We start from the raw sequence: 60,272 nt of genomic DNA, 5'->3' as shown, positions 1-60,272 counted from the left end.
TTAAACTGAAGGCAAATTTAGAGTCATTTCAAGTTGAGAATTGCACTTAAGTAGTAAATCAACTGTCACCTGTAGTACTTGGAGGGACTTCATGTCTGATATTAGCTACATTTATATGGCCTGCAATAGTTTTGACTATTGGTCTCCTGTGTAGAGTATATGGGTCCAGATTAGTTCCTGAAGTCCCTCCAGTATAACATATTCGTGCTACAGTTTAATTTTAGTCTAAAGTTACTTTAAAGTTTAACTGTAATTTTATAATTGTATATTTTATTTTTAAGTTTAAAAACACTGAAAGGTAAAAATGTGTCCAGAGGGTCATATTTAAATTGAGATTGACATGTTTTCAATAATGTAATCTCAATTCAATCATGCCGATTCCCAAATATTATACATATGTAATATTTAAAGTAATCAGATGATTTTTTTATTTTTTATTTTTACAACCTTCTGAGACTTCACTTCATTCTTGCCTGGATATACAACTCAAATGATCCAGGACAATGTTACGGTTACAACTACAACCCTGGTTCCTCGAAAGGAGGGAAAGAGGCACTGGGTCAGTTGCTGACGCTATGTGAAGCTCTGCCCAAGAGCGACAATTTCTGAAGCCCTTTCAAATTAATTTATTTTCAGATAGCATTTGATGCTCCGTCCCCAATGTGCATCATCATGAGCATATAGGTGTAGCGTGGTGCTATTTCATTAGAATTTCCGAGATCTTGAAGAGATCTCTCAAACCCTTAACAGCGAGAATCAGTAGTGCGTCCACCATATGCAGCATTTCATTCCCTCCTTTCAAGGAACCAGGGTTATAGTCATAATCGTAATGTTCCTTTTAAGTTGGTCACTTTGACGCTGCGTCAGTTGCTGATGGGAATCGACAACATCATACCGCTCTACTGAACTGCATGCACTAGCAATGACTTCTAGCCAGTTGGGTAGTTAAAGGCATTGATAGAAACTACCCTTAATATTTTCAAATAGGAAAGGGGAGGATAAAAACTTCCAAGGTAGAGAAGCAACAGAGAAGCAACAGCCAAGCTGGGTGGTGGAGCACTGCAAACTACGTCCATTTAAAATGTGCTAGGGATGTCCATGACCGTCAAGCTGACGTAATGTCAGTAGCCAACAGAGAGCATAATGGCATCAACAACCCAGTGGGACAGTCTTTGCTTGGAGATGGCCAAACCTTTTGAGCGGCCTCCAAAGCAAGCAAAGATCTAATCCATCAGCCTTATTTGACTTGTACGGTCAAGGAACATGCAATGTCCCCTCACAAGGCAGAGCATGTGCAGCATCTGTGCCATGTTCAGTGTGAACGGAGGAGAGAAATCTTGGAAGGTAAACCACCTGAGCCCTGAAAGGAGTGGCAAAGACCTTCCCTTAGCACATAACTGTCCCTAAGCTTGAAAGTTGCGTTCGACATGTTTAACTGAAGCCAAAGCGAGAAGCAGTGCAGTCTTTAGAGAAATCAATCTGTTTAAGCAATCTGTTTTAATTGGCTCGAACTGAGAACCTGTAAGTGAGTTTAGCACCAGCATCAAGTCCCACACAGGGACGATGGCTGGAGGGCCTTAGCTATCTCGCACCTTGCAAAAACTTAGCAACCAAGGGGTGTTTGCCCACTGAAAAACCGCATAGGGGGTCATGTCCAGTCAATGTAGCAGTGACACACTTTGAGCAGGGATGTAGTCAATCCTGCATCCAAATACTCCTGTAGGAAGTGAAGTATTGGCTGCAGAGAACAATGTGCTGGGTGGGTCCTTACTGGTAGAGGAACAACATTCAGTAAAAACTCACCACTTCAAGGCATATAACTGCCACATAGAGTGCTGGGGCCAGACATAAAGCTTCCACAGTTCTGGATGTGGATGCCAAATTGTGCCTCACTTGTGGGAGCAGGTCCCTCCTCAGTGGAATCCTCCACGGGGGCATTCAACAGCTCCACCAGCTCCGGAAACCAAGGGCAGCTGGGCCACTCTGCACAACCAACAGCATGGTTTCCCTATCTTCCTGGATTGTTTTCACAACAATTGGTAAAGCAAATGAATGGGAAGGAATGCATGTTTGCTAGCCACTTGTGAGCTAGTGCATCCAAGCCAAACGGAGCCTGAACCATGGAGTACCAGAGGCGACAAAGCATTGTCTCCGGGGAGGCAAACAGCTTCACCGTCTGAGTATTTATTCTCCAACCTTGTTTTTCACACTTGTGCTAGAGCAATCTGCGTTGCAGTTCAGGTGACCAGGGACGTGCATTGCACGTATTGAAAGGAGATGGCTCTTGTACCAGAGAAGAAGCTGGTGCGCCAAGTTTGTCGTTGAGGTCCTCAGCGAATTCCTGACAAATTTAGTCAGGAGCATTTTTGTTTAATCATTATAAGCTGCTCGTGCAGCTATAGAAATAATGGCACCACGCTTCACCAGTGAAGCGAAGTCTCTACTGTTCGTCGGAGCAAAACAGGGAGACGAAAATAATCCACTCGCTGTGTATGTGTGCAGTTTCAATGAAGTAACAAATATTCTGGTCTTCAGAGTACAAGAGATGATATTGCAACCTTGAAGGAGAAAAATCCGATGAAATAATGCAGTGATCCACCTATATGCTCGCGATGACGCATGCATCAGGGGCAGAGAGTCAAGCACTATCTACCAATAAATTGCCATGATTATAAAGGGCTTCAGAGATTGTCACTCCTGGGCAGAGCTTCCCATAGTGTCAGCAACTGATGCAGCATTGAAGTGACTGACTTGAAAGGAACTGACTGTATGTAAAATCATTTTGTGTATATATATATATATATATATATATATATATATATATATATATATATATATAAAAGGTGATGTGGCTCAAATTATTTCCTTATTAAAAGTCTTAATATACATACATACATATTATGATGAAGCCATCATCATTATGATAAATACAACATTTCCAGTGTAACATGAGAAGGTGATAATGTCCATGTATATAAACATTCTACTGTTAAGTGTCTATACGCAACACAACATTATTACACATTCAAGGTAAAAAAAAAAAAAAGTGCAAACATTTCTTTACATGTATAAAAACAATTGATTTAAAAATTAATACATACAAATGTATATATCATGCATTTGTTCTTTAGGACTTTACACTTCTCAGGCCTACATCTTGCAAGCTAAAATTCATATACATTATTTTTATTTTTGTTTGTTTTTTTTCCTTTGTTTTTACAGATAGTACAGAAAATAAAAGTGCTTTTTTTATCAGATTAGTTAAAATGTACATATTGCATGTCCCTATAAAAGCAAATGTATCAAAAGATAATTCGAGAGGTCAGTGGAGAGAAGACAGTTTAACGGATATCAGAAATCATGTACATTAATATGTGTCTTAAGTCAGTGTTTTTGTATACTTGTTTGTTGCATTCAAGGGTTGCATGTTCCTGCACTAGCAAAGGCAAACAACTATATGATATAGAACTGTATATATACACCTGCCCATATACCCAAATCTTTTGGAGCTGCCAAAGTAGGGTGGCACAAGCACAAGAGAACAATATAAATGTGAGTTTTTATTTTGGTGTTTTTGTTGAATTACGTTAACATATATATATATATATATATATATATATATATATATATATATATATATATATATATATATATAATCTTAGATTTAGCTTACTAAATATATATTTACATAATCTCAGGCCTTTCTATTCATAATAGAATCATATTTGTATATGCACCTTGTAGGTGCTCTGGAAAGGAAGCATCTGTACATGTGAAGTCAGTTAAATCCGAGTGCCACACACTCCATTCATGTCTGAACAGATTAACGGGGGACATTTTTGGTGAATACAAACCATCACTACTTTCTTTGATTTGAGTTTCATCCAGCACTCTATATTGCAGTGACATATTAAACGTGTCTTCAGAGAGTAGACTTACACACTTTACTCTGAATCTAACTTCTAACCACAAGCCTTGTGCACATTAAAGGAGATGATCCGGCTCTTTTATGGAACATAAAGTCTTTTTGCTTTACAGGTGACCATACTTAACAATAATATTGTTCATCATCATTGCTGCTTATCAGGAATGCCCTGAAGTTTTTTATTGGTTTGATCTTTTCACATAGTTCCTGATATCCACATTTATTTTCTTCTTTTTAATCTTTCTGTATGACTTGTTTTATTATATTGTTTCCGTGGCTTTATGTCCTGGTCATGAGGCAGTTTACAATCTTTACTACATTGTTTTGACCAGTGTCAAAGTAATTGTTCTTAAGTGGCTAATCATTTTGCTTTTTGAATAACTGATTTTGCACCAATATTGTGTTTCTCAGCCCCTTGGGGCCAATAATGATGTGTGTGGGTGTGTGTTTGTGTCACTTTAGCTTCTGTGCACCTCAATATATATATTATATATATAATGATATATGTCTGTGTTTGTGCTCCATTGCACAAGTTTATTTGAATGTGTTGCATATGTGTGTGTGTGTGTGTGTTTCAGTTTTGAGGGCCCTGGCCCCAGCCTCCTGCACTTGGGGGACGGCTCAGCTCTCCACTTCCTGATTGGTCGAGTTCAGCACTATCACAGTCTGAATCCTCACACAGCGCACGAGTCTGCGAACAGAGAGAGTAGGATCAAACTTGTGGAAACATTATATGTTTGTATTGTAACATACAGTGGTAGACTAAACTAACTTAGTCAGGTGAAACTCATGCGAGGAACATAGGGTCAAATTGTATGTTGTGTGTCCCTGCTAAAAAGAACCAGCATTGCTGGTCACCAGCTTATATTGTGTTTTGGGTGCTGGTCCCCAAGCATAGGATGCTTGTGTCCCCACCAGGCTTTTAAACTAGCCTAACCAGCTTCATCAGAAAGACCATTAAAGACAACCAGCTTCACCGGCATAAACCAGCCAAGACCAGCATGAGAATTGCATGCTGGTTAAGCTGGTCTTTTTGGCAGGGGTGTAAGCATGTTGTGTACCTCCAGGATATTTTGTTCAAGGTCAAAGTTTGCTCTCTCAGCTTCGAGGGCCGCAGCCTCTCTTTCAGACAGAGTGGGGTCTATGATATCAGCAGGAATCTCAGAGCCTTGAGAGATGAGGTCATCGCTGCGGTCATCCAACCGCTCATCTGTGTTGGTACTGACCACGTCTGGTGTGCCACTGTGGGAGTGATCTGTTGTATGCCCCTCCTCTCCCTCTGAAACGGACAGATTCTCCGAACTGAACGTGGATACCGATTGGCACTTAGTTATACTGGTTGGCCGTCTGTAAATTGCACATTAAAGAACATATAAGTAATTCAACGAGGACATGATTACAATTAAAATGACTAAATGCTAAAAACATCCTCCAATTAGAATACTCTCAGTGCCAGTCTTTAGTGGCAGTTGAAGAACATACAGAAAATCTTTGTAAAAGTTTGCAACTACTGCCCAAAAGATCTATGGCACTAAAGGTTTGCATATTTATCTTTGGTAACTATAAATGTTTGCCACTACTGGCCAAAGGCTCTATGGAAAATCTTTGGTGACTGAAAATGTTTGACACTTCTGTCAAAAAGAAGTACAGAAAACGTCTAGGTTACGTATGTAACCTCCGTTCCCTGATGGAGGGAATGAGACGTTGTGTCGAACAAGCGTCACTAGGGGTCTCTCTTGAGCGCCGAATATGCCTCTGATCTATGAAAAAAGGCCAATGGGAATTAGACAGACAGTATTTGCATACCCCCCGGACATATGGGTATAAAAGAGGGCAAATACGTCGAGTTCATTCAGGTATTTTCTGGGGAGCCAGAAATGGTCCGGCCACTACTGTGGCTCGGCTCAGCGAAGTGGCCGGGAAGACACAACGTCTCGTTCCCTCCATCAGGGAACGGAGGTAACATCCGTAACCTAGACGTTCCCCATCTGTCGCTTACTTCGACGTTGTGCACCTCTTAGGAACCTGATGATCAAGTCGTGCTTACCCAAAGACTTGCTGTCTACTGTGTCGTGGTGGGCCATGATAGCAGCAACATACACCTTCAAGGTGGATGGGGACAGCCTTCCCTCCAACCTCTCCTGCAGAAATAGGAGCACTGACCTTACTGCGCACCTCTGTGGGTCTTCAGCCCGGGAAGAACACCAATTCGCGAACAAGCGCCATTTCAGGGCGTAAAGTTGCCTGGTAGAGGGGGCTTGGCTGATCGTGTCTACGACGGCAGGTGGTAGACCAGCTAGATCTTCCACGTCCCATCCAGGGGCCAGACGTGTAGTGTCCAGAGGTCTGGATGCGGGTGCCAGAGCGTGCCCCGTCCCTGAGAAAGAAGGTCCTTCCTCAGGGGAATTTGCCAGGGAGGGGCTGTTGCGAGGAGTATGAGGTCTGTGAACCAGGCCCGAGTGGGCCAGTAAGGAGCCACTAGGGTGACTTGCTCCTCGTCCTTCCTGAACTTGCACAGCACCTGTGCAAGAAGGCTCACTGGGGGAAATGTGTACTTGCGCAGCCCCGAGGGCCAGCTGTGTGCCAGCGCGTCTGCCCCGAGGGGAGCCACTGTTCGGATATACCAGAGCGGGCAATGGGAGGTCTCTTGGGAGGCAAACAGGTCTACCTGGGCCTTGTCGAACCGTTCCCAAATCAGCTGAACCATCTGGGGGTGAAGCCTCCACTCTCCACCGGGCCAACTTTTTCGTGACATCGCATTGAGGTTGCCCAAAGGAGTAGACGATGGGCGAGTCGCGACATGTGGCAGGAGCATACGCCGCCTTGGCGATTTATGTATGCTACCGCGGTGGTGCTGTCTGACCTGACTAGGACAAATTTGTCTCAAACTAATGGGAGATACTTCCGCAGGGCAAAAAATACTGTCAGGAACTCTAGGCAGTTAATGTGGCAGCGCAGCGGGACCCCTTTCCAATGGCCCGCGGCTGCGTGCTTTTTGCACACGGTGCCCGTTGCACACTGGAGGCATTGGTCGTGACCAGGACGCGTCGGGACACCTGCTGCCAGGGCACTCCTGCCCGTAAAAAGCAGAGGTCTGTCCAGGGTTTGAACATTTGGCGGCAGGCGGGGGTGATTGTTACCCGGTGCGTGTCGTGGCACCATGCTCGTTTAGGGACTCGAGTCTGAAGCCAGTGCTGAAGCAGTCTCATATACATCAACCCCAGTGGCGTGACCACTGCGGAGGATGCCATATGCCCCAGGAGCCTCTGGAAAACTTTTAGAGGGACCGTTGCTCCTGGCCTGAAGGTGGCGAGGCAGTCCAGCACTGACTGCGCACGCTCGATGGTGAGAAGTGCTAACATCGAGATGGAGTCTAACTCCATGCCGAGAAAAGAGATACTCTGAACCGGGGTTAGTTTGCTCTTTTCTCGGTTGACCTGAAGCCCCAAGCGGCTGAGGTGCCTGAACACCTGGTCTCTGTGAGTGGATAGTAACTCTCGGGAGTGGGCCAGTATGAGCCAGTCGTCGAGGTAATTGAGTATGCGGATGCTGGCTTCTCGGAGAGGGGCAAGAGCTGCCTCTGCGAATATCGTGAAGGCGAGGGGACAGAGACATGTCGAAGGGGAGGACTTTGTACTGATATGCCTGGTCGTCAAACGCGAACCGTAGGAAGGGTCGGTGTCGAGGCAGAATTGAGCCGTGAAACTTTGTACAAGGCCCAGTTGAAAACTCGCTAGACCAAGATCGGTCGTAAGCTGCCGCCTTTCTTGGGTACCATGAAGTAAGGGCTGTAGAAACCCTTCTTCATCTCGGTTGGAGGGACAGGCTCTATCGCGTCTTGGAGTAGAAGAGCACCGATTTCCGCATGCAGGGATTTGGCATGTTCACCGTGTACTGCGGAGAAGCGGTCGCCCGTGAAGGGGTTTGGGGGCCTGGCAAACTGAATTGCATAATCGATTCGGATGGTCCGGGCCAGCCAGTATGACGGGTTGGGAAGTGAGAGCCACGCATCCAAGCTCCGTGCTAGGGGCACCAAGGGGACGATTATTTTTTACGTACCCGGCGGGTTGGAGCGGAGCAGGTAGTATGGCGTCGGGAGGCGCGTCCCAAGGCCCTAGTGCTGAGAAAAGACTCAAAGCACTTTCCTTGTTCCGCACTCCCGGCAGGGGGCAGGTTCGTGATTGAGGAGGAGCTCCAGTAGCGGCGTCCTCTGGACTCGTCCGAACCAGCCAGCCGGGGAACGTGGGGTTAAGGGCGGAAGGTCCATGTCCAGCGTGCCGGGACTGTTGAGGTGTGGCGGCAAAGTGCTGTGAGAATGGCATTTGTGGGCCAGGTGACCCAGAGACAAAGTAAATAGCTCTTTTATTGAGAATGTGGGTACATGAAATAAATTCAACAAAGGATTCTCCTACCGACCCTCCACCGGAGGACAGAGTAGTCTGCTTACCTGCTCCGGAGCTAACGTCTTGGTCCCTGGGTCGATTGCCTCAGGAGCGCCTGGGAGCCTTACGGGTCCTTGAGGGGGTCTGTGAGGGGGCGTCGACTTCCTGCGGGGTGCTCGACGCGTGGGCTGAGAGCTGGGCCCTGGTTGAGGCAGAGCAGTTTGGCATTACCTCACCCCAGGAGGACGCCCTCGGCGAGCAGACGGGGCATGGCCCACAGAGGCAGGCTTGCAGCGGGGCAGGATATGTGAAATAGCCTCCGTCTGTTTCCTCACCGTGGAGAACTGCTGAGTGAAGTCCTCGACGGTGTCGCCAAAGAGGCCAAACTGGGAGACAGGGGCGTTGAGGAAGCGCACTTTGTCAGCCTCACGCATCTTGACCAAGTTCAGCCACAGATGACGTTCCTGGACCACGAGAGTGGCCATCGCCTGCCCGAGTGACTGCGCTGTGACCTTCATGGCTCTAAGGGTGAGGTCGGTCGCTGAGCGCAGTTCCTGCAACACATCGGGATAAGGGCTACCCCCGTGCAGATCTTTAAGTGCCTTGGCCTGGTGAACTTGCAGGAGGGCCAGGGCATGCAGGGCGGAAGTGGCATGTCCGGCGGCGCTGTAGGCTTTGGCCGTCAGTGACGATGTTGTCCTACAGGCCTTGGAGGGGAGTACAGGGCGACCCCGCCAGGTGGTAGGGTTTTAGGGGCATAGGTGAAGCGCAACAGCCCTATCCACCTGAGGAATCGGCGTGTACCTGTGTGCCGCTCTGCCGTCGAGGGTAGCAATAGCGGATGAGCGAATGGCTTTGTGACGTGTAGAGAGTGGTGCCCTCCATGCAGACGTCAGCTCATCATGCACCTCCGGGAATGAGCGGCACCGAGCCCTCAGGAACCAGTCATCCAACTGCAATGGCTGTGGGGAGGACGGAGGGTTCCAGTCCAGCCTCACACTGGCAGCGGCCCGGGCAAGCATATCAGCATCTGCACGTCGGCCTCTGCCTGGGCATGCAGGCCCGAAGGCGGCAGCCCAGGGGAGTCCTCAGTGTCAGATGCCGCTGCATCGGAGAGCGCGGCATCTGACGCTCATCCACCTCAAGCTCTAGAGGACAGGCAGACTGGCCGTGAGGCAAGCATGAACGGGAGTCAACGAGCGTGCCGGGGGGCGGCTGGAGTGGCGTGCTTTCGGTTGAAAGCAAGCCGCGACCGCAACGTTGCCATGGTCATGCTCTCGCTGTGTGAACATGAACCGTCCACAAACGCTGCCTCGGTATGATCGCAACCCAAACACACGAGACAACGCCTGTGGCCGTCTGAAGTGGAGAGCACTCTACCACATCCAGGAACTACGCAGGGGCTCTTTATAAAGACGCGTCCTGAAAAGAACGTTCAACGCCAGCTGCGTATTTGCTCTTTTAGTGTAAATAACTCTTTTAGAGAAAATCACTCTTTTATAACTCTTTTAGTTTCTTACACTGTCAATGCGCCCAGGGGCAAACTGCACAGCCGTGCAGAGAAGAAGAAAGCTGCTGTAATGCGCCGTCGAATCCAACTGGCAAGCGTCAGAGGAAAACAGGAACAGGTGTGTAACTCGCAGCTGACTGCAACACGACCATCGGCTCCGAAGAAGATTTCTGAATGAACTCGACATATTTGCCTGCTTTTATGCAAATACTGTCTGCCTAATTCCCATTGGCCTTATTTCATAGATCAGAGCTTTATATTCATTTCAATTAAAAGCCTAATATAATTGAATAAAGTGCAAGCCATGCAACTTTGTGTGAAAGCCTACAATATAGTTTTAACCAGAATGTATGTTCAGGTGGAAAGATTTGACACAATATATGTGTCTTTAAAGTGTGAAAATCACCTTATGAACACTTTTGCAAACAGAATTATTTCCAGAGGCTCTCAGCATCAGGCACTGCATACAGGTACAGTTATTAATGTAGTAATAATTATTTCTTAAAGGGGCTGTAAGTGATTTTTTTTATGGAAAATTATGCAGAAATGTTCCTACTCCCTTGAAATGAAATAAGTGTCCTGAGATATCTCTGTGACAGCTGTAGACTTTGTAAACAAAAATGTGACCACAGACATTGATGCTTTTCACCTGTCAATCATTTTGCTCATTCTCAATTTAAAGTGTATCATTGAGGTGATGATTCATAATATTTGGCAGTTGAGGGTGTTTTTGTGCTACTGTTCAATTTGACAGACACAGGAACAAACAATACTGCTGTTTTGCTTAGTTTTTGTCTCAAAATTACCTTTGGAGGGCGGGGTTTTGGAATGAGGGGGCACGAAACGCTAAAATCGCTTACAGAAACTTTTATATATAAGTAGGCCTAATATATTAAATTAGTAAGTGTAAATGTTTGCCACTATTTGCCAAAAGATCAATGGAAAATCTTTGTTAACTGTAAATTTTTGCCACTTCTCACCAAAAGATCAATGTCAAATCTGGTAACTACACATGATTGCCACTACTCACAAAAAGATCAATGAAAAATCTTTGTTAGCTGTACATTTTTTGCCACTTCTCACCAAAAGATCAATGGAAAATCTTTGGTAACTGCACATGTTTGCCACTACTCGCCAGATCAATGGCAAATCTTTGGTAACTATAAATGTTTGTCACTACTAGCCAATGGATCTGTTGCAAGTCTTGGTTGACTGTAAATGTCAGCTGATTGGTTCAGTATCTACTACAATCTGTTTACATAAAAAAACTACTCCAGATCAGGTTAGCCATTTAGCTTAAGTTACTATTGTGATGAACACAGGTTAAAACTTTCTTGAGACCCAGAGTTTGTTCAAACCAAACAACATTGCACTGAAACCAGCTTTATGAGACAGCCACGTTGTTCACTGGCATGTACTCCTTGCACTACTTTGTGAAAGCAATGGCCCCAATTGTGAGTGTTGCCACCTTGTGGACCCAATTAGTGAAAACAATTCAAGGAGCATGCGCAGACTATGTGTATGGAGTAAGCACGGTTAGAAAAACACGTGTACCTTGCTGATGTCAAAATTGAAATCACTCGCCTAATACACATGCGGTAACTTACACGTAAAAAACTGATTAGGTCAGGTAAAATGTTTACTATTTATTTATTTATTTATATTCTGTAAGTATTTATTCCCTATCCATATTCTATGAAACGTCATAGTTAATGGCCAAGTCTGATTATTACACTCTCACTGCAGGAAACAAGGACGGTTAAAAAAGAAACCATTTCAAATTTGACAGGTTTCCTGCCCAAAAATGTATGGATTTCTTTGAATATTTCTTTGTCTGCTGTCAGTTTGCAGATATCCACTTCAAGTATATTTATTTATTCAATGGATTTGGATGTGCACCTTTTCACACAAATTCTCAACTAGCCTAGTTTATAAAGATAAAAAAATCTGAAGAGTAAGTATTTATATTCTTACCGTCGTCTTGGTAACTCCACCTCGCTGTCCACCTCACCCTCCTCTTCCTCTGAAGAAACGCCACGCCGCTACAAGAATACAACACATTTTCTGTCATTGTGTCATAGCTACTGTATTCAATTGAAAAACAATAAAGGATCATTTAAAATTTTGTTTGTCATTTTGACATATGTAAGGTATGGCGGAGGATCAGTGGCCTTAACAGATTCCCGAACAAACAAGAACTTACTGTTAAAAACCCCCCTAATTACTGAAATAGCGCCAACCAGCCTCCACAAGCACAATAAATGTATTGACAAAGAGACAATGAACTATTGACAGAGAACCGCGATGTGACATCCGCGATGCTCACCACGTGCTTATCGTGTGGACAGGAAGGGGAAACTTTGAACGTAAAAATGTGTGTGTGTGTGTGTGTTTTTCAGTTAAACACAGAACTGCATATTGCTAATGAAATACGTGTAATCCCTGTATGTTGTGTATTTCTGAGGTATATCAAACTCAGTTAGAACTGTTTCAGTTGTGTGTTTTAAACTCTGAGGCCTCATATTTAATAGCCTCAGTGTATATTCCCTTATTAAGTGTACTAAATATACCTTTCTTGGTATCAAATTAAACCTTACGATTTGTCCGAGCTGAATTCGAATATAAGATCTCTGTAGAATGATATTACGCGATGTTTTACTATCTTTTGAGTCATTCAGCCCAAAATCTCTTACTGTCATAAACATGCAAATGAGCTTTGACAAAGGAACTCTCTCATGCTGTAATGGAGAGTAATGGAGGCCTTTACGACCTCCAAAGGAATGTTCAGAGAAGTGCTGACCCTCCCTTCATTCTCTTACTGAGAAAGAGAAATGAACCCTGTTAATCCTATATATATATTCTATATATCCATGTGATAAATATTGACATGTATCTAATGTGCCATCTCACATTTTCCCTTAAATGTGCTTGATCTATGTTTTCTTGCAAACTAATGGGTTAATGTTTCAGACTTTGCATACTATGGTTAACCAAAATCATATGTGTGGCATATTTGGTCTCTATAACTTGGTATTTTGAAGATTGAAATGACTGTGTACATGATATGTCGATAACAACAACATATTAGTATTAAAAGTATATTTCCTATTTGCTTTCTTGCACATGCAATGGGCAATTTTACAACAAAGAGCAATAAACCAAATTCCCGCCTAGAACTCAAACCCTTCTTATTGGTCGAGCCAATGAGAGGTGGGACATGTGTGCTAAGGGTATAAAATTGCTGCGCCCACTTCTCTCTATCTCTATCCTCTCTCTTATCTCTTCGCTCTGTTATGCTCCTCTGGCTTCCTGCCTTTCTGGTTCTCTGAGCCTTGTGCTCTCTCACTCTCTCGCTGAATGATGCCAAACTAAAGGCCCCAAGGACTCCCAAGCCCGTGCCAGGCTACGGCCTTGTCTTTCCATTCACCAAAGATATCAAGACAACATCATCAAAGATCAACTGGAGCCTCAACAAATTGCATCAGGACAGTTTAATTCAAATGGGACATGCAAGTATCAAACTTAGTCTCATTATTTGATACATTAAGTATCCTTAACCCCTTTCTAAAAAGGGCGTGTCAGAACTAATATGATGGTTTGCTCAGGCTGTTGATCTGCTGAACTTCAAACAATGCTATAACTTCTTGCCTTCCTGTATTCTGCTTCAGCCCTCTTTCCCTTGGTAAACTGTATGAATGTATGTATATGTATGTTAGAGTAGTTTAAATGTTTAGTCTAGTTAATAAAGTCTTGTCACATGTAAAGTTGTCTGTGTCTCAAGCTCATATCTAAAGTCACTAATCATAGATTTTGACTACTTGCTCTTAATACTTAGTAAGAAAGACATTTCCCTTGCCCGGAAATGTACATTTCTATTAATTAATTAATTAATAACCAAAATTGAGTGTTCACGGGATGAACCGAGTATTTGGTTGTAATGTTAATGTAGCTACATCAAGTTAACCCGATTAACTGATCCAAATATTCATAATCGATTATAACAAGTTATGATTGATTATTAATATTTCATAGAGCTGATTCGCTACCTAATGGTGGAAGAATATAGAGCTGATTCGCTACACATATGAAAAACAAAAGAGGAAACCATTTAAACGTAGAGCATCCTTTATCATGTTATCCATCTAAGAGATGTATATGCACTGGGGCCTGTTATTAAGATGACGTACTGTAACTTTACGCTAACGCATATATCTATATCCACTGTCTTGTTGCATCTTAGAACTCACTTAGTGCCATAAATTTACTTCGATAATATACAGGTTGCACTGTAGTTTCCTGAAGGAACCTCATATTGTTTTGTTCCTTGCTCTGCAAAGTGTAAAAATTACAATAAATCTGACTTTGATTTGTTCGCCCAGTAGTCCTTGATGAACATTTTATGATAAATAGTATTTTCAGCTTTATAACAGTTGCCTCTTTCCTGCATTTATGTTTGTAGAGAGGCGCTGGCGTGATTATTTAAAACAGTAATTTCCTTCTACTAAATCCTGATTAATTACTGGACCAAAAACCCTCTAAACTTAAGATGCTAGAATGTAATCTGTCTCTCGATGGATGTACAGGTTATTCATATTCTAGGGTGGCACTTAGGTGGTTTAGTGGATAGCACTGTAGTCTCACAGCAAGAACATTCCTGGTTTGAGTCCCTGCTCACCCAGGGTATTTCTGTGTGGAGTTTGCATGTTCTCCCTGTGTCTGCATGGGTTTCCTCTGGGTGCTTTGGTTTCCCCCACAGTCCAAAAACATGCAGGTTATGTAAATTGGAGACTGAAAACTACCCAAAGATGTGAGAGTTAATGAAAATGTGTATATGTGTGATTTTTATCCCTGTGATGGACTGGCCACTTGTCCAGGGTGTTTCCCTGCCTTCGGCCCGAGACAGCTGGGATAGGCTCAAGCAATTCCCATGACCCTATATAGGACAAGCGGCAATAGAAGATGGATAAATCTTGGACTGGCATCATCATTTCAAATCAGTTAAAGACGTCTTTGTAGAAATTCTCCATTCACAGTCAGCCATGATTAAGTTAACTCGCAAGTGAAAGTGTCCAAATGTAGGGCGGTTTCTGAGATTACGAGAGTAGTATTCGGCTGGTCATGTGATCATAACATGGTAGCCCTCATGAGGGGACCCTCTCCATGTAAAATTAAACAGCTTTTATAAGGTTATTGATATGACTGGACTGTTTATCTCATGTGAGTGCTCATTTTTTTAAACATATGTTTCTAAATTACAAATAATCTCTTTTGAAGTAAACCTTTTTTAATGAGGAAAATTTACTGAGTGCACCTTTAATAATCTAACAATATGTCTAATGAAATGGGCTATCAAAACTACCATTTGTCAGGTATTAAATAGATATAATCTAATCTAAATTGAATACAAATAAGGTAAATATAATTGGGTATTTAACATGTTAGGCGACAGCATTGTTACTGCTTCATCAAAAACTATTTTAACTGTTTTTTTCTTCTAATTCTTATTGTGAAATATTTACTTCTACTTTTAAGATTTTATTTACACACCACAGTAATATTTAGGTGAACTGCAAAAAAATGTAATAAAAATAAAGCTAAACTAAAATGTGATTACAAATGATGAAGAAGTAAAAAAACTAAATAAAATGGTGTCCAGTTATGTGTTAAAATATACACTTTCCCTTATATATACAGTGCGGTGCAAACATCTGAAACCACATTTTTCTAATTTAATGCCATTTTTTAATGACAAATGATATTCTATCAACCTATATTTGACAAAAAAAAAAAACCCACTGAGTGAAAAATTTACATGAATTAAAGTATTTGGTATTTTACTGACATTGTGCACTCTAGCTGGTGCAAAACCTGATGATAATGTCATCCAGCATGATTTGAGAATGTTCCAAAAAGTATTACCAAACCAAAGAAATCAGTTAACATAGTCAATGTCACAATTTTTCTTACATTTGTTTAGTGACAAAGAAAGAATGGTGCAGAAATATTTTAAATATTTCATATTCATTTTCAACATGATGTTTTTCATAAAATGTTTCCTTGTTCAAAATCCTAAACCTTTTATGCTTATTTCCAGGTTAAAATTATAGTTTGAATCCTAAATATTTTCTCAGCCTTTTGAACCCCACTACATCTCAATTTTAACATAAAATCAATGCATAAAATACACCAATTATAAAGTAAATGAAATAGAGCACCTGTTTGCGTGTGATAGCAGCACGATACAGTATGGCTGATGGAGTCAGATGACTTCCACTGGATCCTCTGGGTAGTCGGACCACCCCGGTGCCCTCTTCCCTCTCCTCCACATGAGTTCGTCCCACTGGCGCACCTCTAGCACAGCAGGGTGAGTCTGGGCTGCTGGAAAATGGCAGTGATGCCGCATCTTCGCTTGCTGTGTCACTTCTGGGCGGAGTCTCATCTAGCCCCGCCCCCGCTCCAGTCACGCCGCTGGTCTCTCCTCCCAGGGCTTCAGTTGTGCTGGCGCTGACTCCATCTTCTACCCGACGGGCGGAGCACAGCAGATCTGGGCTGGAGGATGAGAGTTTGAGTGGGGGTGGCTCCAGCTGGCCCTCCCTCATCGCACCCTCAGACCCCGTTTCTGCGAGAGGCGGAGCGGGCGTCGTTGTGTTGGACATGGTGGACTCTCTCTCTTGGCAGGCAGGGGCTGATGGGTGTTTAGGTCCAGACAGATCCCCGCTGCTTCCTCGTCCACTCCTCCGGTGGCGAGTTTTGACCCTGCGGGCACGACTCGGCGAAGTGGGGCCTCGGTTCGCACATGGAGGGACGGTCACCTGCAGCACACCAGTGTCCATCTTAGGCAGAATAATCTCTGACCTCAGGAGGTCAGGCCTGGTAACAGAGGATTATAATGACGTCATTTGTTACATTAGTTTCTTTTCCTGATTAGTCTTTATTTTTATGCAAATGTTACATTTGCACTTAAGAAATCTAAAACTCTAAATGGAAATGCATGAAATGCGCATAAATGCACATTTTCTTGCCCAATTTATGCACTAGGCAGAGATGGATTTTCTCGATTTTTGTCAAAATCAAATGTGCAAAATCTGTTAAAAGTCAAAATGTGCATTAAGGTGATGGAAACTGTTTATTTGCCAAACTATGATGTGTTTGAACCATGTGTGTATGTATTATGGGTATTGGCACACAGTTCTTTAAACGAAGCCCTTGAAATGTTATTTTTATAAGGAATGCACTGATTGACCAAATTAAAACCATTGACATATCAGACATAAGCATGAAAACGACAATATGAAACACCAGTTGTTTAAGGGTGCACCAAGTAATCTTTTAAGCACGTCGTCTTGAACAGTGACACCTAGCGGTGTGGATGCAGAATCACTCAAACACAACAATTTTCAGTTACTGATGCCTTTTTAGAAATAACTATTCACAGTCAGCCCTGATTAGTTTAATCCTTGATTAAAAGTTTCCAGTAACAGAGTGGTTACTAAGATTAAGCGAGTAGTATTTGGCTGGCCATCCCCATGAGGGGACTCTCTCCATGTAGAATAAAACGGCTTTCATAAGGTTACTGATATGACTGAAGTCCTCATCTCGTGTGAGTGGAAATAATTTTATATTTATGTTTTAAAAACTTTTTTAATGAGGAAAAAATAGCTGAGTACACCTTTAATTTAATATAATGTGTAATATAAAGAAACACCTGCCAAAATATTGAAATCCACAAGATTAAAGCTGAATGTGCATAATAGGAATTCTGTTGTTTAGAACTGCAAAAACAGAAGTGCAAAAATGTTTTAAAATTGCAAAATAACCTTTTCACCCACATTTTTTTAAATGTTTTTATTTTGTATTCATCTTTCATTGTGGATTTCTTTACATTTTGGCCTGTCATGAGTTCAACAGATTTTATCCATGTTCACAGAAAATAGTTTTTTGTTAAACCAATAAAATAACTGTTGTACCTCTTTGTACAAGATGTCGACCAATATTAAAGTTTCCAGATACCAATAACTAAGGTGGTGGAGAAAGCTGATAACTAATTAATCACCCAATAGTTTTTAATATTCATTTATTGAAAGCGTTTTCTTTCTAAGAAAATGTTCTTAGTCCTTCCTTAGTGTAACGGTACAGGCATAGAGGCAATAAGAGTCCAAACTGAATAAGTTCCAAGATGCAGTATACTGTGCATCAAAGGTCCCAATCAGGCCCGGACTGGCCATCGCGAGCACCGGGACAATATATTTATATTTATATTTGTGCATTTGGCAGACGCTTTTATCCAAAGCGACTTACAGTGCATTTATTACAGGGACAATCCCCCCAGAGCAACCTGGAGTTAAGTGCCTTGCTCAAAGACACAATGGTGGTGGCTGTGGGGATCGAACCAGCGACCTTCTGATGAACAGTTATGACAATTCCCGCTGGCCTGGCAATTAAGTTGGCCTACTGCCAGCCAGCGTTTATTTTTTTTTCATTTATTTTTTTTATTATTATTATTTTATATTACTACCTTTACCAGTGATCATTTTTGAATTCGTCATTCAATAAAATTATTATTAATATTAATAACAATACAAAAAAAAAATAAATCATGAATCTGTTAGTCTTGACTGGCAAGGCTACGATTCGACTTTACGCCTCAGACAAACGGTTAAACAGAAAATGCGAGCAGCACCCGATGATGGAGAGAAAACGGCCAGGTGGAGCAGAGAGGGAAAGGACAAAAAAAAATGAAAGCACCAAGAAGAAGCAGCAAAATGTTGCAAAAATATTATCAGGATTGAAAATGTTACATTGAATTTATTGTTCAATAAACAAGTAGCGTACTTAATATTTATTATTAAGTTACTTACATTTTAGACACAAACCATATTAACTGTTTTTGTTCTATTTCACCGACTAAAATAGTTCCAAAGGAAAGCTACAGCAGTGTTTTGTTACTGAATGATTCAGCGTTTTGAACGAATCTTTTGTATGAATGACTCACTAATTAAGACGGTCACTTGCCGCTACCTATTGGCGGTTTAGTTTAATGTTTAATTATTGCATTTTTTTTTTTATATTCAAACATTTATTTAAAACATCAATCTCATAACATTATTTATTGCAGTTGTAATTGCAGTGCACAGGACGTTATGTGCAGACCCATTTGATATTAGGACTGCTTTACTTCTAGGTTGGTTGTTTATGTTTTTATGTTATGGTCATACTGTGAAATAAATGTAATTTGGGGGAACAAGGTTGTCCGTGTTTCTAAATTTTATTTGGGTGCATAGGATGGCCTGGATGGGTGTAGGATTTCCCGGCCTGAAATTGTGTCCCAGTCCGGCCCTGGTCCCAATAATAAAAAAAAAACTGAATTTGTTTTAGATTTAGTGCATGATGCTGAACTTTAAACTATAAAAAAGACTGAAATAAGCCAAGGACTCTTATTTTGAAATGAATTCTCCCACCCATCCCATGGAGAAAAATAAACTATTAGCAAACTGTCTGCAAAACCGATTCATGGGTCAACCCCGTTCACACCACCTTTGTGTACTTTGTAGCTTGGTATCGCTAGACTCTTTAACTCGCTGTAACGTTATTGGAGGACTGCACGTCTGTCCATAGCTTTGAAAATATGATAAGACATAAGACTGCTAAAATTAAAATATCATTACAATTTGACAACGAATCAGTTATCTTGTCTCTAAACATTCTGCAGTGTGGAGTGTTTTATAAAATATGCAGCGGTGTCCAGTCCATGAAATCATTAACAAAACAAATCTATCAAAATAAATAATTAACAAGACGATCAATCTATCATGAATGAATGAATCAAACTCACTCAGAATGAAGACAGTTTCTGACAGGCTTTTCTACTAATCTTTTATTATATCTTGCATGTGGTTAAAGACAAGTAAAAATCCCTCACGACTCTAAAACTTCTCCTCTGTCTTGCCTCCACACGTCTCCAGTCTGCCAGGAGACAGATGACGTGAGCTCTGCTGTCTTCACTCTCATTGGTAGTCGCTTCCGAATGCCGCTCGTCATTTGCATAAAGTTGAAATGTATTTATTTATTTATTTTGATAATCAATGCATTTTATACATATAGAATCCATGTTTTGATAATTTTCTAAGCACTAAACACTAAACAGAGCCTTAATCTAAATATATGGACATTTTATAACTTGTTTTTAGATTTCTGGACATGGATGCGATTGATAGTCCATAATCTCTGATCGTTTGAAAAGGAAATTCTCAAGCAACACTGAGTCTATACCTTTTGCCATGAGAGGGCAGTTTCTGAGGGACGCTTCTTTTTTTGATAAGTTTGTCCACTGTAGTTGAGGTGTGATGTTTGAAGAGACCCGGATATTTCTTATCCAGACACTGCTCCCTCCTAAATACAGAAAACACAGAGTAGTAATGTCCCATTAGTATAATGTTTTCTTCTTATAAAAATTATTAAATTTGGCACACTGATAAGGGTGGGTATGAATAGCCCCTAAGTTTGGGGTGTCTAGGACCAACTCTACTGTGTAGTGCGACCAAGAGTTCAAAATATAACTTTTCTTTTGCATATAACTTTAGAACCATTTGGCCTAAAAACAAAATTCCTTTCTCATCTGATTAGTCTCCTCATGGTGATTGTTCCTTACATTAAAAACGCTGACTACCAACCCTGGAGTCACCAGGACATGCAGGACACTCCACTCAGGTCTCCTAAGCAACCAAATTGGCCCAGTTGCTTAAGAGGGTACAGTCACGTGGAGTAACCTCTTCGCGGTCACTATAATTTGTGGTTCTCGCTTTCGATGGTGCGCTTGGTGAGTTGTGTGTGGATGTCGCGGAGAATAGCGTGGGCCTCCACACGGGCTACGTCTCTGCGGTAACGTGCTCAACTAGCCACGTGGTAAAATGTGCGAATTGATGGTCTCGGACGAGGAGGCAACTGAGATTCGTCCTCCGCCACCCGGATTGAGGTGAGTCACTAAGCCACCACATGGACTTAGAGCGCATTGGCAACTGGGCATTCCAAATTGGGGAGAAAAGGTGAGAAAATCAAAAAACTTTGCCCGTTACAGTGACCGCCATTTGCCCAATTTTCCTTAAAATTGGCACAGATGATCAGTCTGAGCCGCACAGAACTGACCAAACATAATTTCGATTCTCGATATCGTTAAGAATTTATGCTAATGCGAATCTAACAATGTTAATCCAAAACAGGAAGTGAGGCTGTATCAATGGAATGCTTTGGTTTATGAAACAAAACATGGTATGCTTCATAAGGACCATGATCTGATTGTACATGCCAAGTGTGGCAACAGTCCCACCTAATGGTCAAGAATTTTTGCCCCATAACGTTTGAACAGTTTGTAAGAAAATCATGAAGTTTGTGTATATGGAGTCCTTGGTTAATGAAGATTTAGACTATACCAATTTTACAGTGGCATTTCATCAACATCGGCCATATTGCCTCTCCGCATCTTTTAACATAAAGTGATGTAACTAGTCAAATTGCATATTGTACTAAAATAAAATTGGTATGAATCTTTGACATCATGTCCTGAAGGTATATGAGCAGTTTAGAGACAGCACCACACAGTGGTTATATATAGAAAGCTTCCTTATCCTAAGTCTTCAGAAAATGGCAGAGAGAAATTTCAAAAGCTGCATGAACAACAGCAGTATTTCAGAAACAATTTTGTGTGCTGACTCACAGCAGGGTATGTCCTTTTTGACATAATTTAGTCTTGCCAATTGTTTGGCACAGTGGTTAAAGGTCTGAACCGCAGTTCTGAATGTTGGGAGTTCGAATCCAGGGAAGGATGGTTTTAAAAATGTAACTTCTGTTGGACTTTTAGTCTCCACATTGTGTGTGGGTGTGTGTTACCTGAGCAGCTCTTTCTCTTTGAGCTCCAGCTGTAGCATGACTGCATTGAGCTCCATGTACAGATTATTTGCTCTCTCCAGCTTCCTCTCATAGTGTTCTCTGATGTCCAGAGCATGCCTGTTCAAATTAGTGATAAGATGTTATCATCACACAGGACAATATCAGCCAACAGAATCCTCTACACTCCTCTAATTGTTTTTTCATTCTTTCATATAATGAAATGACAACTCAGTAAATATTTTCATGGTTGTTGTTATTATGTCATATATTCGGTCACAGAACAATGGGCCTTATTCATGAAACACGAGTATGAAAAAATTTACATGAATCCATTCTTATGTTAATTGTCCCTTTAATTACAATGGGGCCAATTTCTGTAAGAAACACATTTTATGAATAAGGCCCAATGCCCACTTTTCCAGATGAAGTTTGTCCGGGAGTGTAATCATCTTGCTCAACTGCATACCTAAAGAACGTACTTTATTAACGGATGAGAAATGCGTTCTTCATCAAAAGACATCCAAACATACAGTACAAACATACTCTAACAGTTTGCATTTTCACACAAAGCCACTGTTTATGAACATTAATTAATAACTTAATTAATTTTGGTATTAAGCGATTTTGTAATAACAGCTCAAGATTGCAAATTACACTGGTTGTCAAATCTCAATTACTCTGCTATACTAATGATCCTACTGAAAGTTTTTTCCAGAGGAGAATTTATGTCAATGTTATTGTTATTGTTGCTGACCTTAGTTCCTCTCGCCGGCGGTTAATCAGCTCTTCATCCAGACGGTGAAGACACGTGCCCTCAGACTTAATCTTTTCAAAGTGTTGTTTCACCTCCTCACGCCACTCCGCCTGCATACACAGAGAGGTTTTTACTGATGGATCACTGTTATTATCAATGTTAGCCACAGTCACCAATCACGTTCATTGCATTTTTTTCTTCATACAATGAAAGAGAATGGTGACTGAGGCTAAAGTTTTTATTTTTTCGTTTGTGTTCAACAAAAGACAGAAAGTCGTATGGGTAAGTAAATGATGACATAATTTTCATTTTTGGTGAACTATCCCTTTAATACATGAATTGGAATTTTGTATCCAATATTTGGATTGTGTTCCCTTTGTCAGATTTTGAACTTTAAACTGTAAAGCACTTTGAACTTTAGCTGTAAAGTAGTCTGGAAATTCTAATCAAGATTCCCTTTTTTATGTATCAAATATGTATCAGCCTTTTGCTAAATTAAATTACACAGTTCATTACAGGTATTGTGGCAGTTCCAAAGTGAAATGTCCACTGTATGGTGCTAAAAGCAAGTTAAAGTCTTCCTAAACAGATGAGGTTTTTAAGGTTAACTTAAAACTAAGCTGATAGTCAGAAAAAGCAAATGTGAGATGAAAACCTAAATTGCTGAAGCAACCACGTTATTTTATGATGCTTCTGACACTTTCGGCTCACGCGCCGATTCATCTGCTGTTCAGAAATCATACCCTGGTCCTTTGCATCGCAAGTGCAATGCTCTGGCTCTTGTAATTTAACAATTATGTACATGCCGTTGATTATGTAATGCAAACGTTAAAATGTATCGCCTTAGTCATGCACTATTGTAAAACTGTTATAAAATAGTATTGTGTGAAAAACTGGCAGAAAAGTAAGTACTTACAAACAGCCATATTACTCATGATTTGTGTGCAAGTGAAAAAAAGTAATTGTTGTTGTAGTGCCTTAAGTGTTCATTTTACCAGGAAACTGCCATGATATGTACAACATGTAATAATAAGTTTGCAGTAATGTAGTTAAAATAACTTGATTGTATGAGAACTGGTTGGACAGTTCTACTTCACACTACTCAACAGCAGAAGTGTTATTGTTGCTAGCTCTAGTGTTGCTCTAGTGTGTGTGCAGGTGTGCATGTCACCTGTGATTTAAAGTATGTCTCCTGAGGTGTGCACAGCACATCTGCAGATGCAATGTCCAGATGCAAAAGAATCTGTCTGAACGATGGTCTGTTCCTGGGTTTACAGTTCCTGTACCCACACACACACACACACACACACACACACACACACACACACACACACACACACACACACACACACATTAGAGTAACAAATATTACAGATATTATATAATGTTACTAGGTTATCATGTAACCTAGTAACCTAGTAATGTTACTAGGTTACATGATAACCTAGTAACATTAGTCAACCTATACATTTTCTTCTCCAAAAAGAGTTTAATACACTCACCAGCACTGTCTGAGCAGGATCTTAAAGCCGTCCGGACAGCTGTCAGGAAGAGGAAGTTGCAGGCTGTTGTTTCCGACACCCCATATGATGGCGGACGAGTCCACGTCTTTATATGGGATCTCACCGGTCAGCATCTCCCATAGGACCACACCAAATGACCTGCAGGACAACAACATACCATACTTTACTTATTAATAAATGTATTAAATAACATACCTTTATTTATAAAAAAAATTACTTGAAAAACCAAGGGAAATAATTGTATTTTATAGATTTATTTCTTTTCACTTTATGAAACACTTTTAATATTTTGTGTCTACTGCTGCCTCTGCAGTAATGTTACAATATAATACACACTCCGGATTGTTTTATTTAGTGTTTATTTTTGCTCTACAAATCATCCACAAATGTATTTTTTTCCAGTGAAAATATCAAAACGCAATATTTTGCGTTCCCTCGCAAAAACTTTTCACTCCCTTGCAATAGTTTGCGTTCCCTCACAATAAGTTGTGTGCTCCCTCTCAGTAGGTTGTGTTCAATTGTAATAGTTTGCATTCCCTCACAACAGTTTGTGTTCCCTTGCAATAGTTTCCCAGGTGGCTGCCAACCCTGCTCTTCCCACAGCCACAGCCCCTGACCTTGTCCTTGCCCTTGCCTCCGTGCATCCATCTTTTTGCCTGACGGTCACTGAACCTGGTCTCAAGCTCCAGTATGCACAGTCTGACCCCATTCCTGCTCAGTAGCCCCCTGGTCTTTCCCCCGCTCTGGAGTCAAAAGACTCCAGTTATGCCCCTCCCCAGTAGCCCATTCCCACTCCAGAGCTCCCTTATCCTCTTCATGCTCCGGAGCCACCAGATTCCAGTTATGCCCCTGCCCTGGAGGCGCTTAATGCCATTCTAGCTCTGGAGCCCCCTGGTGCTGCCACTGGGATGAAGACACCAGACTCCAGTTATGCACGTGCCCTGAAGCCATCTGACCACATTATTGCTTTGAATCTGCCAGACATTATCCCCTCTGCTAGGGTTTTCCCTATACAGCCTACCTTGATTGGTCCCAGCCTGAACCCCCCTGGTCTGTCCCGCCGGCTCCCCCTTGGCCCCACCTGGCCTTCCAGCGCTACTGGCTTCCCCTTGGTCCATCCCATGCCCTCCTGCTCCTCCAGTTACCCCTATATTTCCCTACCAGATTCCCCCTGATCTGTTCCACTAGTTGCCCCTTGGTCCACATCCTGACTCCCTGTCCCACTGGTGCCCCCCAGTCTGCCCTGCCAGCATCCCTCAGACTTTTTCCACCTGCCTCCCCTTGGTCTCTTATTGGTTTCTGTTGTTGGACATTAGTTTTCTTCTTTGTTTTTTGTTGGTCAGGCTTCTCCTGGGGAGGGGGTAGTGTCAGGATCATAACACTCTTGTCTGGCTGTTATTACTTTGGAATCGGGATCCTGTCATCTGTTCTTTTATTTCTGGTTCTGTTTTGGTTTTTTTCTTGATTTTGTTCCTCCTCTTGTGCTCTGTCTGTCTCTCCCTCATTTTCTTGCTCCGCCCCAAGTTTCCCTGATCATTAGTTAATTTACCCCATCTGTCATCCTTGTTTTACCCCACCTTTGGCAGCCCTAATTTCTTGCCTTTTATATTTTCCTCTGTCTGCACTGTCCTTTGTCCTGTTTGCCAGTTGGTTTACGCATCAGATTCTGGATTTTGTTCTGTTAATTCTTTTACTCTGTTTTTGGTTTCTGTTTCAGTTTTGCCCTTCCCACCGAGTTGTTTGTTTTTCCAGTGCTGTTATCTGTGTTCTGGGCTTTGTTTGTTTGAGTTTTTTTGATGCCCAGTTTGGCTGTTTGTATTTTTTCCTTCTTTAAATAGTGTTTTTCACTTTGCATGTCTGTCTGTGACTGGGTTCTGTCCCCAAACATGGCAAAACGTTTGCATTCCTTAACAATACGTTTTGCATTCGTTTTGCAATAGTTTGCGCTCCCTCGCAAAACGTTATGTTTCCTCTCAATAGTTTGCATAAGAATCAACCATGGTTTTTCTATAGTACTATTGTAACAACTATGACTGTAGAAACCATAGTCAAACTATGGAATTTGTAGTAAAACCACAGTAGCCACAAAATGTTGCTTTCCTGTATTATTCATATGGTTTTACTAAAAATACCATAGTTTAACTATAGTAAAAACATGGTAAATTAAGTGGTTACTATGGTTTACTACAAGTACCATAGTTAAATTATGGTTACTGTAGTAAAACCATGGTTAATGTATTGCGATGGAATGCAAAACTAATGCGAGGGAATGCAAACTATTGAGAATGAATGCAAAACATATTGTGAAAAAACATATTCCAGAAAAAATAAATCCCAAAACTTTTGTATTCCACAGAGAAAAAAAAAAAGTAATACGGTTATAGAACAACATAAGGGTACATAAACTATGACAGAAGTTTCAGTTTTGGGTGAACTAACCCATTAATATCTTATGCAGTTTTACTAATCATTTGACTTTAACTTGTTTTACAGATGTTAAGTAATTTTACAGGAAAACAAGACAAAAATGCTCATTAAGAATATGATGTTTTGTGTGCATCAACGATAAATGATCCAATCAAAGTTAGAACAACAAAACCAGAATATTTCAATACCTTTGGTTGGCCTTTATATTTGTTTAATGTAAATATGAATGTAATAAGTGAATTAATATGGGGCTTTAGCTGTTATAATCACAGACAAGCCCAATCATTACGTATTCCTTAAAGGGGTCATGACATGGGGAATCACATTGAGGAATCAGAACTGAAAACTTCCTCCTTAATAGAAAAAGAGCATATATTTAAACCAAGCTCCAAAAATGGCTCATTTGGAATTTGTGGAACTTGTCAGGTCACAAGGACCAATTGCATCTGCATTTGCAATACCTGTTTGTCTGTCATTGCACCCTTGGCCCCGCCCACTGGTGCTAATTTCAGTCAGACACACAGTTGAAGAGAAGAGAGATGGGGCCTGTCATGGGAGAGTCATCCAAAGTGGATTTGCACAGGACACCTTCATGTGCCTGTCTGGATTTAAATGTTTTTCTACAAAAACATGCATAGACAAACGTCTTTCACGATGCAACGGCTTGAGGCTGTCTACACCGGGTACGTGGACACAAACTTTCTAAAACATTTATTTGTGTTGTTGGCAGTAGTAGTGCCACCGCATGCAGCGCACAATGGAACGGGACATCTGTATAATGTCGGTAATGCTCTGCAACGGACGCTTCCATGGTAGATGCCATCATTGACTATAATGGGTTCTGTTGCTTTTGATGTGACTCTCGTGTCTGGTGTAGACAGGGTGTGAGTGTTAAAAGTTGTGTTTGAGATGAACAGTTTAACAAATCAGATGCAATTTTTGGGATGTGCTTTATGTGTAAATCCTGACATTTAGTTTTATAATGTTGTTGAGCTGGTTCAATCTCTTCCGACTGAGTTTCAAAAATTGCTCTGTTCAGAACTGGGAGTTTAGACGGAAGTTTTAAGGAGGGGCTTAGGCCAAAACCAAGCTTTTCAGACAGAAGGCCAAAAACAGGTTGGAAAATGATCATATATTACTAAATTATAAATTAACATTATCAGTGGACCTCAGGGAAGATAATAAAACTATAAAAAAGAGCATTTATCATTTAATTTCAAACTAGAAATTTCTCACTAGATTCCCTCTCCATACCAGATATCTACTTTCTCAGAAACAGGTTCGTTTCGAATAACCTCAGGAGCCATCCAGGCCACGGTGCCAGCGAACGACATCTTAGTGCTCTTATCTCTGAGCTCTTTAGATGTGCCAAAGTCTGAGATCTTCACCAGGTCATCATGTGTGATCAGCATACTGACACAAGAAGAGACAAACATACAGTATATGTGACTACATCTTCTTTCAGAAAACCAAACCATATATAAAAACATGTAGATTTAGAAACAATTACTAAAAATGTAATATCAGCAATACTCTCTGACATTATCTAGTGTCTTTGAAGGGAAATGCAGTAAAAATCTTCACTTTTCAGACATGCATTTGTCAAAAACATTATCGACTGGTAATCCAGTTTGGTCCAAAGTTGATACTTAACTGACAAGCCCATCTCCTGAGCTATAAATCAACCTCTAAGCAATGCAAATGCAACCAAATTATATACACTCACTGGCCACTTTATTAGGTACACCTGTACATCTACTTATTCATGCGATTTTCTAATCAGCCAATCGTGTGGCAGCAGTGTAATATATCAAATCATGCAGATACGGGTCAGGAGCTTCAGTTAATGTTCAAATCAACCATCAGAATGGTGAAAAATGTGATCTCAGTGATTTGGACCATGGCATGATTGTTGGGCTGGTTTGAGTATATCTGGAATTTCTGAATTAGATGATCACATGAATAATTTGGTGTACAGGTGTTCCTAATAAAGTGTCCGGTGAGTATATACCCACTGGAATATATTGGAATTTTACTTGCTTTGTTAAAAAATAGTAATAAATATAAATAAGACGGTAGGGGGAGACTAGGGTAATTATAGCATTTAAAAAGTACTTTTCTACATAACTCACAAACTACTACAAATCTACCTGCCATCTTTTAGTATAAGAAACATATGTTTGCCAACCAGTGCTGGGTGTATTCTGATAACAAAGTAATTAGCTATTATAATTTCTTTTAAAAAAAGTAGTGTAATACATTACAAGTTAAATCATTTGATTGCAGTTATTGACTTTCAATTAAGTTTTCAATTACTTTTCGGTTCATTAAGTAGGTTATATATAGTTGTAAAATAATAACACATTTAAACATGAATTCTGTTCACATGTACATGTGTTTGCGCTTCTGTAACAGCTGAAGGGACAACAAAAGTGAACAAGGAGGAAATACAGAAATTATTTTGAACTTGAGATAAAATAAATAATAAGTGGATTACTTTTTTTTTTTTTTTTTTTGACTTAACCAACACTGGTGCCAACAGTACTGTATATACATTGATAAAGAGTGAGTGTGAGATGTACTTGGGAGATTTGAGATCTCTGTGTATGATCTTGTGCAGGTGGAGGTAGTTCATGCCCCCTGCGATGCCCATGGCCCAGTCCACCAGCAGAGATGGCGTGATCTTCCTGCCCGCTCTCAGGACCTCATACAACTGCCCCTGTGCACAGTACTCCATAATGATGCAGTAACATGGAGCCTGCGTGCACACACCCCTGAAACACACACATTAATGTACAGTATCAGTAATAATCTGATTGACAGCTATACAATTTAAATATTCAACCATTCATTCATCTGGTAACATTTTAACAAAACATTTTAACAGGTCATCTGTTCTATACTATGTTCCAGTGTTGGGTGTAACCTGATTACAAAGTTATTACTTTCTGTAATCTAATTGCTTTTTAGAAAAAAAAAAAAATTTGTTACACATTACATTTCTTATACATTCTTGTAATCAGACTTTCATTTAATGTTAATTACTTTTAAGTACTTTACTTGGGTTACACATATGGTATGCCACCTTAATCCGGGAATGCAACTGACTAGAGGGAAGGATAAAATCTACTTGTGGCATGGGGGCGTGGTCATGTGTCAGTCTGCGGTAGAGGGAGATTGGTAAGGCTCGTCACCTGGGTTGTGAGTACTCTAACACCTGTCTCTAATTATAGTGATGGTGGAGGGAGATCTGAAAAGCATGCCAGAGCATCAGAGCGAGAGACCAAAGCCTGTTCCTGTGAAGCTATATGATATACTATTGACCCGTTTGTGTGTTTTGGCAACCAAGAAACTTTTCTGTTTAAGTTTTGTTTGATGCTGAGAGAGTAATAAAATACTCACCTTTGACTGTTCGCTGTCTCCTGACTCCTCCATTGCCCACAAACTTAGAAACGTGTTATACTTCTGTATCCGTTTTCAGAGAGAAATAACCTCTAATATCTTAATACAGCCACTATTTTCGGCAAACATGAAAGTGCAATTAAAAATTGTTGAGTGCTGACAGCTGAGTTCATTGCTGATATTTAGGGGGGCTGAGGTGAAAGAGAAGGAAGCCCCTAAATAGGGTCTAACTATGCTAATGAACCTATAATGTATTAGACAGAAGGCAAAGGGTGCCCGATTTACTGAAGGAATTATGCAGATAAAGTAATTGCACAATCGCAGTGGCAATTCTAATCTTGAAGGCCGATTGTGAGCACTATTTAGCGGAAGATGCAGCAGAATATCACTCTGACACACTCTGCCGGGACTGTAGTGCATGACCCGACAACTATTATCCAGACAGTAAATTTAAAACAGAACGTTTAAAGAGCCAAAGCTTTTTGACATACAATTTGTTATCATACAAAAGATACCATGTCTTGTCACCTACCCTTATCATTTGATTGCCAATTTTTTTTTATGTCTGGCTTGTCGGTACCAAGTTGTTTGATGGGCAGTTTGTCTTTAATTTGCAATAGAAACTACACACTGTTACACACACGTTTATCGATTATGCTTGCCAGGTCCTGTTGGACTGTTGGCACGCACTAATACTAAAGATACCTTTGGTTTGGATCTACATTTATGGGCAGATTAATTTCTGCCCTAATGGGTCTCAATGAGGGTTTGTTGCAGTAAAATATTTGACCAAAGATTTCCATTGGAAAAACTGAGGGGCACTGTGGAGTTCAAGAGGGCATTAGACTCTCTGCTCCACATGCTTCAATATCTATATCAAACACTGTGTAACAGAGCTTTCAGCTACCTTATGACTTAGAAATAGGATCAAAACTTATACTAGACCTGCTTATAAATACATATTTCAGCATTTTGAACACATTTACGGGCAAACAAATTACATTATTGGCATTTTATAGTATGGATCTAAGTTTTCAAGTGGTTGAATATTTAGGTGGGGCCCTACCTGCCCATATATGCGAGCCACATTTGATAAGAGGTCATTCTACTATAAAAACATACTGTAAAGCTTAATCCCCAATGCAATAAGCATTTATTGAAACCAAGCTGCAAAAACGCCTATATCTCTACATACATGACTTCCCTACTGTCATGTCTATATATGTGTCTATATTTCGAGCCAGCATCCCACGCCATGGTCGACGAGCCAGCGCCCACGCCTTCCACGGCAAACAAGCCAGTGCCCACGCCTGCCACGGCCAAAGAGCCAGTGCCTACACCTGCCACGGCCAACGAGCCAGCGCCCACACCTGCCATGGCCAACAAGCCAGAAGCCTCGTCCATCCCAGAGCCAGCAATGCCAAATTCAGCCTCCCGGAGGAAGAGGAGGAGGAGGAGGATAAGGGCTTTCGTCTCCAAGTCTCTGCCCGTGTTCATGATCACAGAGGTTGCTCCCGAGACTCAGTCCATGCCCACGACTGCAGAGGTCGCTCACGAGACTCTGTTCATGCCCACGACTGCAGAAGTATCTCCCGAGGCTCTACCCATGTTCACGACCACAGGGGCCGTCTTCGAGTCTCTGGCCATGTTCAAGACCACAGAGGACGTTTCTGAAGCTCTGCCCATGTACACGACCACGGAGGTCGTCTCCCAGTCTCTGCCCATGTTCACGATTACAGAGGTCATTTCCCAGTTATCCACGCCTTCCACGACTTTGCTCCAGGCCATGACAGCCAAGCCAGAGTTGGCTCTAGGCCATGTCACAGCCAAGCCAGAGTCAGCTCCAGGCCATGTCACAGCCAAGCCAGAGTCAGCTCCATACCATGTCACAGCCAATCCAGAGTCAGCTCCATGCCATGTCACAGCCAAGCCAGAGTCAGCTCCAGACCATGTCACTGCCAAGCCAGAGTCAGCTCCATGCCATGTCACAGCCAAGCCAGAGTCAGCTCCGTGCCATGTCACAGCCAAGCCGGCCATGCCACACAGGAATTTGAATTGGAATAAGAAAATATATTGAGCAAATTTGGAGCATTCCAGTAAATGATGTGTTCCCCTTCTGTCACTCACTCGACGTTGTGTCGATTGTAGTGACACAAGGGGTCTCTTCTGAGAACCTCGCGAACCTCTGAACTTGAGAAAAGGCCAATGTCAAATTGGCAGATAAAGGGGAGCAGGCAAGCGACTCGTCTGGGCTGCTACCTTTGGGTCTGTTTGCCCAGTCTGAGCCTGACGCACGGGTGTCCGCTATGCTTTCCCGGGCCACCGTGAGCATGAGCCTGGACTGGAAACCTGGCCCCGCCTGCATTGGTACATCAACTGCCTCGAGTTGTTGGCTGTACTCCTTGCCCTGTGGAGGTCTCTCCCGCTGATTCTGGGCAAGCACATCTTGATCCATTCAGACAGCACCGCCACGTTAGCATACATAAATCGCCAAGGCGGTGTATGCTCCAGTCACATGTCACAACTCGCCCGCTATCTCCTCCTTTGGAGTCAGCTGCTACTCTGGTCGGTGCTCGCCACTCCCAGGCAACCGCAACACGACGGCGGAAGCACTGTCGCAATAGGTCTAGTTCAGCAGAGAGTGGAGGCTCCACCCCCAGGTGGTCCAGCTGATATGGGACCGCTTCAGCAGGGCACAGATAGATCTCTTTGCCTCCCAAGATAACCCCCACTGCCCAATCTGGTACTCCCTAATGGAAGCCCCTCTCAGCACAGATGCGCTGGCACACAGCTGGCCCTGGGAGCTGCACAAGTACGCATTTCCCCAGTGAGCCTTCTTGCACTGGTGCTGTGCAAGGTCAGGGAGGACGAAGAACAGGTCACATTATTGGCTCCTTACTGTCCCAATCGGACCTGGTTCTCGGATCTCACCCTCTGGCACTGCGCCCAGACCTCTGGAACCTCCATGTCTGGCCCCTGGACGGGACACAGAAGACTTAAGCAGTCTATCACCTGCAGTCGTAGACACGATCAACCAAGCCAGAGCTCCCCAGGCAGCTTTACGCCCTCAAGTGGCATCTGTTCGCAAATTGGTGCTCTTTGGTCAGTGCTTTCATTCCTGCAGGAGAGGTTGGAGGGGAGGCTGTCCCCCTCCACCTTGAAGGTGTATGTTGCTGCAATCGCAGCCCACCATGACGCATTGGATGGCAAGACCCTTGGTAAGCACGACTTGATTATCAGGTTCCTTAAGAGGTGCCCGGAGGTTTAACCCTTCCCTGCCAAGCCTGTTCCCCTCCTGGGATCTCTCAGTGGTCCTCTCAGGCCTTCAGAGACCCCCCTTCGAGCTGCTTGATTCAGTCAAGCTCAAAGCCCTCTCCTTGAAGAAGGCCCTCCTGATCACGCTCGCTTCCATCAAGAGGGTTGGGGACCTGCAAGCGTTCTCTGTCAGCGACACTTGCCTGAATTTCGATCCGGCAGATACTCACCTCATCCTAAGACCATGACAGGGATATGTACCCAAGGTTCCTACGACCCCCTTCAGGGTTTAAGTCATGAACCTGCAAGCGAAGCTGCCCCGGGAGGAGGCAGACCCAGCCTCTTCGTTGCTGTGTCCGGTACTTGCTTTGCGTATCCATGTGGAGTTTTGTAGCATAAGATCTAAATAAATCAGCGGCAAAGCCATCTTGCCCTGGAGCCTTATCTCAGGTTATCTCAGAATCAACAGAATTTTTTTGCTCAGACACAAGTTTAGGAAGTTATAATTGTTCCGAAAGTTTATTATATTCTCATCAGTAGACGAAGACATGGAACTATAGAGATCAAGATAGAATTCTTTAAAACTTCACCTTCTGTGACAAAATAGTATTATATCTGTATTTCAATCGGGTCAATTCTCTGAGACCATTAAATGACATTCGGTGCTTCAACTCTGCCTCAGCACTTTTAATATTCCCTTCCAATTTCATGAGTTCTTATGCTTTGGACTTTTGGGTGCATGAGGAATACTGTATGATCCGGCCCCTGAGAACTGCCTTAAGTGCCTCCCAAGCCATGCCCACAGAGGATAATTAGATTTCAGTATTTAGCATTTGTTGGAATTCAGGATTTTCCAAAAGGGATACATTAAAATGCCAACTATATGATTTATTTTTCTCCGTATGTGGCAACACATCTAGACACACCAGGGCATGATCTGAGACTAAAATGTTTCCAATTGAGTAATCAACGACAGATGAGATGAGGGACTTCTAATAATTTATTCTAGAGTAAATCTTATGAAATTATGAAAAAATATATAGTTCCTACAAAATAATTCAAAAGTCTCCAAATATCTGTAATACCAAGATTTTACACATCCTGTCAAGTGTCAATGTTGCTCTAGGTGGCTTGCACACTTTTGCTTCACTACAATCAATGAGTCCATCAAAGTTTAAAGTCTCCTCCCAATATTATATCATTTCTTGAAGAAACACTATATCACATATCTTATGCTTAAGAAGAGAAATAACCTTCCTTCTTTTTATAGAGTGCCCCAACACATTCACATTCCATGTGAACAGAGACAATGCACTCATATTAACATTTTACATTTTGACATATAAGAAAAATGGATCATGTGTCAAAAAAAAAGATTATAAAGACCACATTGCAACATTGGTGTGACAATTTAAACCAGAACATCCTCCAGAACAAAACAAACAGATAAAAGAAAAATGTGTGCATTAACCCCGCGCATGACAGCTCCAACTGGCCTCCATCCCTCCAAACACAAACAGTCCAAGTACGCCTACGAAGACCCCCATGACAATTTTGCTGTCAGATTGCTCAAGTCAGGGGTTTCTATACAAATTTTGTGAGACCGAATTACACAGCAAAAGATAATCTATATATCAAACACCAGCCAATAGGCGGAACCAGAACCAAAAAAATGCCCAGTTTCCTCAAACAGTCAAGTGAATGATCAGTGAGCAGGTCCATTTGGCTGCAACGTGAGTATCACAAAATGACTTACTCCATTGACTTTATGAAGGACATTGCTTGCTGTTGGCCCTCCTTAGCATCTATTATCAATTTGGCCGGGAATATTAGTGCAAAATGGACCTACCGTTGATGTGAAGTTTCTTGTATTCCTTGAATCTATCACGTTTCTCTCTTGTCAAATTCACAAAGTCTGGGAACAAGAATATGCTGTGGTTTTTCCAAGAAAGCCTTCCTTTACTTCATCTCGCATAACACTAGATCTTTATCAGATCATCTCAGAAAATTGTCCAGAATTGATCAGGGCCTGTCTCCCTCTCTGCACCGGAACCCTGTAAACTCGCTCGATTCCCAGCTTATGGCCTGTTATGTCGAGCAGATTCGGTAGGAGCCCATCCAGAAATGTCACCATATCCCGACCCTCTTTGGCCTTAGGAATTCCAACAATACCAAAGTTATTCTGACGGCTACTGTTCTCCATGTCCTCCAACTTCTCCCAGACACGCTCCAAATCCACCTTGGTTTCAAGTAGATTAGCAGATAATTCTCTCTCCAATGACTCCAGATAATCAATCCGTTTCTCAACATCCCCCACTCTTGTAACCATCACAGAGAACTTTGCTTCCATGGCAGCGATCGATCAACGCATCACAGCCAGATCCTCCGAGTCAGCAAAGACCTTAGTTGGCAACGACATTGCAAACTTGCCCAGAAACTCTCGCCGCATTTTCCGCATTTCTCGGACCAAATAGACTCCCTGGCTTGCGGCCTTTTCGGGGGTATAAGCTTGAGCATGTAAGTGTCTTTTAATGCCTCCAGAGCCCGAGGATTTTGAATTCTTTGACATATTGTCCTCCTAGAAACAGAGTTTATCGAATCTCACCAGTTTATATAGTTAAAAGTGTTAAATCTAGCAACGTGAGCAGATCTCGCCGTTCACACATAAGATCCTCATATGGCATCATGTGACTCCTCATCAAGTAACGGTTTTAATATTTTTTTAGCATTGTTTACTTGATCTAAGAATTATTAATTTTTTTATAGTGAAATAATTCTGGAAATACCCCATTTGTTATCCATATCATAAAATGATAACATATTTCGTGTTATACAAAAAAAAAGTATTATTACAAAATTTCTTTAAAAACAGTCATATGAATTTCTTAGAATTTCATTCCATTTTAATTATACTTGCTTAAATTTGAATTCAAATTGCAATTCTACATCCTTTTTCTACATCAATTCAAATTCAGTCCAGATTCAGGAATTGAACTGGAATTGAAGTGGCATTCTTCATTCAATTCTGAATTAAGCACAACCCTTAATGTAGGGTTACCCGACATCCCGTTTTTCCTGGGACAGTCCCGTATTTAAGCACTTTTTCTAGTGTCATCACTTATTCTGAAAAAATAGTTTTTTGTCCCGTATTTCCCCTCTCCTAAAAGTTCTCTATTGCCTATGTGGCTTTCTAAGTCACTTGGGTATTCTAATCAAAGGTAGCCAAGGATATGGCTTGTAAAACCAATAAAATCACACAGTGTTATTTTGAAGTACATGATTGGATTAACTAAAAGTTAGTGAACTGATTGGAGATTCAGTTTGAAAGAGCACAAAGATGAAATTGCGGTTGGAAAAATGTCAAGGAAGCGTGCATGTAAATTTAAGGAGGATCTTCAAAAAGAGTTTACATTTCTAAAAAAGGAGTCACAGACAGAGCCTTGTAAAGTGAGGCGTGATATTTGTGGTGCTCGGTTCCCCTTCTGTCGCTCTCTCCACGTTGTGTCAGAGAAGCGACACTAGGGGTCTCTCTTGAGTGCCGATATTCACCTCTGAACTATGAAAAAAGGCCAATGAGAGTTGGCAACCAGTATTTGCATGTCCCGCCCCTGGACATACGGGTAATAAACGGGAGTTCATTCAGAAAATTTCTTCGGAGCCGATGGTCATGTCTGCAACTGCTGCGTATACACACCGAGTTCCTGCTATCCCTCTGCTGCATGCTGTTGGATTCTACGGCGCACAACAGCGGCTTTCTCCTGTTGCACGGCTGTGCACTTCCTGCCCCTGGGCGCTTCGACAGCGCAGATTAAAAAACTCTCACAAGTTTTTTTTCCTAAAAGAGTGATTTTATATAAAAGAGTAATTTCCTCTAAAAGAGCAAAACACAGCGGCGTTGAACGCCCTTTTAAGGACGCGTCTTTATAAAGATGCCTTTCCGCCCCTGTGTTGTTTCTGGATGCGGTAGAGTGCTCTCTGCTTCCGACGGCCACAGGCGTTGTCTCATGTGTCTGGTTAGCGATCACACCGAGGCTGCGTTTGTGGATGGTTCATGTTCTCACTGCGAGAACATGACCATGACAACGTTGCGGTCGCGGCTTGCTTACAACCGTGGGCAAGCCACTCCAGCCGCCCCCCGTGTTGCTCCTTCTTCCCACGGGATTGAGGACGATGCGGCTGGCGATGGAGGTGATTTGGGGATGGCAGCGGGTGCAGCTCTGCCGGGTACGCCCCCTCGGACCACCCGCACCCCAGCACACTCATTGATTCCCGTCCGTGCTCGAGGCAGCGGCGATTCACCTCACAGCCAGTCTGCCGACCCTCTTGCGATGGAAGCAGATGAGCTCACCGCGGCATCGGAGGGCGTGGTATCTGATGCTGAGGACTCCCCTGGGCTGCCGCTTTCATGCCTGCACGCCCAGGCTGAGGCCGACGCACAGATGACCAACATGTGGGCTTGGATTGGAACCGGGCAGCCAACAGTGTGGGCTTGGATTGGAACCCTCCATCCTCCCCACAACCATCACGGCTGGACGACTGGTTCCTGGGGTCTGGGCGCCGCTCACAGCCTCACCCCCCCCCCCCCCGGTTCCGTTTTTCCCGTAAGTGCATGACGAGCTGACGTCTTCGTGGAGAGCACCCCTCTCCACTCGTCACACTGCCACAGGCTCGTCCGCCCTTGCCACCCTCTACGGCAGAGCGCGCCATGGGTACGAGGCGATTCCCCAGGTGGATAGGGCGATTGCGATCCATCTATGCCCCGGAACCCCTACCACCTGGCGAGGTCGCCCTGTACTCCCTTCCCGGACCTGTAGAGCAACCTCCTCGCTGACAGCGAAGGCCTACAGCGCCACCGGACGCGCCGCTTCCGCCCTGCATGCCATGGCTCTCCTGCAGGTACACCAAGCCAAGGCACTACGCAACATGCACGGGGGTGGCCCTGATCCCGACACGCTGCAGGAACTGCGCTCAGCGACCGACCTCGCCCTGAGAACGACGAAGGTCACAGCGCAAGCGCTCGGGCAGGCGATGGCCACGCTAGTGGTCCAGGAACGTCAACTGTGGCTGAACATGGTCGAGATGCGTGAAGCCGACAAGACTCGCTTCCTCAACGCCCCTGTCTCCCAGTTCGGCCTCTTCGGCGACACCGTCGAGGACTTTGCCCAGCAGTTCTCCACGGTAAAGAAGCAGACGGAGGCCATCTCTCACATCATGCCTCGCCGCAAGCCTGCCGCCACGGCCCATGCCCCGTCTGCTCGCCTAGGGCGTCCTCCCGCGGCCAGAAGGCAAGCTCCTGCTCCGCCTCAACCCGGGCCCAGCTCTCAGCCCCAGCGTCGAGCAACCTGCGGGAAGTGCACGCCCCCTGTCTCCAGGACCCCCTCGAGGACCAGGAAGGCTCCCAGGCGCTCCTGAGACAACGCACCCAGAGCCCAAGATGTTAGCTCCGGAGGTGGTAAGACCGCTCCGTCCCCCGGTGGAGGGCCAGGAGGAAAATCCTTTGTTTTTTCATTTGCAGCACCCCCTAACAATGGCTGCGGTACCCAAATTCTCAATAAAAGAACTATTTCCTTTGTCTCTGGGGCACATGGCCGGCAAATGCCGTTCTCACGGCACTCTGCTTTCAGGCCTCAACAGTCCCGGCTCCATGGACGCGGTGTCCCCGCCTTCAGCCCCATGACTTTTCCCCGGCCGGCCAGTTAAGAAGAGTCCAGAGGACGCCAGCATCAGACCTCCTCCTCAGTCACGAACCCGCCCCCTGCCGGATGCGCGGAGCAAGGTAAGTGCTTTGAGTTTATTCTCAGCACCAGAGCCTCGGGACACCACGTTGCCTCCTGACGCCGCATTACCTGTTCCGCACCGCTGCGAAGCCCCGCCAGGTACGTCCAAAAAACTCATCCCCTTGGTGCCCCTAGCACGGAGTTTAGAGGCGTGGCTTTCACTGCCCAACCCATCACGCTGGCTGCACCGGACCATTCGACACGGTTACGCAATTCAGTTTGCCAGGTCTCTGCCCCCCTTCATGGGCGTACATTTTTCCACAATACACGGCCAACATGCCCATTACCTGCGCAAAGAAATCGCCTCCCTTCGATTAAAGGATGCGATAGAGCCTATCCCTCCAACCGAAATGAAGAAGGGTTTCTACAGCCCTTACTTCGTTGTACCCAAGAAAGGCTGCTGCTTACGACCGATCTTGGACCTGCAAGTATTCAATCTTACCTTGTCCAAACTCCCGTTCAAAATGCTCATCCAGAAACAAATTCTATCTGGCGTCCGGCATCTAGATTGGTTCGCAGCGGTAGACCTGAAGGACGAGTACTTCCACGTTTCAATTCGCCCTCGACATCGACCCTTCCTAAGGTTCGCGTTCGACGGCCAGGCATATCAGTACAAAGTCCTCCCCTTCGGGCTGTCTCTGTTCCCTCGCGTCTTCACGAAAGTCGCAGAGGCAGCTCTTGCCCCGCTCCGAGAAGCCGGCATACGCATACTCAATTACCTCGACGACTGGCTCATACTGGCCCACTCCCGAGAGTTACTATGTGCACACAGAGACCAGGTGCTCAGCCACCTCAGCCGTTTGGGGCTTCAGGTCAACTGGGAAAAGAGCAAGCTCTCCCCGGTCCAGAGCATCTCTTTTCTCAGTCTGGAGTTAGACTCAGTCCCAATGACAGCACGTCTCTCCAACGAGCGTGCTCAGTCAGTGCTGAAATGTTTTTCTTCCTTCAAGCCAGGCGCCGTGGTCCCGCTAAAACGTTTCCAACAGCTCCTGGGGCATATGGCATCCTCTGCGGCGGCCGCGCCGCTGGGGTTGATGCATATGAGACCACTTCAGCACTGGCTCCGGACTCGAGTCCCGAGACGAGCATGGTGCCGCGGCATGCACAACGTAAAAGTTGCCTCTGCCTGCCGCCAAACCTTCAAACCCTGGACAGACCTCTGCTTTCTAAGGGCAGGAGTACCCTTGCAGCAGGTGTCCCGACGCGTTCTGGTCACAACCGACACCTCCAAACTGGGCTGGGGTGCCGTGTGCAACGGGCGTGCAGCCGCAGGCCGGTGGAACCGAGGCCCGCTGCGCTGGTACATCAACTGCCTAGAGCTGCTGGCTGTTATTCTGTCCCTGCAGAAGTTTCTTCCGTTAATTCGGAACAAACACGTCCTAGTCAGGACAGACAGCAGCACAGTCGTAGCCTACATAAACCGACAAGGCGGAGTACGCTCCCTCCACATGTCACAGCTCGCCTGTCGTCTCCTCCTTTGGAGTCAGCAGCGACTCAAGTCGCTATGCAAGGTCAGGGAGGACGAGGAGCAAGTCATTCTGGTAGCCCCTTACTGGCCCACCCGGACTTGGTTTTCGGACCTCACGCTCCTCACGACAGCCCCTCCCTGGCGAATTCCCCTGAGGAAGGACCTTCTTTCTCAGGGACGGGGCATGCTCTGGCACCCACACCCAGACCTCTGGAACTTCCACGTCTGGCCCTTGGACGGGATGCGGAAGATCTAGCCAGCCTACCATTGACCGTCATAGATAAGATCAATCAAGCCAGAGCCCCCTCTACCAGGCATCTTTACGCTCTAAAGTGGCGTCTGTTCGCGGACTGGTGTTCTTCCTGAGCCGAAGACCCGCAGAAGTGCGCAGTTAGGTCAGTGCTCGTGTTTCTTCAGGAGAGGCTGGAGAGGAGGCTGTCCCCCTCCACCCTCAAGGTGTATGTCGCCGCTATTGCGGCCCACCGCGACGCGGTAGACGGCAAGTCTCTTGGTAAGCACGAATTAATCATCAGGTTTCTAAAAGGTGCCCGGAGGATAACTCCCTCCCGGCCTAACCTGTTCCCCTCCTGGGATCTCTCGGTCGTCCTTACGGGACTCCAGAGACCCCCCTTCGAGCCGCTTGACTCAGCTGGACTCAGGGCCCTCTCTTTCAAGACTGCCCTGCTGATCGCGCTCGCTTCCATCAAGAGGGTCGGGGACCTGCATGTGTTCTCTGTTAGCGACGCTTGCCTGGAGTTCGGTCCGGCAGATACTTTCGTGATCCTAAGACCGCGACCGGGCTATGTGCCCAAGGTTCCTACCACGCCCTTCAGGGATCAGGTGGTGAACCTGCAAGTGCTGCCCCGGGAGGAGGCAGACCCAGCCCTTTCACTGCTGTGTCCAGTACGTGCTTTATGTATTTATCTGGACCGCACACAGAGTACCAGACGCTCTGAGCAGCTCTTTGTCTGCTTTGGGGGACAGCAGAAAGGGAACGCTGTCTCCAAGCAGAGACTCGCCCACTGGGTTGTCGACGCCATTTCCCTGGCTTATCACACCCAGGCCGTGCCCCCCCCCCTTGCAGGTCCGAGCTCACTCCACCAGGAGTGTTGCGTCCTCATGGGCACAGGCTAGGGGCACTGCCCTAGCAGACATTTGTAGAGCAGCGGGCTGGGCAAAACCTAACACTTTTGTGAGATTCTACAATCTCCGAGTTGAGTCAGTATCGTCCCGTGTTTTCTCAGGTACCGAGCCCGTAGAACTAGGTAGAACGCCCACGATCTGACCGGGTGAATCGCTTGCACCTAGCGCCCTTCCCCCTAACCAGGGGAAACAGTGCGCCTTCATTCCCAGGAGATCTCAGGTTTGGGACACTGGTTGATTCCTCCCTAGCCCTCGTGGGTTGCAGTTCAGCAGAGGAACTTGCCGACCCAAGCCACTGCGGGTACTGCAAGCTACCCTGTACTGGTATAGGTGCTCCACAGGTAAGGCCTCCTCGGACTCCCCCTGTGTGTAACACCACAGTTCTGTCCCCTCTGGCGAGCGGACTCCCGTGTATCCCTTAGGCAGTCGCGGCTGCCTCAGTTGCCGTGCTGTATGTTCCCCCCTCTATGAGGCTGGATCCACCACCGCACCAACTTTTCCACATAGGCCCTAAGGCAGGCCTGTGATGGTTTTGCCACTTAAACTTGCCTCCCCTCTCGGGTCTTCTCCGCCCTGAATAAGGGCTAGGACCCCCTTCCCTCAATGCATGTAAGGGCCCCGGCCTTAGTTGCTCTAAGCGAGAAACATAGAGAGAAAAGAGGCCCGGCCAGGCTTGGCCCATTCCCAGGTTGGCGGCCAGCACCTTGTTCCCCCCCAGGGTAACGATAAGGAATCCTGATGGCTTAAATGGGGCATTGGGGAAGGGTACGTGCAGCCTGATACAGTTGGTCGTCCTGCACGTAAGAATACCTGCTCGCTCCTGTATCAGCAGTTCACGTACATGGCTCAGCGCATGGCACTTTTATAAGTGGACCCCTAGTGTTGCTTCTCTGACACAACGTGGAGAGAGCGACAGAAGGGGAATGTCTAGGTTACGTATGTAACCCCTGTTCCCCGATGGAGGGAACGAGACGTTGTGTCTCCCCTGCCACGTCGCTGAGCTGAGCCACTGTTGTGGCCAGACCATTTCCGGCTCCTCAGAAAAATCCGGAATGAACTCCCATATTTGCGCCGCTTAAATACCCGTAAGTCCGGGGGCGGGACCTGAAAATACTGGTTGCCAACTCTCATTGGCCTTTTTTCATAGTTTAGAGGTGAATATCGGCACTCAAGAGAGACCCCTAGTGTCGCTTCTCTGACACAACGTCTCGTTCCCTCCATCGGGGAACGGGGGTTACATACGTAACCTAGACGTTTTTCATTGCCAATGGAGAGGCTGCACTGACATTGCGCATCATGTTTATACAAAAAAGCATGTGGATGCTGCTAAAACTAAGTTCAGCATCAGTGGTTACCTTCAAAAGAGTGGCTCATTGGAGAACAGAAAAACTTGAGTGGGCCCTTCTGAAAGACAACCCAGTGTGGAAAGGCATAGAGAGCAGCCTCAAAAACTTCAACTCAAGAATCACGCTCTCAGTTTGATTGAAGAAATCACACTCTTTGATTGTTACTCACTGTCACTCGTCACATCACTGAGTGGAAAATGAACAAGATGGCCATGTCTGAGAGTTGGACAGATGTTTTTCTTGAGCTGGAGAGCAAGACAATCAACTTATGAGTCTTAGCCAAGGTTGTGGAGTTTGTTTTAAGGCTCCCTGGAACATCTGCATCTGTGGAGCATGTGTTCTCATTAATGAATGCATCATGGACACCAAAGATAAATCTCGACTCAGTGTAACAGTCAAGAAAGCAATGCTTTTCGTACGTCTTAATTTTGGACCGGACTGCTCTACATTTTACGATAAACTCTTGAAATAAACTCAGCGAAAAGTACAAGGTGACAACAGTTACAGATGTCGATGCACCCTCTACTTCGCATTGATCTCCGTCTAGGCAAGTATACGTCAATTTCATTTTTGCTGGGAGGGGGCTGTCCCGTTTTCCAAAAGCAGGAATCTGATCACCCTAACTGTACATCACTAGGAGGCTCATTAATTCATGACCACCGCTACAGCGAAAAAATATCAAAGCCCACTTTATGTCATCACACCCTTGGCCCTTGAGCTCAGTTCAGAAACAGAGAGAAAGCAAGACAAACAGGGTGGCCTAAATATTACTGCACGCCAAAGGACACGCATCCTTTGGTGTATGTAAATACGCACTAAATATGCAGTAGTATGGCCCAAATGAAAATAACCCAATGTTCTTTGAAAATATGTTTTTATTATTAGCCACTCTCCCGGAAAACTGATTATGGTGGCGATTTTAATTGTACAATTTCTCCACGTCTGGATCGCTCAACTGGTATTGTTGTGTTATCCTTGGATAAGAAAATATACAGACAAAAATAACTCTCTTGTGGAGCCGGTGCAACAAAAACATTTTCTCGAAAATACTACTTTTTAGTCTCAAATGATCTCTTACATCATATTATGGACTGTACATATTATCCCATAATAATATCTGACCATGGTGCTGTTTCTTTAATCTATCAATATATACTACATGTCAAGAACTCTGTGAGGTGGAGATTACATCCAAAATGGTTACATGATCAAGATTATTTTTTTTCATTTGTAGGATCATACATAGATTTATTCTTTTAGTTTAATTTAAATGAGATTTCTGCATCCACAAGATGGGAGGCCTTTAAAGCATATTTATGTGTTCAAATAATTAGCTACACAAGAATTAATTTAGAAATGCTAAATTTAGGGAGGGGGGGGGATTAAAGAAATAGAGACTATAATTCATTAAAATCCAGATGTACATCTAAATCAAAAACTTATTTCTATTAAAGCTCAATATAATGAGCTGTCAATATCTAAGGCAGAAAACATAATTTAGCATCTAAAACAATCATTCTATGATCAAGGGGAAAAGACAGGAAATTACTTGCTTGCAAAATTAAGAAAATGGAGGCAGAAAGAACTATTTATATTCAGACCTCTACTGGAGAGCTTACTGCTGGTCCTCAGGAAATAAGTAATACATTTGTGTAATTTTTTCAGACTCCGTATACATTAGATTCTTTGCAATATCATTATTAACAGTCACAGTTTTTAGATAATTTACAAATACCTTGTCTGGAAATTATAGGGACTGTCTAGACAAAGAAATAGGGGTGAGTAAGATTGATGTGGCAATTACTAATATGAAAAGTGGAAAATCAGCTGGCCCAGATGGTTTGAAAATTGACATTTACAAACAATTCTCAAATAAATTAGCTGGACCCCTTTTCAAAATGTATATTGAATCTTTTCAGAATGGTATTCTTCCCTAACTTTAAGAAGTGCACTGATTGCTTTCATTGCTAAACTAGAAATGACATTATCTAAATATGAATAATTTAGACCAATTTCATTTCTTAATTCCAACGTAAAGATCTTTGCTAAACATTTAGCTCTAAGATTGGAGAAGTATCTTCCATCTTTAATAGAAATGGACCAATGTGGGTTTGTTAAAAGCTGTTAGGCTTTCCGCAATATTAGGTGCATATTCAATTTACTGTGTGTTAGAGAAGGATCTAGGGACGCTGTATTTTTTTCTCTAGATACTGAAAATGCCTTTACTGTAATAGGGTTGAGTGGCCATATCTTTTGTGAAGTACTCTCTAGATTTGGGTTTGGGAAGTGTTTTTGTAAATGGATTAAATTGTTATATTCAGAACAAATGGCAGTGGTTAAAACAAATAATATAATTTCAAAACCATTTAGATTATTCTGTGGAACTTGTCAGGGTTGACCTTTGTCCCCATTATTGCTTGTTTTAGCCGTAGAAGATTTTGCAATGGCTATTAGAAGTCACCCCAAAATTAAAGGAATTAACAGCAAGTATGGAACACCATATTGCAATGTTTGCAGATGATACAGTGTTGTTTTTAACAGATTTGAAAAACTCTATCCGAATGCTCATTGATTTGAATACTTTTCAGACGTTGTGTCGAAGAAGCGACACTAGGGGTCTCTCTTGAGCACCGAATATGCCTCTGATCTATGAAAAAAGGCCAATGAGAATTAGGCAGACAGTATTTGCATACCCCGCCCCCGGACATACGGGTATAAAAGCGACATCACCGCTTTTATACCTCAGCGACGTGGCCGGGAGGACACAACGTCTCGTTCCCTCCATCAGGGAACGGAGGTTACATACGGAACCAAGACGTTCCCGTCTGTCGCTCACTTTGACGTTGTGTCGAAGAAGAGTTTAAGAGAACTGCATGGAGTGATGACTTAAATACAGAAATCCTAGATGAAGAATGGAGAACATATATTACACCAGACAAATTTAACAAGTTCAACTCTGACATATCTGATATTTGTATCAAATGTAATTCACATAAAGGTGTCTTATGCTTTAAAGGGAAAAATGAAACTATTTTATAAAATTTGGGGTTTATTTTTGGAATTGATAAACATACATGACATGCAGTTACAATAGAAAAACTGTTTTATGTCTAGATTTATATAATGTATTTATGAAATGTATTGGAATGTGGTGCTGTCTGATTATTTATTTATTTATTTATTTTGTGTGTGTGTGTGTGTGTGTGTGTGTGTGTGTGTGTGTGTGTGTGTGTGTGTGTGTGTGTGTGTGTCTTTTCTGTTTATAATCGTTATTGTAGACTGTAATTTTTTTTCTTTTGAAATGACAATAATGAAGTGGGTGGGTGGAATATTAACTTTCTATTTTGTTTCGTTAAACATACAAAATCTGTATAAACATTTATTCAAAAATATAGAATAATATGTACAAAATTGAAATATGCACTAAATGGACATCTTTGATTTTCCAGCAATGTGATGCTGTATGTGTTTGTGTCTATTCACAGTGCTTTGGAATGTATTTGTATTTTTCTGCTCATATCAGCATGGATTGCTTGTGAACCAGTCATAATACACTTCAAGTTTTGCATGGGAACTGTTGTTGAAGGATGGGGCAGTTAAAAAAAAACACTTTTGAACCCGATCGCAAAACCGTATATATTATACGGGTATATATATTTTCCAATGCAATGTTTTGGATGCGCGGTATGTGTTAACTCTGAAATGTAGTTTTACAATGTTGATGGGCTTATTCATTCTCCTCTGATTAAGTTTCAAAAATGGTTGTATTTGAGGGGCTGCACAATTTTAGTAATCATAACAGTGGGCGTTTATACATTGAAGTTTAAAGGAGGCACTAATGTCAATTCCAAGCATTTCAGACAGAGGGCCAAAGACCATATATTACTAAATTATGACTGTTTTGGTGCAAAAAAAAAAGCTTTACACACATAATCAGTCGACCCCAGGGAAGAAAATAAAATTATAAAAAAGATATCAGAATCATGACCCCTTTAATATTGTTTCTATGACACACACATTAACTACCTCATAAAGATGCTTTTCAACATCCATAGGCCTATAAGCTTTTTTAAAATAGTTTTTATATGAAAATATGTGTAAGACCAGTGGTTCCCAGGCTTTTTACTTTCAAATTTTGTGTTCACATTCAAACCAACGAACACTGGTATCACTGCTGGTTGGACATTAGGTGGTACTATGAGGTAATTTTCTTTAAGCAGGTATATGATTAAACCTAAATAAAGCAAGACACCTTGATTTCAAACTTTGAACTTAATTTTTTATTTATTTTAACAAAAAATTCAAATGAAACTGGAAATTTTTTTAATATGTGTTGTTCAACATTTTGAAAGATGGCTTTACAACAGTTGTGAAGGGCAACATCTCTTTGAAAACTAACCTAATTCATCAGTGAATTTTCTACCTGTCGGGTATTTCGTTGTCTGGGAAAAATACATAATTTGTGTGATTAAATGTGTTTTGTACCCTCCTTCATATATATATATATATATATATATATATATATATATATATATATATATATATATCGCAATATCAAATTACATTGGCAACCCCTGGGCTGAGGGATCAGTGAATATTCTTGCTGTAGTGATTTTGCAAGAAAATTAAATAAATGGAAGTAACATTCCATTTACTGTCAGGCAAGTATCCATCTAAACATGCAAGTGGAAAATTACTTACACAAATGAAGACATAAAAATTTAAAAATAATAATTATAATGATGATAATAATCACTGAAATATAAATCATGGTTCGAGGTGAATGTGTTTTTGTATTATTTTAAGATTTAATCACAGATGTATAGGCTATATATAAAGTGACCCTGCAGAGTTGCGTTCACAACGAACTGTGGAAATAAAGTGAACTGAGATCTGATGTCATTTGCAGCACTCATAGACGATACTGTTCTTGCAAAAAAACAATTCAGAAGTCAGAAACAAAGAAAGAGTGAAAACCTTTTACATGCACATGTTCCACGAGACTGCATGCCTCCGTACAAACAGTGTGTCATATATACAGCCACTCCCTTACTTCATTGTACCAAAGAAGGGCGATGGGTTGCAGCCAATCTTGGACCTGCGAGTTCTGAACCGGGCCTTACACAGTCTCCCGTTCAAGATGCTAATGCAGAAACACATTTTGTCGTGCATCCAGCATCAAGATTGGTTTTCGGCGGTTGACCTGAAGGATGAGTACTTTCATGTCTCGTTTTACCTCGACACAGACACTTCCACGGTGTGCTTTTGACGGGCGGGCACAAGGTCCACTCATTCGGCCTCTCCCTGTCCCATCATGTCTTCACGAAAGTCGCAGAGGCAGCTCTTGCCCCGTTAAGGGAAGTGGGTGTCCGCATACTCAACTACCTCAATGACTGGCTGATTCTAGCACACTCTCAATTGTTGCTGTGCACGTACAGGGACCTGGTGCTCAGGCAACTCAGCCGTCTAGGGCTTGGGATCAACTGGGAAAAGAGCAAGCTGGCACACAGCTGGCCCCAGAGGCTGTGCAAATATGCGTTCCCCCAGTGCTTTGTGCACATACTTGGATCGCACGCAGAGCTTTAGACACTCTGAGCAGCTCTTTGTCTGCTTCGGTGGACAGCAGAAAGGGAACCCTGTCTCCAAACAGAGGCTTGCCCACTGGATCGTGGATGCCATCGCTCTGGCATACCAGGCCCAGGCCATGCCCGCCCCCTTGGGAATACAAGCACACTCTACTAGGAGCATCCTCGTGGGCACTGACCCATGGCACCTCTCCAGCAGACATCTGCAGAGCAGTGGGCTGGGCTACACCTAATATCTTTGCAAGATTTTACAATATCTGGGTTGAGCCAGTTTCGACCCGTGTTTTGTCAGGTACAAACAGGTAGAGTTTGGTAATGCGGAACAACTGGCCGGATGTATCGCTTGAGTATAGCGCCCTTCCCCTCCCCTGAGGTGAAAGCGTGCGGTTTTACACCCAGTTGAGTTCACGAAGTTGTGGACCCTGGATATCCTTCCTCCCTAGCCCTGTGGCTCACGAATTCGGCAGATGAGTTTGCACCTAGACCCACTACGTGGACTAATATGCCCTGTACTGGGATAGGTGCTTCACAGGTGCCCTGTCAACAGACCTGCATCTCCCTTGGGCACAGCCCTCTCTACCCCCAACCGCCATGTTTATAGAGCTCCTCCCCTTTGAGGCAGGGCCTACCACCACGCCCTTTCCATGTGTGGCTGGTGAGCCCACATGTCATATTGCCACATGTTGACCTCCCCTTTTAGGCAGGATGTGGTCTCCGTGGGCTCTTTTCCCCCTGAAATAAAAGGAACAGAAAAGAACACCTTCCCCAATGCGTAAAATAGCGTAACCTCCATTCCCTGATGGAGGGAACGAGACATTGTAATGGCCGGACCTCGTCTTGGTTCATCAGCACAAAACCTGAATGAGAGTGGGCATTCCTTCTCCTTTTATACCCGTATGTCTAGGGGAGTGGCATGCAAATTCCACATTTTCTCTGTTTGGGGCTCTCAATGCGACCCCTAGTGTCACTACATCAACACAACATCTCATTCCCTCTATCAGGGAATGGAGGTTATGACAGTAACCAAGACGTTTTGGTGCCAGATGGGATGGTTTGAGTATTTCTGTAACTGCTGATCTCCAGGGATTTTCAAGCACAACAGTCTCTAGAGTGTACTCAGAATGGTTACAAAAACAAAAAACATCCAGTGAGCGGCAGTTCTTTGGTTCTGCGGAAACACCTTGTTGATGAGAGAGGTCAACGTAGAACGGACTGGTTTGAGCTGACAGAAAGGCTTACTCAGATAAACACTCACAAACACTTACTCATAAACACTTGCAGTGAGCAGAATAGCATCTCAGAATGCACAACACGTCAAACCTTGAGGAAAATGGGCTACAACAGCAGAAGACCACACTGGGCACTTTATTAAGACCATAGTGCTTCTTATAAAGTGCCCAGTGAGTGGACAACTAACACTTATTAAATATAATAATTTCAAAATAGCTAATTTGAACTTCTGATTGCAGAATTAAACATCATCCTATTGTTATATATATAAAAAAATTATTTAAACAGCTTCAGGGTGGGTTGCACCAAAAAGGATTAACCTTAAATTCAGATTTAATTATCTAATAATTCTGTTGCACCAAACTATAAACCTTGTTTAAAAATAATCATGGTTAAATTTAAACCACCGTTTTAATCCTGATTTAAATTTCACAGTAAATCTAGATTAACTTTAATCATATTGCTCCATTGCTTTAAACTCAGATTTAAAATTCAGTTAAAGATTAACTTTAAACTTGCAGCTGAGGAGGTTTAAATATAGACAATGAAAACACTTTTTTTAGTTTGCTTGGGGACAATGAAAGGGTACCTCGAAGAAAAATAAGGGACAGACTGAACCTTGTTGAGTTTTATGACAATGAGGTATTTTCAAAAAGGTATCGATTCAACAAGGAATGTGTAATTATATTAAATGAAAAAATTGGACCCCTAATTAAACATAGCAGTGATCAAAATGCAGCTATACCACCATTGCTCCAGCTTCTGATAGCCTTGCGCTTTTATGCCACTGGTTGTTTCCAGATGGTGGATGGGGACCATTCTGGAGTTCATAAATCAACTGTGAGTAGAAATGTTGGAAGGGTATCAGGGGCAATTGCAACTCTGAAAGATTAGTATATAAGATTTGCACTGACTTGGCTTTTATTTGAGCTGCCTTTTGTGCCGCTGATCTTTGTACTAACCAATGTAGAAATGTTTAATTCTTTTACCTGCACAAGTTTCTTTTTAGCAGAGACAATTTTATGTTCTCACTCAAAAAAGAAATAAAATGGTGTTATTATTATTTTGTTACACTGTTTAATCCATCATGGTGGACACAATTAATCACAAATGAAAAATGTAATCACAGCTTAACATTATAATCACTGATTTGTTAATCCATGTTTAAATTTAAGTGGTGCAACACAACTTGAATTGAAATAAATCCTAGATCAACAAATCTTTGATTAGCTCTAAACTCTTCTTAATTTAATCCTTATTGGTGCAACCCACCCTCAATGTAGCTTGTAGTGCAACTAACATTTTTTTTTTTTAAAGAGTAGCTGTAGTTAAACTATTTTAAGTTATGAGTAGCTTATAGCTTGGAAAGCTGCAGTTTCAAAGTAGCTTCACCAATACTGACTGTCATATGCTGCTGATGCCTGACATAACATCAGTAGCTTGTATAGCTTATATGACAATAAATTACTGCCAAATCAAGCCTTCTTTAGCCAAATAAAACACTGCATCAATGTGCACTTCACAGTCATTCCAGGATGGACTTCAAAAACACTTATTTATTAATCTTACAGTTCATTCAATATCCTTTATATTTAAACATTGCCCACCAACATCTAATCAGTTTACTCAAATAATGCACAACTGTATTGTATTACACATAGATAACTAATATTGACATATTCATGCTGTATAGCCAAGCTCCCCCAGCTGAGCCTGGTTTCCCCCAATCATTTTTTTTTTTCCATTAACTAACATCTTTTTGAGTTTTGGGTTCCTTCCCAGCCTAAAGACAAATAATTTTTAAGGCATGATTTTCAATTACATTTTTCAATTAAACTGCTCAATTAGGACTTTGATTCGGAAAAAATGACAGCATCCTTTTCCGTAAATCTGCTTTGAAATTATGTGTGTTGTGAAAATTGCTACACAAATAAAAATTACTTGACATTAATGTAGCACAAAAATTAAGGAACGTGTGGCAATGCAAACACATTAGAGTTTCAAATCTTTAGAACTACTGGAGTGTTGACATATTGTCTTAAAAATGATGGTTGTGTTCACTCACTTGAAGGTGATGATGTTGGGGTGCTTGAGCTTGCGGAGATGTTTGATCTCAGTCTCTTTGATGTCTCTCACTTTCTTCACGGCTACTTCCTCACCATGGAACTTGCCCAAGAAAACAGCCCCTTGTGCCCCACTGCCCACCCACTGCAGCTCCGAGATCTCCTCAAATGGTACCTCCCATAATTCTACAAGACATATTTGATAAGACCAATCAAACTCCCTAAAATGACCATATCACACACCATCAACTCTCAGATAGTGTTACTCACCCTCATAGCTCTGTTTGTGTTCTGTTGAGTACGCTTTCCCAATCATCATCCACACAGGCTTCAAGCATCCAAACAAACCCTCCAGAAAGCCCCCTCCACCTGCCTGCAGTCTAAAGCTGTCAGACTGGTTGCGCACAGCTCCGCCCTCTGCTCCGCCCTCCTGAAGCTTTAGCACGCTATTAGAGAAGTTTGCGGGCTCGTCGCTCAGAGTGGGGCTGTTGCTGTGGGTGCCGCTCCCACCCCCCACAGGGTCAATGGAGAGTACATTACGGAGAACGCATTGGGTCGGAGTGAGTTCGGTGTCGGGTGTGCTTGCGGGCACCTCAGCATCCGGGCGACAGAAAGGTGGATCGGAGAGTGGAGTGCTAAACCCTGAGAGAGAGGGGGAAGGGGCATGTTGTTCATGGACACAAGCCATCAGGGCAGAAGGGGTGGGGGTGGCCACCCTTAAGATGAGTCGCCCACACCACTCACTCCGAAGAGCTACTGTTCCTCAATACACCTGTAGAAAGGAATGACAAAGCAAGTTAGTATGGAGAAAGGGGGTTCTTAGTTTTATTAAAAATGGCAATAGACAATCTCTTCAGGATTTTGTGATCTTGCGGTCACAAGATTTAATGAATTTTCAATTACTCTCTATAATTTTTGGCAGTTTTTCTGCATAAACCATGAATATGAGGTAATCTGATTGCTTTTCTCCAAGCAGAAAAACAAATGCTTGAAAATCTTGATGCAGTCAAGGCATATCTAAATGCATAGCCACCGTTCTGCACAGCCACCTTTTAGTATTAGCCAGGACGTCCCATATTTTGACCAAAAATTACAACGTCCCTTACGGGATGCCTATTGTCCCGTATTTTAGAGTTGAAACTCTCAATGGGGGTGCTATCACGTTCCCTTTTAAAATCCTTGTATAAACTTTCTCGGGACTACAGAAGGCACAAGTACATCACACATAGCGTTTAATCTTTACATGCTCTTCAGGAAGTGCTCTGAGTGTGGTCCGTGGTCAGTGAGATGGTCAGAGTTAATTTGAAATGCTCATACAGTATAACGTACTGTTGCACTGGAAAATGAGACACAAAAATGCTTAAAATTCCCATATTTGGAAAGTAAAATGCAATTAGAATTTAAAATGCTTGCGGTTAGATCAAATGATCGCTATCAGGCGATGTAGTAATCGCAACAGGTCTAATTATTTGTGTTTTTAGTTTACAGTTTATAGTAGGTATTTTAACCATACCACAGTTTACTTGTCTGAAGCAGAATATTTTTATATAAAAATAATTAAGGGTCTTCCAATGAACTCGAATTAGCCATATCACAGGTTTCACCTCTTAAATGTATCATATTTTTTTCTGTGTATTTATTAAATCTTTGCTTGCAAACACTAAAATATCAGTCACTGACACAAATTACAATAGTATGCTATGATTATTTTTTTAGTTTTCACTGCAAAAACAACACAAAACGGCAGTGTTAAGTGCAACAAAATCCTAGTGGGACTGACTAGAGCACAACAGTGCCAGAGTTGTAAGCCATGAACCAAACTAGCCAGCTCCGAGGTGAATCACAACATTACAAACTTTGATTTGGAGAGTTGATGATTATAAGTATGAACAACAACAGTATTTTGATTTAATTGCAAAATATTTAGATATTTCCAAAAATGTAAGTAGTTTAAGTGTGTAGAGAGGCTGACGTGATTACTTCATTCATAGAGTGTTATGGGCGATTACCGCAGAGCTCTTTTGATGAGCTTTGCTCATTACAATTCTCTAATTGGTGTATCATTTCCCCCATGATCAGAATCATGGGTGGAGCAGTTTGCGGCAGGTCTGTCTTAAAAGGTTTATAAGCTATTGTTAAAAATCAGTTCACCTATGGAGAAAATGAATGTGACTGTTGGGCTCTATTACTTATTAGGAATGATAATCAGTGACTACAGGATATAAGATATTGCATATTTTGAACTAATGGTATTTTTTTATCACTGTCTCAGGTATTTGTGATAATATTCAAATCGCATTAGTGGTCAACCAATGTGATTTTTTTTCAATGCCAAATACCATGAAAAAGTGCCAAATGGGAGTGACATTTGCTTTGGCAAGTAAATAAAATGTAGTGGAAATATTTAAGACCGGTACATTTTCTCAATTTACTCGCCATATGCAGATGCAACATGAAATTATGGACACTGGAGATACTAATACCAATATTTTATTTATAACAAAAATAATAACATTAAATGATAACAAATAAAATATTGTATACTAAATTGCTTATTACATTTTTTACTTTTACACAATACTTACTTAAAATTCACTAAAATATAGTTAAAATTCACTCAAACATATTTAAAATCACTCAAAAATATGTAAATTGGAAAATGTGCATAAACAAAAAAAAAAAACTGGTGGTAGATTTAGGAGCTGACAGAATGGTTAAAGAATAAAAGTTAAGCTCAATCAACAGCATTTGTGGAATAATGTTGATTACCATATAAAATGTATCATTTTGTGTCCCTTTTCTTAACAAATTAAATTACATTTTACAATGTGGCACTGTAAGACAATGGAAGTGAATGGGGTCCATTTTTGGAGGGCAGAATGTGAAGTTTATAATTTTATGAAAACACATTCATTCTTCTGTTAAAACTCATTAAATTAGTTGTTTTACTTGTTGGGTTTATTGCATCATGGCATCAAAGTTGTAAAATTGGCTATAACTTTATGCAGAAAAGGTTGGTAATTGATTTTATCACACTTTAATCATGTTGCATGCATATTGTTTACATCTTGTGTCTAATATTTGAATGTTTACAGATTGGCCCCATTCACAAATTTTTGCTTTTTTTTTTCAAAGAAAAGGAAGGAAAAGTCTGAATAGTGTTTTGTGGTTATCAACATTATGCAGCAAATGCTGTCGATAGAGCTTAACTTGAATTGAACCCGGAATATTCCTTTAATAAATCAGCCACCACTTTAGTTTATTGTGGGCGTCACTTTAGTTTATTGCCTAACTGGTGCAACTAATCTCAAAAAGACCCAATATTGGCCCATGAATCCACTTGGCCAATAAATCAGTCTATCATTACTCAACATACATGATTTTCATTTTTTAATTGTTGGAGTTATGAAGAAAGCAGTAACCAATGACCCAAATAGTTCTGACAATAACAGTTCTTGTAACAGTAACAGCAGAAGCATTATGGAAGATACATATTTCCATGAAATACATTATGTGCTTTAGAAAACCCTTCAATTCATTTTGGTTGTCTTGACGTAGAGGAGCTCCTCTACGCGAACCCACGGACGCATCGCTCGCGTCACGTCACGTCAGGCTCAACACAATACGACAAAATTGTATAACTAACGCACGCGTTCTCATGGTACGATTCTACACGCGTCCTTTAATTACAATTAAAAACATCATGCAAATATAGGCGACGATCATGAGCCATTGCCCTACGCGACGAATGAAAGGCAAATATCTGAAAGCGTTCAGATGTGATGTCATTGGCGTCAATGGCGCGTATTAACACGTCCAGCCGTGGAGCCGAGTTAAGTAGCCTACCGCAATAACTGAGAGGACACACACACACACACACACACACACACACACTACTATAATTCAAAGCTATTCAGCGTTTTTTCTTTTCTGAACGCACATTCTGCAGGAGTATTAGGCGATCAAGCGCAGAACATCGCAAATACACTCGCGTCATATATGATATGCTTTGCAGATGAACAGTACCAAATCTCCGGGGGTTGCTGTGTTCGCGTTGTCAAGTGACGGGTGGGATCCGATGTTGTCCTCGCAGCTCCGGGACAAATGTAGTATCTCTACGCGTTCTCCTCTTTAGCAGTGTGTGTGTTTCTCCTTACGGGTCGATGGGATTTCATCCGGTCCGGATCAAGCTCCATCGGATGAATCGTATGATCATGGATTCGGGTCCATTGCTCGAACGGAAGGAGCTGTTTCACCTCTATGGTGCTGAAGTGACGTCAGAGGACGACATGACGCCCACTGGGGCGGGGGGCGGGGGAGGGGGGGGGCGTGCATTTGTGTGTGTGTGTGTGTTCAGGCACATTTATGTAGTGTCTCGCTAAATTACATTTCATGACTTCACTGTATTTGATAGAATGTTATTTTAAAGCGTTGAAAAGGCTTGTTCGTCTGTGTTGTAGTCAGGATGTTGATGTAGATGCTCTCCGCGCGAGAACGGGATGACACCGAGGATGCTACCGATTTCATATAAGTTTAAGGTACAACGCGGTCAGAAATATTCAATATTCATGGAGTAACATTATTTCTGTAAAAAATATATATATATGGTTAAAGAAATGTTATTTTAAAATCATGTAAATATTTAGGAAGCTAGAGAAGCCTTTGACCCCACTGACGGCCTAGGGCAAAACTTTTCATATAGCAAGGTATTTTAAGTAAAAACAACTTATCCGTATTCAAAATAATCACTTCAGCAAATGGTGTACCGCTTTTGTGTTTATTTTGTCACTTTTGGAATTACATAACCTCTCAAATCACTTGCATATCATTGGCTTCAAATCTATTCTTTCCCAGTTATGAAATTAATGGGGGCAGCAAAACTGGGCTGGTTGTGACGTCATCACAACAACATTCCGCAGTCAATGTGACCAATTTATTACAATATATATGTGCAATATATATATATATATATGTATATAAATAAAATAATAATAATACACCAATTTATACCAGACCAGCTTCCAAGATTGTCAAAATCACGGTGACTGACTAGTTATTTATCAACCTACACATTGAATGCTGATGTAATATAACTAAAGAGATTCAAATCTACTTCTGTGCCACCAGCACAGAGAGAGAGACTGGCTATACACTTGTCATAATCACAGTTCACACATACCTCTGATGAGGCAGCTGTTTTCAGTTTCGGACAGGGCCGTAGCAGTAATTTTAAAAGTGGGGGACACACAGATTTTAGTTGGTGGCTTGCACAGACCCAACACTTACAGTGCAGTATTAATATATTCAAGTATGTATTAAAATGTACATATGATATTAGTATTACTTTAATATATACATATTATTTACTTTTAATATTTGTAGTTTTAAAGGATTCAAGTATTGCAAAATTAGCTGCAAAAATAACATCTTGTGGAGCACTTGCTTCTGTTTCACACACAATAATAAATGACTGACCACAAGCTGGTCTTGAATAAATAATTTAATCAATCACAATAATGACAATTGTGCATGTGCACAATTTTATTTTTACTCTGTGCTTGTGCATTGTGGGATTTAAATGTATCCAAGTGGCTCGAGTTTTTTGACTACATTCACCGAATATCATTCAGATCCATTTAATGATTCAGTAACCATTTCTGGTGATGCCAGAAGGTGACAAATGAGTGTTTTGTGTGAAATTAGTTAGTCACTGAATCAACGATCAAAAGAAAATTGTAATCCTTTCAAATTTGTTTCTGCAGACCTGCAAAGGGACTTTATCAGAGGATTTAAGCATTATAAGAACAAAGCAAATCTATCATTGCCTACAGTTTGTGAGCTGCTGAGCATGACTTTTATCAAAAGACAACAATAATAGTCTTATAATAATTATGAGTTTCAATAACTCAATAATTAATGTAAAACAAAGCGTGTCTACATATCAATTCACTTCAGTAAAATGCCTGTGTTCTAAGAAATCAGCAGATCTATCTTTTTTTCCTACAGTGTGTTGACTTCACACTAATATAGAGGTAAAATTTACATATTTAACACAGATCTATTAATCTGCTTTAATTGGCAAATACAACCGATCAAACTAATTTTGATTAAAAGAAAGATTGTCCTTTGTTTTTTTTTTCTGCAGTTCATTTCAAATGATGCTGCCAATCAAGAACAATATGCTGATAAATACAGTCACTATCATTTGTTCCTCACCTCTAGATTATTCATTTGGTTCAACATTAATACAGATAGAAAACATGGATAAATAAGCATTGTTGAAAGCAACTTTGTAGAAATGAACAGAGCTGTGTTGATTAGGCTCTCTGACTGAATCCTGTATACAAATTCACCATTTGGACTCAGTATGGGTTTAGCTTGGAAAAGTGCGTGGGACAAAAATCACCCTTTTAAAGAGTGCAGGGGATGTGTCGCTGCTTCGCTTCGCCCTTGGTTTCGGATACTACTGGAATACTGTATTGGTTCTCAATAAATAATAACTGCGTGTTCTTGTTTATCCGTACCTCTTTTTATGTGTCTATTAAATCATTTCATAATCAATTTCTTGTTTGTTTTTAACAACATTACACAAGCACAATCGGCGGCCGTCCTCCGCTTCCAGGCGGCCGGGCTCCTTGTCCCCCAGCAGATGGACGCGGCTGCTCCGTTGGGGTGGACGGTAGTGGCGAGAACTCTACTACGGCGTATCCCTCCTCCTTCCCGGGTTTCGGCACCAGTGTAACGTTGTTTGATGGAAAGGAGGAGGCTTGACGATATAAATAATATTTTAATTATAAACTGAAACAAAAGACACAAACACACACATGATGGACATGTCCGTAAACTCTCTCTCTCTCCCGCAAAATACTCCACAGTCGGCCTTTATCCCTCTCGAAGGCTTTATTAGCCTGATAAGGGACCGGGTGTGTAGAATCACGACTCGGCTCCGCCCTCCGCCCTGCCACAATTACTATTAATGCGTACGGCAGAAGTGCACACATTTTTATGTCAGCTGAAGTTCCATTGAGGTGTAGGCCAAAAGTGTGTGTGTGAATTCAGGTTTTCACCATTGTCCTCCTTTGTCAACCTCACAGTGTTTTCGGTGATGTTTTTGGCAACAGTGGGTCTTTTCACAAGTGGCCTTTAGCCCCTTTAACAAGCGGAGTTTTACTTGAACTACCCCAAAATCCTTTCACTAATTCAACAGTTACAGAAAAACTTCTGCATTATTCACCTTGAACAAAAAAAAATTATTTTGTCTGAAAATAAGTAATAACTCCCTGGATTTTAATTAGCTTTGCACAACATTATTACGTTACAACAAATGACCTTAAATTAATCTTTTTTCATTGCACATATAGACCTTGCGGACAACCGCAGCTAATGGGGTGACAGGTGGTAACGATTCTAAGGGCCAACAGGTCCAGGGTTGCCACAAGAACATGTTTAAACTTAATTTTTTAAATAGGAAAGGGGCTCAGAAATCCTTGCTACAGCCCTGCTCAAGGATAAGTTTCATTTTGAAATGCAGTGTGTACATAGTACATACACAGTAGTACAGAATAGTACATAGTTTATATGTACTATTCTGTACTACTGAGTTATTTTGAACAGTATATTTTTAATGCTGAATGTTTGCATTACGTTTTCCCAGGAAACTACATTGACATAATTATCATTGCCCTGTAAAGAAAATATAATAAAACTAACTTTGAGTTCCATAGTGTTTGATTTTTTTGCTGGCCTATGAGCTTTATCACCTGTCAACACAGTTGCTATTTTAAAACTATTGTTTTTATATCTATAATTTGATAACATTTGTCTTTGTTGTGTAATTTGTATTGTAAGATGTCTAAATTCAATGTACACAGTTACAGGTGCTTTTTGATTGGATTGACATCATATAAATATTGATTTGTGGCATATTAACCTGATGCTTAATTAATCAATTCATCCATTCAACCATCAATCAATCCATCCATCCATCTATTCACCCATCCATCCATCCATCCATCCATCCATCCATCCATCCATCCATCCATCCATCCACCCACCCATTCATCCATCCACTGATTCATCCATCCATCCATCCATCCATCCATCAAAACTATGTATTGTCATGAAACAGACAATTGTGTCAAAAGCTCAATAGTACAATATAATTACATAAGCAGGCTTGTTTTGTTTGTTGATAACTCATGAGTCATCATATTCAAAATAACCTACTTCCACACTACTCATACTAATTCAGCAGTATTTACTGGATACAGGGCATGATATGCAAATTCTCTGTATGCATGTACTGTGTGGATAACTTGCTAAATTTACCAAAATTGTAGTATACAACAGAGCTTACTAAACTGCATCTAAAATCGCATACTGTCACAGTATGTACTGTATTTAATGAAGGATGCACTTCTTGCCAGTAAAAGAGTACCTATTTTAGGAATTAATGTTAGTAGTATGAATAGATTCCAGCCATACTTTATACAGGGACATGGGTATTGATCTGTGACCCGAATATATGACTAACAACTGTGAAAATATCTACTCTGGTTTTGTTAAACAAGCAACATTTAATCACAAGGAACAATTTTCT

At 42.2% G+C, this 60,272-nt stretch overlaps 1 protein-coding gene across 1 annotated transcript; it reads right to left on the bottom strand.

Annotated features, from left to right (window-relative positions):
* Positions 1-3,701: 3,701 nt before the first annotated feature.
* Positions 3,702-55,917, bottom strand: LOC127655169 (mitogen-activated protein kinase kinase kinase 12-like). The gene is made up of 14 exons (XM_052142816.1): positions 55,700-55,917; positions 51,944-52,445; positions 51,676-51,859; positions 28,987-29,178; positions 27,659-27,817; positions 23,957-24,115; positions 23,626-23,734; positions 22,455-22,564; positions 21,701-21,817; positions 20,087-20,206; positions 16,033-16,687; positions 11,792-11,859; positions 4,987-5,272; positions 3,702-4,616 (listed from the first exon to the last, which is right to left on the bottom strand). Exons 2-14 carry the CDS (start codon positions 52,359-52,361, stop codon positions 4,500-4,502), a joined length of 2,694 nt encoding a protein of 897 aa, XP_051998776.1. The 5' UTR covers positions 52,362-52,445; positions 55,700-55,917; the 3' UTR covers positions 3,702-4,499.
* Between the last annotated feature and the right edge of the window lie 4,355 nt (positions 55,918-60,272).

This window comes from Xyrauchen texanus, chromosome 14, assembly GCF_025860055.1.
Source record: "Xyrauchen texanus isolate HMW12.3.18 chromosome 14, RBS_HiC_50CHRs, whole genome shotgun sequence".
NCBI classification, from domain to species: domain Eukaryota; kingdom Metazoa; phylum Chordata; class Actinopteri; order Cypriniformes; family Catostomidae; genus Xyrauchen; species Xyrauchen texanus.
Note: the sequence above shows the minus strand (reverse complement) of the source record. Positions and strands in the feature narration are given on the sequence as shown.

Coding starts and splice junctions, on each gene's coding strand:
- LOC127655169 (XM_052142816.1), bottom strand. CDS start 52,361: ATGGCTTGTGTCCATGAACAACATGCCCCTTCCCCCTCTCTCTCAGGG. Junction 22,565..23,625: donor AGACATACTTTAAATCACAG/GTGACATGCACA, acceptor CTGTGTATGCAG/GCGGAGTGGCGTGAGGAGGT. Junction 11,860..16,032: donor CTGCTATCACACGCAAACAG/GTGCTCTATTTC, acceptor GTATTCTTGTAG/CGGCGTGGCGTTTCTTCAGA.